At 37.6% G+C, this 64,441-nt stretch overlaps 1 protein-coding gene across 1 annotated transcript; it reads right to left on the bottom strand.

Moving 5' to 3' along the window:
• Window positions 1-18,263: 18,263 nt before the first annotated feature.
• Window positions 18,264-20,750, bottom strand: LOC149248276 (histone-lysine N-methyltransferase ATX3-like). The gene has a single exon (XM_089448687.1). It carries the CDS (start codon window positions 20,748-20,750, stop codon window positions 18,264-18,266), a length of 2,487 nt encoding a protein of 828 aa, XP_089304813.1.
• Window positions 20,751-64,441: the final 43,691 nt, after the last annotated feature.

Below are 64,441 nucleotides of genomic sequence, written 5' to 3'. Positions count from 1 at the left end.
AAGGCTTGCATATCTTCATACATTTATAATACCTTATGCCTCTTCTTCCTTTACTTTTATGGCTTTAGTAATTGTAGGGTTTATATTTTCCACCAACTTCTTCCTTTTTCCATCATTTACCTTGTCATGGAGTCAACATCTTCATAATTCTTTGTTGCCCTTATTTCTATTGTTGTCTTTTACTATAGCTACATCTTCTACGCCAAATTTCATTTTTATATCATTAACCTACTTGAAATATTCACCATGGTATTCTTCATGTATTTAGTATAATTTTTTCTTATACTCAATGATTCTAACAAACATTATCGATTGCTGGAAGGTCCAATTCCAACACAAACTCAAATTTGTGGTAATAGTTGCCCAAATTAAATGTCACTACGATTATTTCAACTAAACTTTCCATGACATAACAATCTCCAAATATTTTACCTGACTTGATAAGAATGACTTTTACTTGACAATTTTAATGAATTTAATCCAATAGCTCTCATAACTTTAAAATTTGGATGCTCGGTCAAAGTAGTCATGAATCCTTTATATACATTAATGATTTATCATGAAGTTGCATCCTTTTTATACATTAATGATGTCTCATAAAGTTGGCTCTAATTTTCTTTATTGGACTCACTAAATCACACAAGCAAGATATTTTAAATTATCTCTAGATTTTTTCTCTCACATTGCTTTTAGGTTCTCAAAATTTGACCCAATTTTACATTTGAAGGATTTCCTTTCTTTTGCCAAAATTTAAATTTTCCTTTCACACTAAATGGACTGAATGATTTAGATTAAAAAGAAGCATCCTGCTTTTTACTCCTACCAACCTTTTACATCCTTAATTTCTTGAATTTTTATGTAACTCTTCAAGCCTAAATATTAACACGATTCATGTACCCATATTCCTACCAACCTTTTACATCCTTAATTTCATGAAATTTTATGAAACTCAAACATTTACAAACCTTTTACATCCTAAATTTCTTGAAGTTTTATGTAACTCTTCAAACCTAAACATTAACACCATTCATGTACCCATATATTTCGTTTACCATAGACTCTCTTTTTACTTTTTTCTATATTTCAAAAATATACCATCCTAGATCCATTTTAACCTTGGGTTTATGAAACGCTTAGAGGAATCAAATCTCTCAAGGTGTAAAACATTTTTTTAGTGCAAAGATTGAGGAAATGTTTACACTTTGAGAAATTTGATCTCTCTTAGTGCTTGATAGATCTGGGATTAAGTTGGATCTAAGCTAGTTTCAATCGTGCATGGTCACACAAAATTTGTTGAACATCTAATTATTTTGATCATTTTAAATATGTTAAATATGTGTAATATTAATCTAGTCATAATTTTAAATTTTCTTGGTTACCTTAGTTTGTTGAGATGATATAGACTGTTAATAACCTAAATGATGAAAAATGATGAAATAAAAGTTTTGAATGAAATGTGATAATATAAGAGTGTTGAATGATAGAAAATGTATATAATAAGAATGTAGTCAACTACAAATAGACTTCATTATGATCAATAATAAACTATTTTCTTCTACTGTTATTATTGTCACACCTATTAGTTTTGCCATATTTTCATATTGATCATATGAAAAAGGTGGTTAAAATCATAGACCATTCAAATTTTTATCTCAAGTTATTGTAGTAAACATCACATCTTATCTCTCTTGCTCTCCAATATTAACAATAACTTTCTCCAAAGTTAGTTAGTGTGGCTTATGAAGTGTTAAAACCCAAGTAAGTTTCAATGCTAGTTTCTTTTTATTACCTCATTTGAATATAAGGTGACTAACAATGTTGAATGATGGAAAATAGTAATACTAAGAGTACTCAATTACAAATAATTTACAATTTCAAGATGCAAACATTTTATTTAAGATCAGATTTCAAGTATTTTATTTATGGTTGGATTAGTGTAACACAAAAATAAATGCATGTCGTTAATAATTTTTTTTTGCTTACAATGAAATTAATGCACACTATTAGCCTAATTTGTCTGAAATTAATGTATAACATACATATAGTTACATCTGATGAGAAATCAACCTCATTGAAAGCAATACATCTAGTGCAAGTAATCAAATAGAATCAAAAATCAACATCTACACTAAAATCAATGCATTTACTACAAGTAACCAAATATGATTAGAACTCGACATCTACAATCAAATAAATGTATCTAGTGTATGAAATAAAAAACAATAAGAAATCAACAGCTACGATAAACCAATGTATCGAGCACAATAAATCAAATAGGATTAAAAATAAACATATACACTTAAATCAATGCATTTTTTTGAGTGAAAAACCAAAAAAATTATGGCTTTTTGAATCCAACTTCTTTTACCTTTTGTAAAAGCATTAACTTTTCTTCCTCTATGGTTAATAATGTTCGATATTATATAATAGAATATAATATCTATATTTGTCTATGTCTATCTCTTTCTTCTTTCCTCCTTCCTTCCACCCGCCCCTCTACGCATCTCACTCTCTCTCTATGTCTCTTTTCTTCCCTCTCTACCCCCTCATCTATATCTCTATCTCCCTTGTAGATGATTCTTTGTCTCTCTATCTCTTTTCCCAAACATACTAACTCTCTCTCCCTCTCTCTCTCTTCCACTTCTCTCTCTTACCTCTAACTCTCATCTCTCCCTCACATTCTCTCCATTGTCTCTCTCTCTCTCTCCCCCCCTCCCCCTCTCTCTCTCTCTCTCTCTCTCTCTCTCTCTCTCTCTCTCTCTCCACCTTTCTCTCGCTATGTCTTTCTTCATCCCTCCCTCTCTTCCCCCCCCCCTCCAACTCCATCTCTCTCTTCTTATCTCTTTCAAGTCCTCTCTGTCTTCCTCCTTATCTCCCCCTTTCTTTCCTACCCCCCTCTGTTTACCCCCTCCATCACTCATACACACACTCTCTCTCTATATTTTTGTCTCCCTCTCTAGCTTCCCTTTCTCCCCCTCTTTCTCCTATCCTCTCTCTCTTCCCTCCTACTCTCCTATATCTGTTACTCTCTATATATCCATCTCTCCCTTGCCACTCCCTATCTCTCTCCCTTCATCTATCTCTCTCTTTCCTTTCTCTCCCTTTCTTTCTCCTCTCCTCTCTCTCTTACCTCCTAATCTCCTCTCTCCATTACTCTCTATCCATCTATCCCTTGTCACTCTATATCTCCCCCCTTCCCCTCCCCCTCTCCCTCCAACTTCCTCATTCCCACCTCCGTCTATCCTCCTCTCTCTCTCTCTTCCATCTCCCTGTTTTTTTATCCCCATCGCACATACACACAAACACTCTCTCCATCTATATGATCGAGAATTATCACTTTTTTTATAATATATGTGAGGTTTATTATAATAATACCTACCATAGAGATGATTATTATTATAATATATTAAAATAACAATAATCAATATTATTGCTTACTATACCAATAATAATATATAAATAAATAACCTGTTAAAAAAAATAGTATAATAACTTTACACTATAAATAGATTATTTTTGCTTTATATTTTATATTTTACATTATATTACGTTTTACATTAATTTACCTTATACATTTATATATATTTTAATTTAAATACTAATCACAACATATGAAACTATATATATAACATTTTAAAATAAAATTCATCCATAATATTAACCTTTCATTTAATAAGAGTTTTAATAAAATCAATTTTTCAAAAGTAAATTTCATAAAATTTCATGTTGGAGTGTTCGATTTCTCAATGATGCATAAATAATTTTCAAACTACCTTCCCGAGAAGCACTAGAATAGAGTTACCTTGCTTGGAAAAATTGACAAACACTTATAGAAAAGAAATTAAAATCATATAGTTATATTTGAATGTTGTCTATAAATACATCATTCATAAATAATAACTCTTGAGTTCAAAGAAATATGGGGAGTCATTTTGAATGGAACCATGAAAATTCCTACATAACTTTACGACATGTTGCTGCTCCACAAAAGCATCATTCTTTAATGCCCTCCTCCTTACTTAATTGGTAATTCCAAGTTATCTCTTCCTCATCTTCAATGTCTTTCTTCGCAAATAGTGCAATTTGAATCTCAACACCATTGACTAGTAATATCCCAGAAAAACAATTGGGTGCGCATGAATGATTGATCAGACGCGCGACATTTCCTTGCTTTGTGGCATCAATCACAATTTCTTTATTGATTGTGAAGAAGTACATTGAATGTTTACCATCTGATTGCTATCTCTTTTCTCTTAAATTGGAAACATTATTTCTTATTATTTCATCTTGATATTATATCACCATGTCCCCTCTTCAAATGTGTTTGATGGTAAAAATACCATATCCATGAACTCCAAATTTCCCAAGGTGAAATCGATTTTTTTCATTTTTTTGGCAGTAATCAAGATGCTCTCTATATGAAGGGAATCGTGGTGGATCTACTTCTCGTTTTTTTTTAATCTCTTGTTTATAGCTTCTCTTGAATGGTGGGAGTATCCCACAGGTCATTGAATTATGGAACTTATGTTGGATTTTTCTTTCAGAGTATTACGCAAAGAGCTTCTAGATGCATATGGTTCTTCTATTTTGCGGAGTCCAACTTCTTCTAGATTATTATCATTGTTTGAAGATGAACTCTCATCTGATGAATCTTATGAATGTGTTACTACAGTTTCTTCCTTTTGGATTCCCATAAGTATAGAATTTATATCAGGGATTCTTACACCCACATTCTAATCTGGAAGCCTATGAGAGGCACAATAGGAAATGTAGCTACATACAGTCTTTCCTTTATTTTTCCAGTAGGATAGCTTCATGTGATACCCTTCAATTAATGCACAAGTGGGATGGTAAAAAGTTTCACATTCCTCACACTTAACACAAGATCCTTGCATTTTGTTAGAGACTACGCATGACTTCCCAAAAGAGTCTGGATTGATTTTCAATATCCCTTCTACAGGTTCCATAGTTTTATCATTCACAAACGTTACTTAATTAGTGACGCAGGAATCAATTGTTCTAATAAATATCAACAATCGACCCCACGTTTATTATTTCCCTTACAGTTCCTTTTTACTGTGCTTACTCTGATTTCCCTCTTTTAATAGCCCAACACTGGTATTTCTCCTTTATAATAGAACCCCTCGCGATTCTATGTAGATCGCAACACATGGATCGAAAAATCCATGTTATATTTCTATCGCAAGTCACAAAGGTTTTGGTTTTGGAGCTTTCCCTTTTGAATTGTTGCGATGCGATTTACTTCAACGGCCGCATCACCGAACACACAATGTAGTTTCCCCGGGTTAGGACCCATTCCTTTACAATTGAAATGTTGTGATGCGATGGATCACAATCACATATTATAGTGTTTCCACACCTGAGGTTCTGATAAGATAAAAGCCTTCCCGCGATGCGATATTTTACGATCAGACTTCGCAACTCCTTAAGGCCATGGTCCAGCCACACTCCATTGTCTATTTGCGATGCAATATTGTGGTGATCATGTATCACAAATTTTCAAGGCTTGAGTTCTGCCCCTTCTAAACAAATCTTTTTCAATGCGATGCAGGGTGATCCAACGGTCGAGATTTAAGCAGACATCGACAATGATAATAACACTAAAGTTGCGATTCCATTGAACTCTGAATTTTTTAACATAAATCACAAAATAGATAAATATTTTTTCGGTCCCGAATGAAAATAAACAGAGCGATTAACAATATAAAGTGAGGAATAGGGAAAATACCCAATTTTGTCTAGAATGCGAATACATAGAGGGAAAAATAAATGTTCACACAAATTTGATATGTATTCACGTACACACATCAATTATTCATTATATGAATGGTTACAAAATCTCACCCTTCAGCTTTATTTTAACAATTTAAAAGACCTCTGTTCAATATGAAATGCTTGCTCTATTACATGACTCATGCTTCCTCAATCCTCTCTCATCCCTACCAATCTTTCTACATTACATTTTTCCTCCTTTTATCAATCTAGTCCTGCCTAACAAATCAATCTCTATTTTTAAACAATCTAATAGTCAATCGATATGTTCTAGCTCTATTACACACCTATGCTAACAAATTATCTTTGAATCTAAAATAAGACAACTTCTACTGATTACAGTAATGAAATACAACTCATTTCTTGAGACGTCCAACCCTCTTAGTAAAAACTGAATTTTGACCACTCAAGTCAGTGAAATCCAACTTGTTTAGCAACAACATGTGAACATACTTTCACATTGTTGGCTAAGTCCATATGCTCCTGCATCAGACTCCCAGGGAAGAAATAAATCATCCCTTAGACTTTCAGGGCTTACTCCATACTTCTACAACTCGATTGTTGTTAACCAGCTAGCATCCTCCACTGGCTGTCCTTTCCATTTGACTAGATATTGAACATAAGTTTTTCCTCTGGTTCTTTTGGATACTCTTTTCTCCAAAACAACTTCAACTTATTTCTTAACGGTCTTTGGCATTTGTTCTTCCCAATTCAAGGTTTGAACCTCATCTTCTATAGTTTCCTCTTGTAGCTCTATCTTTGTCCCTTTGTATGGATACAAATCTGCAATATTGAAAATAGGTGATATTCCAATCCCTTCTAGCAATTCAATTTCATACGCATTAGCTGAAAACTTTCTTACAATTCTACATGGTCCTATATTTTTCATCTTCAGTTTATTGTAAGTCTTAGAAGGAAATCTTTCTTTTTTTAAATATACCATCACTAAATCTCCCACTTGGAAATATTTCTCTTTTCTTTTCATATCCACTCTCTGTTTGTATTTACCACTGCTTTCTTGCAGTTTTCCTTTGACATCTTCTTGTAGTCTTTGCATATGTTCTGCAAAATCTTCAACTTTTGCACTTCTTGTCTCCTGTTTACCCAAATTTATGAGCTCATACATACCTCTTGGATTCTTTCCAAAAACAATCTGAAATGGACTCATTCCAGTACTTTGATTTGGAGTGTCATTATAATCAAACTCAGCCAAATCTAGTGCTAAATCCAACTGTTTAGGATTTTGATACACTAAACTTCTCAATATGTTCCTAAGCTCCAGTTTACTACTTCGATCTGTCCATCTGTTTGAGGATGGTATGCTGAACTGAAACTGAGGTTGGCTCCTAGTTTCTTCCAAAGAGTTCTCCAAAAATTCCCTACAAACTTTGTATCTCGATCAAACACAATACTTACAGGTAATCCATGTAATCTTACAATTTCCTGAAAAAATAGATTAGCTATATGTGTTGCATCACTAGTCTTTTTACAAGAAATGAAATGTTCCATCTTGGAAAATCTATCTACCACAACATAAATGGAATCATTCCCTCTTTGATTTTTAGGTAATCCCAAAACAAAATCAATGCTAATTGCATCCCACGGTCGATCTTGTATTGGAAATGGTTGGTACAATCCTATATTCCAACTTCTCCCTTTAGCATGCTAACATATCCTGCACTTCTCAACAAATCTCTTAACATCAGTTTGCATTTTTGGCCAATAATAAAAATCATTCACCTGAGGAAAGGTTTTATCTTGTCCAAAGTGACTAGATAATCCTCCACTATGTTTTTCCTTTATTATGTTTTCCCTCATAGAATATTTCGGAATACATAACTTGTTTCCTTTAAACAATAAGCCTCCTTGTATGAGACAATATAACCACTAACTTCTGTTATGAACTATTGGATTTTGAATTGTTGTATAGATATCTTTGAAATCTGCACCATCTTTGCACATTTCAATCATTTCTTCAAATCCTATAACACCAACTTTGAATTCTTGTACAATAAAACTTACCCTGCTCAACCCATCAGCGACGTTATTCAACTTACCACTTGTGTGCTTTATTACAAAAGTAAAGCTCTGCAAAAATTCTACCCACTTAGCATGCTTCTGATTCAATTTCGGTTGATTATTTATGAACTGTAACACATGATTGTCCAAATACAAGATGAATTCCTTTGGTAGAAAATAATGTCTCCATTTTTCAAGGCTTGTACAATAGCGTAAAACTCTTTACGGTAAGAATAATATTTCTTCTTCGCTTCATTCAATTTCTCACTGAATTACGCTATCAGTCTTTGTTCTTGACTCAGAATTGTGCCAATTGCAACTCCACTAGCATCTGTTTCAACTTGAAATACCTTTTCAAAATCAAGCAAAGCTAAAATCGGTTTCTCTGTGATATTCCTCTTCAGCAGTTTAAAATTATTGTCTGCTGCTTCTATCCACTTGAACGGTTGATTAGTCTCCTTAATCGTTTCAAGAATTGGTGCACAAATCTGACTAAAACCTTTGATAAACTTTCTATAAAAACTTGCAAGACCATGGAAGCTTCTTACCTCAATTATATTTCTGGGAATAGGCCAGTTCCAAATTGCTTGGACTTTCTCTGGATCCATTTTCAATCCTTCTTTAGAAACTACAAATCCAAAGTAAATCAATTCTTCCTTCATGAAACTACATTTCTTTATATTTATCAGTATTTTCTCTTTCTGCAGAGTTCTCAAAACCAATTTAAGGTGCTCTAGATGTTCTTCCTTACTTTTACTAAAAACTAGAATATCATCAATATAAATAACAAACTTTCCTACATATTCCTTCAAGACTTCGTTCATAAATCTCATGAACATACTAGGTGCATTAGTGAGTCCAAAAGGCATCATAACCACTCATATAACCCACTGTTTGTTTTAAAGGTAGTCTTCCATTCATCTCCTTCTCGAATTCTTATTTGATGATATCAACTCTTCGAATCTATTTTAGTAAAATAGTTCGACCCACTCAAATAGTCCATTAAATCATCCATGCATAGCAAAGGAAATCTATACCTAATTGTGATCTTATTTATGGCTCTAGAATCTATGCACATATGCCATTCACCTCCTTTCTTTGGGCTGAGTACTGTTGGTACAGCACATGGACTAAGACTTTCTCTGATTAGTCCCTTATCCATCAGTTCTTGCACTTGTCTTCCAACTTATGCATTCCCTTGAGGTGTCAATCTGTATGCTTCTTTATTTGGCAAACTCCCTCCCGGTATCAAGTCAATGTGATGACTGATACTCTGAACAGGTGGTAACATGTTCGGCAACTCATCCAAAACAATGTCAGCAAAATCATCTAACAAAATTTTAACTTCTTCAGGAAAATCATCCAAGTTCGTGGAAGTTAAAATTACCTTCGATCTCCCTATGACAGAAAAATGTGTTTCTTCACCTTTTCCAATCTCTTGCAACAACTCCTTGCTACTCATCAGCATAACATTACTTCCAAGTGCTCCTTTGTCAGTGTCATCCTTCAATGGCAACAATGTATGTTTAGTTCTATCCTTCTACAGAGTATAAGTGTTTCTCCTCCCATCATGAATAACTTTCTGATCAAATTGCCATGGTCTTCCCAACAATACATGGCATACATCCATTGGCATTACATCACATAATATTACATCCTTATACGTACCAATTTGTATTTAAACCTTGCATTATTCTGTCACAATGATCTGATGTCCTTTCTACAACCACGACACTTTGTAAGGAGTAGGGTGCATTTTCTTCACTAATCCGAGCTTGTTCACCATCTCTGTATAAACAAGGTTATCAGTGCTTCCACTGTCAATTATTACTTTACAACACTTACCTTTGGATTTACAGGTAGTTCTGAATAAACTCTTCCTCTGCGCTGGTTCTTCAATCTTTTTCTTGGTCTTAAGAAATGTCCTTCTCAACAACAGGGATTTTCCTACTTCAGGAGATTTTTCCTTTTCCATAAGTCGAAGTGTTTCTGTCTTTGCCTCAACCACATTCGCATTCCTCTGACCTACTGGTTTATTATGACGATAGTCCCATGACACATGTCCCCATTATCCACATGTGTAACACCGAAAATCTCTTCCTCAACCGCTTCCTCTGGGCGCAGATCTTCCTCTATTAAAATCCCCTCTCTATGGTGTTCTACTACTTGAACTACCTACTTCATGCTGATGTTTTTGTCCCCTTGGTTTGATAGTTCCTCTACCTCTTACTGAGCTTAATCCTCTATTCCTATGATTTTGTTTTCTCAACATCTTCTCTTCTGCCTTCAAACCTGCTTGATAGGCATCCTCAATAGTCTTCAGACTTAACAAGCTGATCTCGTCTTGTATGTCATATCTTAAGCCATTGATATATCTGGCTACCTTCTCCATGTCATCTTCTGCATGTCCTACTCTAATACTCAATCTATAAAACTCTTCTGTGTATTCTTTAACAGACATTCCCTTTTGCCTTAAATTTTGCAACTGTTTAAAAAGATTCAACAGATAATCTTTAGGCATAATTTGGCTTTCATCTTACTTACCATTTTGTCCCATTGCTTGATCTTGGACTTTCCTTTCCTCATTTTGGATGTCTATAGCTCATCCCACCAAATAGTTGCACGACCCTTCAATTTGGTAACTGCAAATTTCACCTTTTTCTTATCACCAACTTCCTCTTCATAATCAAAATATTTATCTAATGATCTGATCCAATCCATTAGCTCTTCTGCATTGAGACTCCCTTCATATGTAGGAATTTCCACCTTTGGTTTTCCTCCTACTTTCGCCAACATCTTAATAATTCTAGTAGTTTCATTTTCCTCCTCTTCTTCTTCCTTAGAAGATTCTTCTTTAGCACTATCTTCCCCTTCATAAGGTGTTCTTATCTGAGCAGTCTCAATTGTTTCCATTCTCATGTGCAAACTTCAGATCTCCTCCAACAGAACTGTATTTCCTTTCAGTCTTCCTCAACTAATGTCAGCTCCTCTCCTTGGAGGCATGTTTACTGTAATCAATCTTTAATCTCTGTTCTGATACCACAAATGACGCAGGAATCAATTGTTCCAAGAAATATCAACAATCGGCCCCCATGTTTATTATTTCCCTTACAGTTCCTCTTTACTGCGCTTACTCTGATTTCCCTCTTTTAATAGCCCAACACTGGCATTTCTCCTTTATAATAGAACTGCTTGGGATTCTCCATAGATCGCAACACATCGATCCAACAGCCCACGTTTTATCACTATCGCAAGTCACAAAGGTTTTGGTTCTAGATCTTTCCCTTTTGTATTGTTGCGATGCGATTTACTTCAATGACTGCATTGCCAAACACAAAACACAGTTTCCCTAGGTTTAGGGCCCATTCCTTTACAATTGAAATGTTGTGATGTGATGGATTGCAATTGCATATCACATTGTTTCCACATCTAGGGTTTCGATAACACACAAGCCTTCCTGCAATGCAATATTTCATGATAGCACTTCACAACATGTTAAGGCCATGGTCCGACCACACTCCACTGTCTGTTTGTGATGTGATATTGCGGTGATCACATATCACAATTTTTCAAGGCTTAAGGCCTACCCTTGTAAACAAATCTTTTGTGATGCAATGCGGGGTGATCCAACGGTCGAGATTTAAGTGGGCATCGACAATGATAATAAAACTAAAATTGTGATTCCATTGAACTCTAAGTTTTATAACATAAATCATAAAACATAGAAATATTCATTCAGTCCCGAATGCAAATAAACAGAGCGATTAACAATATAAAGTGCAGAATAGGGAAAATACCCGATTTTATCCAGAATGCGAATACACAGAGGCCAAAATAAACGTTCACACAAATTTGATATATATTCACACACACATCAATTATTCATTATATGAATGGTTATAGAGTCTCACCTTTCAGCTTGATTTCAACAATTTAAAAGACCTCTATTCAATATGAAATGCTCGCTCTATTACGTGAATCGTGCTTCCTCAATCCTCTCTCATTCCTGCAAATCTTTCTACATTACATTTTTCCTCTTTTTATCAATCTAGTCCTGCCTAACAACTCAATCTCTATTTCTAAACAATCTAACAGTCTATCTCTATTTTCCAGCTCTATCAAACAACTATGCTAACAAATTATCTTTAAATCTAAAATAAGACAATTTCTACTTATTACAACAATGAAATAAAACTCATTTCTTGAGAGATCCAACCCTCTCAGTAAAAATTGACTTTTAACCACTCAATTCAGTGAAATTCAACTTATTTAGCCACAGCATGTGAACAGACGTTCACATTGCTGGCTAAGTCCAGATGCTCCTACATCAATTAGTAAAAGAAGAACAGGTAACATGCACCCAAAATCCACATGTTTTGGTTGGTTTCAGGGCACCACCCATTACAGGGTAGAGGTAGCAGCGTTGTGGAGTAGTATCTGTCTTTGCACTCTTGCAAGTTGTGTAAAGTCATTCTTCTAGCGATTCAATTGCACCATAACAATTTCCATGAATTCCAATATTGCATCCATTGCAGATGAAGATTTTATTATAATTCCAATGTAGCTCGATGACATATTGCAAACCTTTCTACTATACAAGTTTCTTTGATTGGCTCGAATGGTTCTAGCAGCCAACTTATTAATTCTTTCTCCCTAATGTCGAGTGGTGTCTACCCTTCAAGGTTAAAGAATCCAAGGCCACAAACCCCAGCTTCATAGGCCTTGTTAAGCCAACCAATGAGATACTGATTGGAACCGTTGACACTAATACTTTGCTTCCACTTCTTCCTCTTAGAGACTACGTTCTTTTTCCATTGTGATAGGCTCATGGACTTACCCTTTTCACATTCATTGCGTTCACAGAGGATCAAGTGGCTATTAGTCACATAATTCGCCTCCTTACCATTCAAACAATTGTAATACGTTCTAGAACAGTGTAAGGATTATTGTTTTTGTCCTTAATTAAAGAGATTGCCAGGGCAGGTTGCTTAGGGTTGCATTGAGGACAAGAATACTTAGTAAGGACTTTTGGGTGCTCACTGCTTACCTTATCACAATCATAATGGTCCCAAATCTTGCATTTTTTACATTGAAGCCAACCTCTTTTGGACGTGGGACTCCATACCTTCATGCAAATGCCACAGTACTGACTAAACTTGTATAACTTGTAGCAATGTCGACAAATCAACAAGCCCTTATTAGATGAATTACGCAGTTGCTTCACCTGAACAAATGGTAATAATCCTAAAGTTGGAAACTTCTAATTACAGTTGATGCAGGTTATTTCTTCTTCTTGATCTTGCAAAACCCTACATCCAGAAAAGAAATCTACTATTTTGGCTTCCTCAATCACCTCAAAAAATTCATCCTTTAGGTACTTAGAAGAAATTTTCAAGAATTTCCGACTCTTGTATTCTAATGTCTTGAAGTATTCCCAAAAAGCAAATACCCTTTTTTCTTTAACCCATCTATATGCGTAGTCAGAGTTATTTTTAATGTGGAAAAACTTAACACAAAATCTTCCAGGAACACAGACGCTCTTCATAGATTCTGGGGCATCTTTCATCAGGTTGATAACTCTAGCAAGCCAAACAGGTATGTCCTTTATCCTCTTAGATATCACCCAAAATATATAACCCACACCAAATTGTTCAAGACGCCAACCCTCTGAACATTCAAAATCCACCATATTCTGCAGAGATGATGGCTTGGAAAGCCTAAAATCATCATACTATCCTTCTAATTTGCCTCCATCACCTGCTCCTTTTTGGGTTCGTTAGCATAGATCATTACTACAACCTCCACTGTACCATTTTGACCCTTCAATTTTATGGCTACATTAGTGTTCATACTTTTCACTGGCTTAGTTGGTCTATTCTTGAATTTTCCTGATTCATCTATAATGTCGCAAAACAGTGCCTGAAGCCTCTCATTTTCGGGTGCCTAATCCTCATCGCCGTTATTACGGCACTATAATTCACACCCCAATGATTCCGCATCACCCCTGTCGTGTCTTAGGCCTCTAATTATTTGGAACTACCTTATGACATTGTGGGGGTGGATGGCCATAGTGAGGACCACTATGACTGCCACATCATTTTCCATGAGGAAAATTTTTAGTAGTGTTGACATGAAACCAAGCATGAAAATATTGAAATGAACATATATTGATGATTTAGGATCACATTTTAGTAAAGTTTATATTCTCAGAAAGCTCTTACTATTAGTAAAAAGTGATGGTGATATCAAAATAAAGTTTTGATATGGATAGGAAAGATGAAATTTTTGATACCCACACCATCAATATAGTCTAGAGGGGATTGGATATGTTACAAGGTATCTACCTCTTCATGTGGTTTCTTCTTACTATAAACAATATATGATGAAATGTTGTTTCTTGCTAACCATGAAACTTCAATACAAAGTGGTTCTTAGATTCCCATGAACTTTATGGGGATACACTTTACCTCATTAGGCTTACATATTCATTAACTTAGGTACACATAATTTCAACTTTCATTTTTCTAACCTTTTTTCTAGCCTTGGCCTTTGCATTTACATATAACCAAGACCATTTTCATTCCATCATGAAAACATTATTCAACGACCATTCCTTAACAGATGTTAGTTTCATGGATTTTTTATATCTGCACAATATACTTTTATATTTTTCACTTTGCTTTTCTTGCTTCTTATATTTGTGGCATAAATTCCTTCTTTATCTTTGTCATTTCTCCATTTATCCTTTATTTTTTTCCATTTTCCTTACACCTTTATCTTTCACTTTCTATGCCCTTCATTTGTTCCTTCACCATCCTTGTCTTTTATTTCTATTAATCATGTCTAGGAGTCCATCTACTTCTTGTTTTTTTGTTTTGACCAATTTTACAATTCAAAGATTTCCTTTCTTTTGTCAAACTTTAAATTTCCTTTGACACTAAATTGACTCAATGGTTTAAAGTAAAAAAATTCATCTTGAGTTTTACTCCTACCAACCTTTCACATCCTTAATTTCATGCACTTTTATGTAACTCAGACATTTACAAACCTTGTACATCTTTAATTTCTTGAAGTTTTATGTAACTCTTCAAGCATAGACATTAACACCACTCATGTACCCATATATTTCATTTAAATAAAAATAAATAAAAATTCATCTTGAGTTTTACTCCTACCAACCTTTTACATACTTAATTTCATGAACTTTTATGTAACTCGGACATTTACAAGCCTTTTATATCCTTAATTTCTTGAAGTTTTATGTAACTCTTCAAGCCTAGACATTAACACCATTCATGTACCCATATATTTCGTTTACCATAGACTCCTTTTTTAATTTTTTGAACATTTCAAAAATATACCATCCTAGATCCATTTTAACCTCAGTTTATGAAACACCTAGAGGAATCAAATTTCTCAAGGTGCAAAACATCTTTTTTAGTGCAAAAATTGAGGAAATGTTTACACTTTGAGAAATTTGATCTCTCTTAGCACTTGATAGATTTGGGATTAAGTTGGATCTAAGCTAGTTTCAATCACGCACGGTCACACAAAATTTGTAGAACATCTAATTATTCTGACCATTTTAAATATGTTAAATATGTGTAAGATTAATCTAGTCATAATTTTAAATTTTCTTGGTTACCTTAGTTTTTTGAGATGATATAGACTGTTAATAAATTGAATGATGAAATATGATGAAATAAAAGTTTTGAATGTAATGTGAGAATGTAAGAGTGTTGAATGATAGAAAATGTGTATAATAAGAATGTAGTCAACTACAAATAGACTTCATTGTGATTAGTCACAAACTATCTTCTTCTACTATTCTTATTGTCACACCTATTAGTTTTTCCATATTTTCATATTCATCATATGAAAAAGGTGGTTGAAATCGTATACCATCCAAATCTTTATCTCAAGCTATTGTAGTAAACATCATACCTTCTGTCTCTTGCTCTCCAATATTAACAATACCTTTCTCCAAAGTTAGTCATTGTGGCTTATGAAGTGTTACACCCCAAGTAAGTTTCAATGCTAGTCGTTTTCTATTACCTCATTTGAATACAAAGTGACTAACAATGTTGCATGATGGAAAATAGTAATACTAAGAATGTCCTCAATTACAAATAATTTACAATTTCAAGATGCAAACATTTCAGGTAAGAAATTTTTTTATTTAAGATACAATTCCAATATTCTATTTATGGTTGAATTAGCATAACATAAAAATCAATGCATATCGTTAATAATTTTTTTTTTCTTACAATAAAATGAATGGACACTATTAGTCTAATTTGTCTGAAATTAATGTACAACATATGTCTAGTTACATCAAATCAGAAATCAACATCTACATTGAAATCAATGCATTTGGTGCAAGCAGTCAAATAGAATTAAAAATCAACATCTACACTAAAATCAATGCATCTACTACAAGAAATCAAATATGATTAGAAATCGAGATCTACAGTGGAATCAATGTATCTAGTATATGAAATCAAATAGAATAAGAAATCAACATCTGCACTAAATCAATGTATCGAGTCCAATAAGTCAAATAGGATTAAAAATAAACATATACACTTAAATCAATGCATTTTTTTGAGTGGAAAACCAAAATATTTATGGCTTTTTGAGTCCAACTTCTATTACCTTTCGTAAAAGCATTAATTTCTCTTCCTCTATGGTTAATAATGTTCAATATTATACAATACAATATAATATCTATATTTGTCTTTGTCTATCTCTTTCTTCTTTCCTCCTTCGCCCCCGCCCCTCTACACATCTCCCTCCCTCTCTATGTCTCTCTCTTCTTCCCTCGCCCCCTCATATATATCTCTATCTCCCTCATATTCTCTCTCTCTCTCTCTCTCTCCAACTCTCCATTATCACTCACTCTCCCTCTATCTATCTCTCCACCTTTCTCTCTCTATGTCTTTCTTCATCTCTCCCTGCCTCTCCCCCTCCAATTCCATCTCTGTCTCCTTATCTCTTTGAAGTCCTCTCTCTCTTCCTCCCTATCTCCCCCTTTCTCTCCCACCTCCCTTTGTCTTCCCCCTCCATCGCTCACGCACACTCTCTCTATTTTTTGTCTCCCTCTTTCTCTTCCCTTTCTCCCCCTCTTTCTCATATCCTCTCTCTCTTCCCTCCTATCTCCTCTCTCCATCACTCTCTATATATCCATCTCTCCCTTATCACTCCATATCTCTCTCTCTTTCCTTTCTCTCCCTTTCTTTCTCGTCTCCTCTCTCTCTTACCTACTCATATCCTCTCTCCATTACTCTCTATCCATCTCTCCCTTGTCACTCCCTATCTCCACCCCTTGCCCTCCCCTCCAACTCCAACTTTCTCACCACCCTCTCCCCTCATCGCTCTCTCTGTTTGTCTCTCTTCCATCTCCCTCTCTTTTTATCCCCGTCACACTCACACACACTCTCTCTCTCCATCCATATGATCTAGAATTATCAATTTGTTTAATTAATGATATATGTGAGATTTATTATAATAATACTTACCATGGAAATGATTATTATTATAATATATTAGAATAACAATAATCAATATTATTGATTATTATACCAATAATAATATATAATATATTATTTTTTCTTTATATTTTATATTTTACATTATGTTACATTTTTCATTAATTTACATTATACATTTATAGATATTCAAATATAAATATTAATCACAACATATATATATATAATATTTTAAAATAAAATTCATCTATAATATTAACTTTTCATTTAATGAGATTTTTAATAAAATCAAATTTCCAAAAATAAACTTCATACCATTTCATGCTGGAGTGTTCGATTTCTCAATGATGCATAAATCATTCTCAAATTACCTTCACACACTAGAATAGAGTTACCTTCACTGAAAGATTGACAAACACTCACAGAAATTATATAATCCATAGAAATCAAAATCACAGAGTTATATTTGAATGCGGTCTGTAAATACATTAATCATTAAATATAAATCTTGGATCATTCATGAATAATAACCTTTGAAGTGAAAGAAAGATAAAAGAATAACTGGTTAAAAAACACAATTTACATTATAGATAGACTATTTTTAAATTTAACAATTAATCTATATATATATATATACTTTTAAAATAAAACTCATCCATAATATTAACCTTTCATTTAATGATATTTTTAATCAAATCAATTTTGCAAAAGTAAACTTCTAACCATTTCTTGCTGCTGGAGCGTTCGATTTCTCCACGATGCACAAATCATTCTCAAATTACCTTCACGAGAAGCACTAGAATAAAGTTACCTTGACTGGAAAAACTGACAAACACTTACAGAAAAAAAATTAAAATCAGAGAGTTATATTTGAATGCTGTATGTAAATACAGCATTCGTAAATAATAACTCTTGAATTCAAAGAAAGATGGGGAGTCATTTTGAATGGAATCATGAAAATTCCTACATAACTTTACGACATGTTGCTGCTCCGCAAAAGCATCGTTCTCTAATTCCCTCCTTATTTAATTGGTAATCGAACGTTATCTCTTCCTCAGCCTCAATGTCTTTCTTCGCAAACAATGCAATTCGGCTCTCAACACCGACTGGCAATATCCTCGAAAAGCAATTGGGTGCGCACGAATGATTGATCAGACGCGCTACATTTCCCTGTTTTGTGGCATCAATCACAGTTTCTTTGTTGATTGTGAAGAAGTACGTGGAATGTCTACCCTCTGACTGATATCTCTTTTCTCTTAAATTGACAACACTATTTCTTATTATTTCGCCCCGATATTCTATCACCAGGTCCCCTCTTCGAATGGGTTTGATAGTAAAAAGACCATATCCATGAACTCCAGATTTCCCAAAGCGAAATCGCTTTTTTTCATTTTTCTGGCAGTAATCAAGACGCTCTCTATATGAAGAGAACTGTGGTGGATCTGCTTCTCCTTCTGTTTTTAATCTCTTGTTTATAGCTTCTCTGGAATGGTGGGAATATCCCACAGGTCGTTGAATTATGGAAGTTATGCCGGATTTTGCTTTCAGAGTATTATGCACAGAGCTTCTAGATGCATATTGTTCTTCTATTTTGCGGAGTGCAACTTCTTCTAGATTATTATCATTGTTTGAAGATGAACTCTCATCTGATGAATCTTCTGAATGTGTTACTGCAGCTGCTTCCTTTTGGATTCCCATATGTATAGAATTTAGATCAGGGATTCTTACACCCACGTTCGGATCTGGAACCCTATGAGAGGCGCAATAGGAAATGTAGGTGCATACATCCTTTCCTTCCTTATTCCAGTACGACCGCTCCATGTGATACCCTTCAATTAATGCACAAGTGGGATGGTAAAAAGTTTCACATTCCTCACACTTGATACAAGATCCCTGCATTTTGTTACAGACTACACATGACTTCCCAAAAGAGTCTGGATTGATTTTCAATATCCCTTCTACAGGTTCCATAGTTTTGTCATTCACAAACGTTACTTCATTAGTAAAACAAGCACAGGTAACATGCACCCAAAATCCACAGGTTGTGGTAGGTTTCAGGGCACCGCCCATTACAGGGCAGAGGCAGCAGCGTTGAGGAGTAGTCTCTGTCTTTGCACTCACGCAAGCTGTGCAAAGCCAGTCGTCCAGCGATTCAATTGCACCATAACAATTTTCATGAACTCCAATATTGCATCCATTGCAGATGAAGATTTTATTGTGATACCAATCATCAGCTCCACGGCATATTGCACACCTTTCTGCTATCCAGGTTTCTTTGATTGGCTCGAATGGTTCTAGCAGCCACCCTATTAATTCTTTCTCCCTAATTTTGACTGGTGTCTGTCCTTCAGGGTTGAAGAATCCAAGGCCACGAACCCCAGCTCCATAGGCCTCGTTAAGCCAATCAATGAGATACTGTTTGGAATCGCTGACTCTAATACTTTGCTTCCATTTCTTCCTCTTACAGCCTACGTGCTTTTCCCATTGCGACAGGCTCATGGACTTACCATTTTCACATCCGTTACATTCACAGAGGATCAAATGGCTATTAGTCACATAATTCGCCTCCTTGTCATTACAAACAACTGTAATGAGTTCTGGAGCAGTGAAAGGATTATTGTTTTTCTCTTTAATTAGAGAGGTTGCAAGGGCCCGTTGCTTCGGCGTGCATTGAGGACATGAATACTCGGTAAGGCCTTGTGGGTGCTCACTGCTTACCTTATCACAATCATAATGAACCCAAATCTTGCATTTTTTACATTGAAGCCAACCTCTTTTGGGGGTAGGACTCCATACCTTCATGCAAATGCCACAGTACTGATTGAACTTGTACAACTTGTAGCAACGTCGACAGATCGACGAGCCCTTCTCAGATGAATTACGCAGCTGCTTCAGCTGAGCAGATGGTAATAATCCTGAAGCTGGAAACTTCTCGTTACAGCTACTGCAGGTTGTTTCTTCTTCTTGATCTTGCAAAACCCTGTATCCAGAAAAGAAGTCTGATACAGTGGCTTCATCAGTCGCCTCAAAAAACTTATCCTTTAGGTCCTTAGAAGAGCTTTTCAAGAATCTCCGACTCTTGTATGCTAATGTCCTGAAGTATTCCCAAAAATGGAATACCCTTTTTTCTTTAACCCATCTATATGCGCAGTCAGAGTTATTTTTAATGTGGAAAAACTTAACACAAAATCTTCCAGGAACACAAACGCTCTCCACAGATTCTGGGGCATCTTTCACCGGGTCGATAACTTTAGCGGGCCAAACAGGTATGTCCTTTCTCCTCTTAGACTTCACCCAAACGACATCCTCCACACCAAACTCCTGAAGCCTCGCATTTTCAGGTGTCTGATCCTCATCGCCGCTATTACGGCGCCCAAATTCATACCTCAATGATTCCGCATGGCCGTTGTCGCGTCTCAGATCTCTAATTCTTTTCCTGGAGTTCTCCATGATAAAAATAAAACAAAACCAAGATGAACCCTAACCTGATCTTTGCCTTGGAACGATGGTACGGCTGTATTGCAAACCCTAACTCCAATGGATCGTTACAAGATAGAGGGGACCTTTAAAATCTCTGCCCTAACTCATCGCAGTTTGACCTGTAGCAGGACCAGTTAGAGAAGAAATAATGCAAATCATGCTAAAATAAAACAAAACCAAGATGAAACCCTAACCTGAACTTTGCCTGGAACGATGGTATGGCTGTAATGCAAACCCTAACTCCAATGGGTTGTTACAGGATAGAGGAACCTTTAAAATCTCTGAGCAGTTTGACCTGTAGCGGGACAAGTTGGAGGAGAAATAACGCAAAGCAAAGAAATACAAGCCCGGTAGGCCTTTAAATAAGGGTAATCCGCTCCTAAAAATAAATAAACAAAAAGAAAAATACAAATTAAGCCGCGCCGGGTGTTAGAGAAAATTCCCCCTTGTTTACTCAACTCGATTTTCTATGTCCAAGTGGGAACAGTCGTATAAAGTGAAGAAGTGAATAGGTTCATTGGCAATGATTAATTTAGCCACAACACAAATTCTCCAATTCTAATTTTATCATATATAACATTTTGCTTCTGAGGAAAATATTAACATGCAGAAAATTAATAATTTTAGATTTTGTTAGTGGGATGGGCATGTAATGATATTCAATAGATAATATGTTTTAAACTAATTGCAACTCATTATTCACTTATTGCATAGTATTCTACTTCATCATTATAGTACTTAATATTTATCTTGTTTCTCAAATCCAATGAAAATGTAAAAACATAATAATCAATTAACAAATCTAAATAATTTCCATTTCCTATTTCCTACGGACATAAAATCAAAAAAATTAAACTAATAATGAGGAGCTGGTAGCAGCCACCCGCCAGTTCGAATAAAAGTAGAAGCCTACCTTCGTAAATCGGTAATTGATCAAGGTTATTTGGGCTACGCCCAAGCCTGAAACTTAAATTAGGAATTGTTAAGGTCATCTATCTTTGTAATTTTATCCTATTAATATGTCGTTTTATGGGATTATTTGATTTATTAGTAAGTATATAAAAGATTGGTTATGTAGAAGAGAAATTTATTGTAATAATTTTTTTAATTAAGATGATTATATATGTATATAAAGAATGGAATGGTGTAAGTTAATGACACTTTATCATAATATGTTTTGGTAATGTAAAATTATCTATTAGTATGGAGTGATGATTGGAAGTACTTACATAATATATTTGAATATGGTTTATAGAAATTTCGTAAAATTATGTGAATTTTGAGATTTTTTAAGAGTATGTTATTTGTCATGCAAAATATAATGCATATGTTTTTGTTAATATTAATTTTGAGTACTTAAATGATGGAATTTTACTAAAAATATTTATTGAATTGTAAAGATATATTGTTCTTATGGATAACTATTTTTCCAAAAAAATTATTTGATCTTGAACCTATATCCGAAGCAACCAAATCATCACGCACATATGCTTCCCACCTAGGAAAATTTTGAATTCAAAAAAGCATGTGTGCATGCTTAAAGCTAGGAAGATGTTGCATATTCCTTGCTCTAAGAATGTGCACAAATTTCTATCTTGAGGAAAACATATGCATTTTTAGCTCCAATAATACACACATGTTTCTAGAGATAGGAATTAGGGGAAGGAATGAGGTGTAGGAGGGTGGCATAGAGAGAAAGAGAGAGAGAGAGAGGGAGAGAGCGAACAGGGGGGGTGGAGATTGCAAAAGTGAGAGGGGAAGAGAAAGAGAGAGTGAGTGGTATTAAGAGAGAGAGAGAGAGAGAGAGAGAGAGTTGGAGGGGGTTGTTGTGAGTGGAAAGATAGAAGGAGGAAGGAGGGGGTAGAGATAAAGAGAGTGAGTGAGTGATAGAGGGGAGAGTGAAGGGTGGAAAGAGAGTTGGGGGAAGAGAGAGGATGTAAAGCAATGATACCTACATACACATAAAATAGTTCAATATGAAGAAAAGCAAGGGACAATAAGAAGTTTACTCCAAAGTCCCCCTAAGGGGGAATTATAAAAACTCAATCATTCCCATCTATCTTTTATTGTATGCATAATCACCTCCATAACTATGCCTATAATACCTTCTAAAATCCCTCCCAAAATGTTTCCATTGATCTATCCAGAGATCTTCATCCCTAAGATCTCTCATTTCTATCTAGACATATAGAATTAGTCTACATCATCATATTATTTCATTAAGCATTACAAATGAGAAATATTCATTAAATTGTTCGCTTCCTCTCTCTTCTATGTTCTTTATTCTTTATGTTCATTTGTGGCCTTCTTTCTTATTTGACATTCTTCATTTTCACTTGCAAATCATAAACATTGTTGAATCTCATATAAAAGAATCACTGTCCACTATAATACATGGGTCAACTGCCACTATATCCATTAGTTCTCTATGAAATTCCTTGTCATACATGGTTCATCAAAAAATTTCCACCACACATTTGTGTATTTATACTTGTAATATTACTCCTATCTCATCATCAATCATAATCTCCATCTTATTTTTCTAGCTTACCCATACCCATGCTCTCAATGCTCTTGCATTAGACTCCCACAGAACAAAATTTATTCATGGACTCATTTCCATATGTTCCTTGTCACTTTCAAAACTAGTTTGCATTACTCTATCACATATTCAATACTCATTTCGCTCTTGCACAAGTCCCTCTTTTATGACTTGAAATATGCCTAACTACTTCCTTACTAAGATTAGTATATTTGCCAACTGTGAACTACCTCAAATCAATTATTTTTCCCATGGAAGGTCTTCTCTTTATGAATTATCATAACATTCCTATCTTGACCCCTCATTTAATTTGTAATTAATTTGGAATTGTGTTTCCTGCGTCAGCATGGATGTGCCACTATTGCAACAAAAATGAACTCGATGAATCTAGGAACATTATACATGTAATATAAATGTTGGATTAATAAATATGTTTTCGCCACTAATTGTAAACATAAAAGCACCGAGATGGGCTATTATTTAAAATATGAGAGTATTGCGGTAGTTATCAACCAAATCATTGCCATGAAACTTGAATTTAAGTTTAATCATTTTCCCTCTTACCTAAGAACCATTTCATTGTGAATGAACTAGTAGTTAGTACAATCATCTTCATAAAAATGGAAGTTGGAGTGGTAGCTACAACAATGGTTCATAATTTAATCAAATGAATGAGTTGAGTACATTCCTTGTATTTTGAAGTTGACATATAGATTTCCTAGGATACTGAGGAAAATAAGGGATTGTATAAAAAAAAATGCACTGATTATGAAAGTTTTCGAAGGGGGTAGGGACCCATGAAGGAAAAAGAGTGAGACATTCATTCAAATATGAATTTCATTCATTCATGCATAGAGAGAGATACCCATAGAGAGCAAAAACACATGGGTTCCTGAGCAGTGAAATTCACAAATATAATGTTATCAATCCTAATTAGTTGAATGATTGTTGAATTTGTTTTGGAGATTAAACTACATTTTAGGTGCCCAAACATGGCTAGAAAAATGCCAATCATGGATTAAAATGATTTTGATGTGTTCTAGGCTATATACAAAATACTTTCTATGTATCAAACCCATGTAGAAAAGATTTAGACTCTAGCGAGGAAGAGTGGGTTGTGATCTGATATGAGTTGGTTGAGAAAGCCAGGAAAGAAGTGGGAAAATCATTGATGGACCAATGAATGGATTCCATTATTAAATTCATTAATCTAGAAAAGAGGAATCTGGTGATCATAAAGGCCCAGACTCAATTGAAAGTGAATATCTCTTATTTAATCATGTATGTCAAGGAGAGCTTTCTTCACTTATCATATTTACCAATTAGCTATTAGTTTTCCCCTTATGGTATCATGGTTTGGTTAAGGGGTGGCTAGCTATAGAAATATGATGTGTAGTTGAGCCTATGGTTGGGTGGAAAATGCTCATTCCCAAATTGGTTTCTGGCTTGGGATTTTGAACAAAGTGCTTCCTCCACACATTTGTTATTGTCCATTTACTCTTTAAATACATTTGGAAAAATATTTTTTTGTGATATGATTATGGCATAGATATACATATTCATGCAAATATCTAAAGTAATGTTTCAATTTGATATAGTTCAACATGAATTAATATTAACTTGAGTTTACCAAAGCTTATGGAAATCAGTTTGTCATATTGAGGGGTAGAGGCTGCTAAATTTTGGTGGGTAGTAACCTCTCATAAGTATGCACATTTACATGTTAAGGATACTATTCTTTTTGCTAAGGAATACATAAAGTGTGGTGTTTAGTAACCCCTAGTAAATATGATTGAATTTGAAACTTCGACTATATAAGTTCTTATATGTATGAAGCAATGGTTGCATAAATTTTAGAGTTAGTAAATGCTAGCAAGAACCTGTTTTACTTAAGTAAATGTAATGAATTCTAGTCATAGTCCTTTCCATAAGTGAAACTTCCTTTAATACAATATGTATATAAGAATGTTTATATTTATATAATCATTGACATTCATAAATTTCTCTTATATCAAAAAAGAAATTCTAAGCATGAGTTTTTACCAAATAAATATATTACATGCTATTCATAATTTTGAAGAAAGTTTAATCCCTTCTAATGACTAATAAAATTCCTCTAAAGTTTATTGGAAAACATGCAAATGGAAGAACTAGTGAGATTTTACCTAGTAAAACGTGAAACTTAGCAGAAGATCTTAATAGAGGCCAACATAAGACCTGCCGAGGACCTTATAATCATGTAATTATAATTTATAAGGTTGAGAGAAGGGGGGCATAGATTCCAATTTCTTAGGTAAAGAGATTGCCTTAGGAATGGGTTGTTTTAAATATCATTCCTTGTTGGCCTAATTGGTTTTAAATGGGATGAATAGGAAATAAAATTAACTGAAAAAGAAGTGGACAAGCTTAGGTGTCCTATAGCCCCAATTGTAAGTAAGAAGAGGACAAAAATTTAAAGGAAACATGGGTTGCGTTGTCTAAATGGGTTGATCATGTAAAGATTTGGAAAATGATAGATGGTTGGTCTACCAGGCGAGCACAAAAACATGTGGAGCAGAGGGTCATTATTTTATGCGTTGAAGGAAGAGACCCTATGCACATTGAGAAAGAACAACCATGAGAACATGATACCAAGGAGTCTCCTATGAAAGACGAGCAAGGGAGGCTGAGAGGCTCTTAGTCATGAGGGCTTCACTGGGGAGCAATACCATACCACGTGGGTTCATATTAGGGGATATATATTGAGGAAAAAATGGCATAATATATTAGGGGTTATATACGGGGTAAACTAGTTTTTTTATTTTCAATGAAAAAATGGATGCCTACAATATCTAGTGGAAGTAGAGTTTTTTTAATTTGGGAAGGTGTATTGGGTTCATATTGGCAGGGGGTTGAATAATGTGATTTTTATGGGTATTTTCCAATATGTAATAAAACTAAGGGCATCGTTTAATATGCCACGAATGCACGTGATAGGCCAGAGGTTCAATGAGTGAATCCCCGGTACTCTTGCTGAAAAAAAAGGATGTCAAGAGGCTCTTGCTAAATAGAGGAAGGAGGTTGTCAAGATCTATGAAATCATAAATAATTCATGTTCATAGGCAGTGAAGAGAACATGGAAAATAGGAGTTTGAGAGGCTCCTAATGAGTAAGATGAATTGTTGAGAGGGAAAGAAAAGAGATGAGGACTAAGAGAATTTAGATAGAAGCTTTGATGATAACTAGTTGAGAAACCCATGAGGCGTGCTAACTGATAATCACAGAGTAGTGGTTATGCCTTACAGGGTTGATAATTACACTATAATCTATATTGGTTGATAACCTTTGAAAGGTGGAGGCACCCAAGACTAGTGGGATGATAACACCCAAGGGAAGTTCAAGGGATTTGGGATACGAACATAGGTGGAAGATTCTACTAAGTTTCTAGAAAGTGCACTCTTATTCCTTCAAAGGTAACATAGATGATAAATCATCAATGCCATTATATATATATATATATATATATATATATATATATATATATATATATATATATATATATATATATATATATATATATATATATATCCACATATTAATTGAGACTCTTTGTGTCCAAATACGTAGAGATGTTTGGACGTTGCATTGAAAATACCTCTATCTAAAGGAAAGTGTTCCCTGTCTGAGGTGAAATAGTTGAATAGTTGGTGGGTGAAGGAAGTGTGGCCTTGGGACACCTTGTTTCAGTTGATGATATTGGTTTAATTCCCTGATTAGAAGATGGTTGTATGTCAATGAAGTGGTTCACTATGTTTATTTGATTTTGATAGTTGGTAGGTGGAAGTGAGGAAACATCTAGACACCTTGTTTTCGCTGATATTATCAGTTTTAAACTCCTTTGGAAGCATTCTACCTCAAGATTTGGAATCTCGCTCGGGGGTGACAACTGTAAGAAAGACTTGGTTGTAGCTTGTCTATGGATGTGTGGAGAGTTGAATCCCAACTCTTAATTCCCATATCAATCGACTTAAGATATATGAGTTGCATGTGTCATTAAATGATATATGAATGTTTATGGTGCACTTTAAATGCCTTTTAATATTATGCTCATGTTTGATATGTCATTTCAATAACTATGCTAGTGCTGAGGGATTTTGATCCCTATATGAATGTGTGGATGCTTATAGATTTATTATGTGTTGGTTAAGATTGGCTTGTCCATGTTGTGCAATGGAGTTCCTTGTGTGATTAGGAAATTCTATTTTCTTGCATGGTTTGGGAATGATATGGTTCCTTATGTTATTTTGAGCATAGATTCCAATTTAATGGCATGCATGTATATGAGAATATGTTATTTTCTCAGTATGGGATATTTTCCAAGTTTCTTGAGTGTCAAGAGATGGGTAAGTCTATGTAATATTTATTGTTTTATTAAGTTGTTGAAGGAATGAATCGAGCTAATGTCTTTAATTTGAGCTTGAAATCAATCTAATTATTTGAGCATGAAGGAAGGGAAAATCCTTGCTATAAAAGTGCTCTTCCTGTGTTTAATTATTTGCATAACTAGCCTGTATATGTGGTTGGTGTTTATTTAGTGTAGGAAGGGCAGCATCATTTGTATGAGTATATATATATATATATATATATATATATATATATATATATATATGCGTTAAATGGGCTAGGTTAAGCCTTGCGAAAATATCAGGAGAGATGGTGTAAATAAGTATATACACATTGGTTGGGTTGAAGCCCTTATAAGCTCCATAAATATATGCATAAAATCATACAGAAATGAGTAGGGGTTGAGTTCAAGTTGTTAAGGGGCTTGGTCCATGCCCATGTACATGGGCGCTATGACCAAGCACCAAGCGCAGATGAGCCCAGACCTTAATTAAGTGCCATGGGGTTGAAATTCTAGGGCCTAGAGGGGAAAAGTGACTTGAGCTTAACTGTTCTATTTCTAGGAGCCAAGTCCAAGCTCAAAGGTAGGAGAAATTTGGATTGTCGAAGGGTGGAAATTCATGGATGTTGGATGACCCTGGCACTTTGTCCCCAAAATTCTTAAGGGGAGCACCAAAGGAAACTATCGGGATAAAATCCTTGAGATGATGTTGAAGTGGGGCCATTGTCAATGCTTGACAGAACCCATAGATATGGGGCACATGATGTGGAGGATGTGATAAGGAACAATGTCACCTCGGTGCTTACAACTGGTGATGTCACCCCAAACCCCAAATATTTTGAAAGGAGGCATGGTTAAAGGTCCCAGGGTGACATGGCACATGGAGCTCATTCAGGTGGGTGAGTTCCATGTGATGTGGCAGTTATGGGATTGTTGAAATGAAACCCACTTCTTTTTTTATGTAATGGGTGCATAACGTTAGAGTGGGAGGGACTTGTCACATAGCCCATGTAACCTTATAGCATTCATGTGGGGCACAATATGAAATCCCCAAGGTGTTTCTCCTTAGATGACATGGAATCCGCGAGCCCTTCAGTTGAGATTTGTCTTAAGTTGCATGTTGTTATATACCTAGGGGGGATAATATGGGGTACCAAGGGAGGTACCCAAGGTAATAATGTAATAATGGGATGGGCCATAGTAATAAATAACGTGGTTAACCCATGTCATGTAAGGGACCACAGTAGTTAATAATAAAGTAATGGGCCCATGGTATTAGTTGATGGTATGAGGGAACCATGGTAGTAACCCATGGTATTGTATGTATGAGGCCTATATAGAGGCTAGAGATTCCATGTGGAGATATAGTAGAGGATTATTGTACGAACAGGCATATGGCTTGTGGAGTGTTCTCCTTCCTTAAGGAGTGAATGTATGGTGTTGCCCTACCTTAAGGGTTTTGATAATAAAGAATCATTTCTATCTATTTTGATCTTGTTATTTATTGGGTATCTTCGTATTCTCGTCTATTTTTGGATCAGATCTTCAACAATTGGTATCAGAGCACTTTCTTGGGCACAAAAGTGGAGATTTTTTTTAATTTATTTTTTGCAGGGTTTCGGGGGCGGCGACTTTGCAGGGCAGGTCTGTACATTTTGGTGCAAGATCTATAAAATATAATTACAGATCTGGATTCTTTGTGCAAAAATAGTCGAATTCAAAAAAAAAATCAGTTGAATCGGAGTCCGGATGAAGGAGATATCACTGATCTAAAAATCAGTGGGGTTGCAAACATTTTTCAGGGCAGCGATTTTGCGGTGCATATCTAGATGTCCTGGTACATGATCTGCAAAATCTAATTACAGATCTGAATTTTTTGGGAAAAAATACCCAATTTCAAAAAAAAAATCAGTCGAATCGGAGTCCGGATGAGGGAGATATCGCTGATTTAAAATCAGCTCTTTTTGTAGAAATTTTGGTGACGGCAGGAGAATAGCAACACAGATCTGAAATTTCAAGTGCCTGGATCAAGATTTCTACCACATGGGCAGATGCAGAATGATTGTTCCATTTCTAAAAACAGGTTATAATAGAGATTCTGAGCAATATTGACGAAACTGTGACAATTTCAAATTTTCGCCAAGTAAGTGAAATTTTTTCAAACCCTCTTCATGGAAACTTTTACTGGAAAAGATGATAGCCCTACTATTGAAGAATTAATAAAAAACATAAAGAAAATATTTGGGGAGACATGGAAGTTTATGGTACCACTTTTTTTGCAAGAAGAGGCCGCCATATGGTGGAACTCACTGGGCTATATAGCCTTGACCAAAATCTCGAATGAAGAAATGGAAAAACTCCTTATGGACAAATGGTCTCAGACTAGAAAACAAGATAAAGGGAAACATGTGGAGTTATTTCCTACTGGTATATCCTTATTGCAGGTTCATGAATTGATTCAGAAAGAGAAAATGATTGTTTCTATAAATCCTAGTTGCAAGCATAATTTCATCAATGTTAATTTGGCAAACAAATTGCAAGTTCCAGCTAAACAAATTGAAAGTACACAGGTTGATGATGAGGTTGTTCAAATTTATAAGGAATTGAAGCTTTCTATGGATAAGTATGTGTTGCATGGTGATTTTTATGCTTCAGAGATGGATAATATGGATGTGGTTTTGGGATATCCTTGGATGGAATCTGCAGGTACAATCAATATTAATGTGCAGAAGAAATTCCTGAAGCTATGGTATAAAAAGAAGAAAATTACATTACAGGATATTTCCATTAATAAGCAGGTATAGTCCAAGGAGGTTGACGCAGAAGATGTTCCAGGGACTGACATATCAGATGATGAACAGTTGATGGTCGACAATTAAACACAAACAGAGGCTGAAGCAGAACATGTTACAGGTACTGACACATCTGATGAGGGTTCAGTGGTTGAAGTCATATTGAAAACGAAGAAACCACAACAGGCACCACAGCAGGGTGAAGTAAAGAAAAAGCCATCGTGGGTTAAAACTTCAGCATATCATCACCCACATCACCCCGCAAGACAACCATCAAGATGGAAACCAAGTAGTCACATGACGAATAGCGAGGAGAGAAGATCCACCCACTACACATCAACACAGAAGAGCTGCCACGGTCAACTTCCATCTCAAGCGAGCGAGGCACCAGCGAGATCGAGGGTTCACCTTTTTCTTGGATGGCTAGATGCACGTGCATGGTATCAGTGGAGTACTCTTTTGAGTAGATCTTATTATTTGTGTTCTTCCCATGTTTCGGGGACGAAACATGCTTAGGGGGGTGGAATGTTATATGCCTAGGGGAGATAATATGGGGTACCAAGGGAGGTACCCAAGGTAATAATGTAATAATGGGATGGGTCATAGTAATAAATAAGGTGGTTAACCCATGTCATGCAAGGGACCACAGTCGTTAATAATAATGTAATGGGCCCATGGTATTAGTTGATGGTATGAGGGAACCATGGTAATAACCCATGGTATTGTATGTATGAGGCCTATATAGAGGCTAGAGATTCCATGTGGAGATATAGTAGAGGATTATTGTACGAACAAGCATATGGCTTATGGAGTGTTCTCCTTCCTTAAGGAGTGAATGTATGGTGTTGCCCTACCTTAAGGGTTTTGATAATAAAGAATCATTTCTATCTATTTTGATCTTGTTATTTATTGAGTATATTTGTATTCTAATATATTTTTGGATCAGATCTACAACACATGTATCATACACAAAGTTCTGTGGAGTACCCTTGTCATATATAATTATAAGCTCCATGTAACCCCAAAGATATTCAAAGGAGAATTGCAATGGGAAGCATCAGGACAATTTGACTAGGGTGATGTGGTGTTGAGGGCCCACAAAATGGTTATATGCACTATGTGTGTGTGTGTGTGTGTCTACAAATATATAAACATATGGGGCTCAACTATATTTTGGTGGACACATATGCATTTACACCCAACCCTTGGATGTGGCAACCAATCATGAATGGCTCGGAAGTTGTTACGTGGGTGATGAATTGGATAGCCATGTAGGTGCCACATGGAAATTCAAGATGACATGGTACTATCTAGTATGTCTATCTTTGATTGGTCATATATTTTGATATGGGTGTCATATTGTGATGAATTTTATGTCGTTGGAAAGGTCTCAATGAGATGAATGTAGTGATGCTATCCTTTTGAAGTTTTGAGGTAGTGGAATAAGATAAAAGAATTATAGCCCACTTCGATAATTGGACCTGTTGGCTTGATGGGGCTTAACCAAGGTTCGGAGTTAATTAGCCAAACAAATCCCTGTACTATTGGCCCTTCCGGCAACAGCCCGCAGAGCACGGATTGAGGTCTCACCCAAAGCAGTATGGGGGGATGTTGGAACCAAGTTTCCGCACCCTTGAGATGTTTGAGGTGTCACTTTAGTCCAATTGTGAATCACCTTCGCGCAGGTCCCTTCGTGCTCTCTCCTGACCTGTAGTATCTTTGCGGTTGATTATAATTATCTTCGTGGAACCCTAGCTAGGGACCGCAGTGCTTTCGCGCTGCTAAGGCAACGATTGGTGCTACTTCCCTAAGTTATACCATGGATCTTACTTACCTTCCTTATAAGAGTTAGTTAACTTCGCACAAATAGATACTTATCTTATGTTCACTTATTGAACACATTCATATAGGTTCGTGCAACATATAAACAGTAAACTTGCAATTCATACCCAATATACATTAATGCACAAAATAGGAAAAGATACACAAAATGATAAGAAACTCCTCTTTATTAACTACCCAATTGGTTATTGACTCGACTCACCCTGCGCACTCAGCTACAAGGTTCTGCGCACTCAGCTGCGGACTACTAGTCCTTTGCGCACTCAGCGACGGACTACTAGGCCTTTGCACACTCAACTGCAGAGCCTTCTCCTACCTTACGACTAAAAGGCATGACTTTACACTCTGACCCAAACTCAATGCTTCATCTTTTTCCACTTAGATTAGATATACCTTACAACTTAGAGCTTCACTCTATTTATACAATCCCATGGTCCATGGACCATGGGGAGATCTCTCAAGCCAAAATTATATTACAAAGGTAAGGGCAGGCAACCCTATTACTCAATTACAATCTTCGGGCTCTGTGCCCATAACTGTGGAGTCTTTACATTGGACTTAGTCAAAACTTGGGCTCTAAGCCCCAACACCTTCCTTGGGGGATCCCACACCCAATAGGCCCTCAACACAAACATAGTGACTCACCCTCGATTCACTCAGTCGGTGTGAAGATCTTCACGCGAAGACCTCCCAATTCTCCTCAGACCGCTACAAGGTTGGCAACGCACTGAGAAACTGCCTGTTGCATCTCCTGGATGCGCTGTTTGGAAATTGGAGAACTACTTTCCTGCATTTTCACGTGCGTCCCCTACATCTATGCAAGCTTGCCTTCAATTGTTGTTGTGATGATGAAGGCCTCATAAATCCATGGTTAGACGCGCGCCTTCAAAACAACTTCTTTGTGCCACACCACATCTACCTGCTCCTTAAGTGCCTTCGCCTGTTGCATCCGTGCGAGCCTTTGTGTAAGGGCCACCATCTATGTGGTCCCTTTTATGTCGTCATACTGTTGCTGTAGCTCACGCGCCTCTATCTCCAAGCGCTGTATGTTTGGGTCATCCTGCGGAGCGGTGATAACCTCAAACGACTCTTCCAACATGTTGGTTCAGTCCTTCACTACATTGTTGATCTCTTCGATTCCCACTATGATGGCTCTGGTGCGTTGTTCCCTCACCTCTAGAGGAGTTGAAGGTTGCACCTCCAAACGTAGCTCAGCTATCTGGAGGTTCGGCTCTAGCTGAACTTTCGCTATCTCTTCTCGCACTTCGCACACCCCCACTGCTAACCTTTGGATGCGTGCCTCTGCTGGTGCCTCAGCTGGGATGGCCAACTCAGGGACCATTTGGTAGGCTTCTTCAAGTACTTGCACCATCTTCCTATTCTGTAACATGACCTTGTCACGCTGCAAGCTCAACTGCTCCATGTTCATCCTTTGTTCGCTCAACACCTACAGTGCGTTGCTCTCCCTAGCCCGTAGTTCTGCAATAATCTCATCCTACAGCACATAGAGCGTCTTCTGAGGGAGTGCAGCCATGTTGATACATATTCCCTTCAACGCACTAATCATGGGTCAATCGACATCCTTTGCTATAACCAGTGCCCCCTTCGGCAACACTATTGTGTTGGTCATGTGAGCGCGCCACATCTCCTCTATTGTGGTTGTTCCTACTTCGAGGTTGGTCAAGAGACTGCCAGCCTTAGGAGCGTGCACCTGCAACTCTTGAATCTGCGCTCGGAGGACCCCCAACACAATTTGATTCTCCTCTGTGAACTACTAGAGGGCCTCTGTAGTGACATCATGCACTATTTCCCCTATGTCATGCAGATCTCCCTTAGTGAGGGTGATCAGGTCAAAAGAAGTCTTAGATGCTTTTGACTTCTTTGGTGGCCCTACCTGCTCTCTCAGGAACTAGTGCTTTAACTGTGTTGATGTTGCTTATGGGTCCGCGCCACCCTCCTTTGTCTTTGTTTCCATCTCCTGTTCCTACTCAGGCAAAGGCGACTTCCGGCCCTCGTGCTCCTTTTCTACTGCCATTTTCACTTCTACTACGACCTTCTGCTATTCTTTTGTTGTCTTCATAGTGTCCCATGCTTCATGTGCCTTTGTTGTTGCTACCTCTTTCCTTATTTTCTCCGCAGACTATGCCACCCACAGTTTGGCTTCTTCCTTCTTTTTCTGTGTAGTAGACTTGTCTGTGTCCACCATGGAGATGTCTGGAACGCACCATTCCGGCGGTCATGCTTCAAGTACATCAAAGATAACATCATCCATGGCTATGTACAGTAGTTCATTCCACTTCTTCGCAGGGTCCTTGTGCGCCCTAATGTAGATGTGATGGAAGTTCACCTTGAACTCCACGAAGCTTTGTAAGCTATTTTAGAAAGTGGGCGATAGTCGCGGTTGTGGTTAATCCTCATGATGGCCAAGATGATGGTAGTTACCGACCTAGTGAAATTAATGTTTGATAATCATCATGAGTCGACAAGTAGTGGTTATTAGGGATGATCGAGGAGGTACGTGGTGTCAGGATATGAACGACATGATTATTTCTCATGGGAAGGAGTGAAACCTAGTTTCACTCAGTCATTAGTTGGGAGGTCGCATAAAAGGAAATGATGGTTTAAGGAGTGGAGAAGGATAATTCCCAACACAGACTTGCACTAGATTAGGACAATGGAAATAATGATCCTACAAATACCGTATGCTGAGGTGACTAAGGCGAAAGATGGCACAATCCTTGCACGAATGTACTGTAACACCATCAGTAAGCAGAAATTGTTAGAAATATATGGGGAAGGTGCTCAAAGGATGGGGCAGAATGATCTGTTCTAGATGTTTCCTTTATATGTTGAGGATGGAAGATACATTAGTTGCATAATGATAAGTTTGAAGGATACAAGGAGGAATAGTAGTGAGAGAGAGTTTGTTCATAAGAGAATTGGGACCTCCAAGACAATTATGGCTAAGGGGAGAAATGTTGGCGGTAGGCTACGAGGGAGACTAAGAGTGGATTCCTAGAGATCCACAGCTGGTAAGAGGATTAGAATTGATCCAAGTGGATATTGGTGGCCACGTGCCAAGTCCACTTGGACCCCCACCATTGTTTCTTTAAGCTTTTTAGTTTCCTTAATTGTAGCACAATTTACTATTTTTAGCAGTTTTTTAGGTCCTAAACTTCCGGAGCCATTTTGAGGCCCTAAATGACGTTTTAGGAAAACTGGGAGCAACATGGATCCATGGACTATCTTTTCTCTTCCAAAAGTGGTAGTTCTCGGATAGACCTTTCTAACGAGATATTGTGCATGTCACACGAAGATTGTATGCCAAAGTTACGACTCCGGGAAGTTGATGTACAAATTGACCCAAACAGGGCCCACAATTTGGCGTTTCATCTTCTAGGGTTAGGTTTTTGGATGTTTAGGGTTTTCCATTGTTTCTCAATAACAAATAAGCATTTGAGCCTCATTGTAACACAGTGGAGAGGCATGTAGCCACCACATCTCTTCTCGGAGATAAGCTACCATCACCCTAGCTGGTTCATTTCCATTTCTGTTTGTAAGCATACTTCAATATTTTATAGTAATGAAATGAAGTATTATTTCCATTGCATCTCTATTTTTATGGTTATATTTGTAATTTGTTGTGTTCTTGTTTAAATCCAGATCAGTGGTATCAGGGAGGTCCGCTTTTTTCTCTCTTTTCCTTTGCATGTCCCCAACAAGGTCAACATATAAGGAGTTAGGGCTTGAACTAGTCGAACCTTTGCAAGACCAGCCTCGCAAATCGCGATGGCCTCCCATAGTGGATGAAAATAAAGAGGAGGGGGCACGAGATCCTGTCAAAATATTGCTCAAAGAAGCCCTTGAGCGGCAAAGGAATACGATGTTGGACAACTTTTCCCAGATCGTTCAGCAACTACCCAGAGGTGACGCATCAGTTTCCAACAGCTACTTTGGAAACACGACACCCTTTAAGGTACAAGTTAATTTTTAAATCCCCATATTCGAGGGTCAAATAGATGCAGATGTCGTAGATAAATGGTTAAATCTACTAGAAGGGTATTTTTTTGTTCATTATTTTTTGAGTTGGGAAAATATTATTTTCACTCTTCACAAAGCACCACCCCACGTAAAGGACTAGTGGGAAACCTACTACAAGCATAAGGATGAAAGAACGGGCTCACTATTTTCAGCGGCACCCACTTGGAATTCAATCCAGACTACCATCAAGGACCAGTACTACCCTGTCAAAAGCTATGAGAATCAATACATAAAGTGGACCATGCTGTGGCAGGGAAGGGACCAAGACATGTCGAAGTTTACCCATATTTTCCACACCCTTCACACAAAGTTGAGTATAAAGGATATAGAGTAGCATTTGGTACTCAAATACCACAGCTGCTTGCATAAATACATCTAGGAATAAATAGAATTCCTATACATCACCTCACTCGGCAAGGCATACCGACACGTCGTCAAGGTTCAGCAAAAGTTTAAATAGAAGAAGCGAGAATTTGGATCTACAAATCCAAAGCAAGGGAAAGGTGCCCCGAAACCTCAAAATAAAGGATAGAGATAAGGCTGGGTGGCCCAAGACAACTTGCCAAAGCTGTAAGTAAAGAACAGTGTCGCAAAGCCAAAAAGTGACACTAGAAAGTGGTGTGAGTTCCATAAGAGCTCCACTCACAACACAAGTGAGTGTCAAGCCAAGCAGTCACTACTGATCGAGCTAAGGGTTTCAGAATCAAATGTATGTTTTGACTCTGAATCAGAACTAGACAAGGGGAATCACAAAAGGAAGCAGATTATCGATGCGGAGCCCAACACCATTGTTTCCACCATGAAGATCTAGAAGGAAGAACCTGCATACCTAGAGGAGGAGGAGCATCTCTTCCACTCCTAGATGCGGGTAAAGGGCTCCCCGCTACAATTCAATGTGGACAGTGGGAGCCAAAGAACGTCATTTTAGTAGAGTTCATGAAGCGGCTAGGGTTACTGACCACAACACATCCACAACCGTACACCATCAGGTGGCTTCACCAAGGATGAGATCTTTGCGTAAGCCAATAGTGTCGCCTTCCATACAACATCAAACCCTTCATGGATTGATCCCCTTGATGTTTTTGATGTATTATTAGGACAACCATACTTGTTGAAGTGACATGTTGTGTGTGAATCAAGGCCGCGTGATGTTATTGTTACTTTGGGAAATAATTTGTACAGGATACTGGAGGTAGCACCACCTACCGCCATCTCTTTGGTTACTACAAAACAATGTAGTAAGTTCATCTCCAAAACCAGGAAATTTGTCTTCTTGATGATACACCTTGAAGGAAAGAATAAGACAGTGGCAATGGCCTCCAGACAGGGCCCCTCTGCACGACAACTCTAGATGGAAAAGGTCATGGAGGAGTACAGGGACATCTTTACCTCCCCTGTAGGTGTTCATCTATACTGTCAGGTCAATCACTCCATCAACCTGACCCTAGGTGTGTTGCTGCCCAATGTACCAATCTATCAACACTCCATTCTGGAGAATGATGAAATCAAGAGGCAGATTTAGGAGCTGTTGTAGAAAGGTCACATCTTTCCAAGTTCATAACCTTGTGGGAGACTGACCGTGTTAGTATATGTTGGCATTATGATGCATGTGTTGTACTTGATGGCAACCCTCTCATAGAAGAATATCTCACTTATGTATAACTGGGTGAATCTTCAGAAGAGATATCAGATGTGACCGATGGAGGACAGCTCAAAGGAATCAGATGATGAATCTTCAGAAGAGATATCAGATGTGAATGATGGAGGACAGCTCAAAGGAATCAGATGATAGTTCTAAGTGTGACAAGTTAGCTTTGCCATCAAGTCCAAAGGGGGAGATTGTTGGCATTATGAGATAAGTGTTGTCCTTGATGGCAAACCTCACTGATGACAAATCATAGTACAGAAGGTCAGCAGCAAGGAATTGATGATCAGACTATAAGAAGAAGAGAAAGTTCATACACGCAGGTTCGTTAAGCCCAAGTCGCGTGTACACGCAGGTTGGCTTCAGCAAAAGCGCGTGTATGTGGAAAAGTACCTTTGGTCCATGGCGGTTATTCCTTGGAAGTTGTGCCTATGGTTTTGGACCTTGGCGTCTCGGCGGATGTGTTGATCCCTAGTTTTGAAGTTGATGATATTGGATTTCTATGGTTTTGGCTCTTGGTATTGAACAAGGCCTAAGGCTATATAAAGGGAAGGAAATCATTAGGCAAGTGTATCTGAAATGTCTTGAATATCTGATGAAGCATTAGATCCAGTATGCAGGTTATGGGTTGATGATGCATTGCTTGATCTGAGCTAAGGAGAGATCTCATCGGTTGATGGAGAGCAAGATCTAAGGAGAGATCGGGATCAAATGATTTGAAATGAACTATCTTTATGATGCTTATTCTAGATCTACATACTGACGCATGTACTGTTCTATAAGTATTATGAGTATGATTGATGTCTGGTACAACTGCAAGTTATGAGAAATTATTTTTAGATCTGTATGCGAGTTGTCTTTGGCGAAAGCGCGTATACACGCGGGTTTGATTCATCGAAGTAGCGTATACATTGTAAAGCTCGATACTTGAAGTTGCAGATGGGTCTGATGGTTATTACAGAGTTCTGTGTCTGCTCTGTGTTCTGGTGACGGTGTTGTTAACAGGGTTTCAGTGATTCAGAGTTTGATGATTGTTTTGAGCTTCAATGATAGTTATGGGTCCAGTATGAAAATTGGATGAAATGTGGCCTTTCAGATTATGTGTTGTGCTTCAGTGTATCCAGTCTGAAAATTGATGAAACGTGGTAGCTGGAGGAGAGAATATTGTAGGCAAGCACCTACGTACTAGTATCTAAGCTAGTACAAAAGCTAAGGGAGATCTTTGGAGCATTGTAGCAGGTAGCAGCCTGTGTACTAGTAAATGGATCGGCTAGTACAAAAGCAAAGGGGGTTGTAGCTCCCGTACTGGTATAAGACTGCACCAGTACAAATATTGTAAAAGTATTTTCTTATTAAGAAGAAGATTGAGATGACTTGCAGCAGGTGGTTTTCACCCACATTGGGTTTCCACCTTATATCTTTGTGTTCATGTGTGTGGCTTTTGTGTGATGATCTGTTCTGTTATACTGCACCTGTTTACTGTTAATATGGTTAATAATGTTCTGATGCATTTACTGAAGATAAGCTAACTGAATCATAAGATTTCTGGATATACGCTAGTTGCTTTAGACACAGCAGCGTGTACACGCATGTTCACTTAACTGAAGTAGCGTATATGTTTTTGAGCATTGAAAACGTTTTATTGATCTGATAATACTGATTCACCCCCCCTCTCAGTATTATTTCCAACAATTGGTATCAGAGCAGGTCCTTTGATAGGAGCTTGATCGCTTGAAGGAGATCTGTGGAACAATGGGAAAGAAGCTTAAGAAGAAAGCTCATAAGAAGAAGAAGACATCTCAGAAGGACTATGACAGTGGGAGAATCGATTGGGGATTAGGTATAAGAGGCTCTTCAGATTCAGAATCATTATCAGGTATGAATGTGTTATCCTCTGATGTTCCTGCTATATTTCCTTGTGAAAGTGATGGAAGTGATAGTGAAACTACTGAACATGCTTTTATGGGTGAGCAAGAAAAGTATCAAATAGAGGCAGTATTTAGAAGGCTTACAGACAAAGTTAAAGATCAACAAGATCTATTGAACAAAAGGGAATGTTCTTTCAAAGAAGAAGTTACCAAACTAAAGGCCCAACTAGAAGAAGGAAACAAGGTAAGAAAGCTACTCAAGGACAAGGAAGACCAATGTCAAAAATTGCAGCATGAAGTGACATCATTAAGAAAAGAAGTCAACGAAAGAAGCACAACCATCAAGAAACTCAAAGATAGATCCAGCTACTATGAAAATCTTGAAGCTACGATCCTCTCTCTAAAGGAAGATCTTGAAGAATCCAAGAAGCAGAATGAAGATCTACACCAAGCAATTGAAAAACAAGACAACGAAGTCATCAGCTTAAAATCACAGTTGGAATGTGCCTTCAGAGTTCGTCAAATTCAGCAGGATCTGTATGAAAAGCAAGAAAAGGAGATACTCAATCTAAGGCAACAAATGGAAGAAGGAAGAAAAGATGGAGAAGACATGAAGAAGCAATGTCTAGAAAAGAAGGAACAACTTCAAGTTGAGGTAAATATCTTGAAAGGTAAATTAGAAGAAAAGGATAAACTTTTGAGATTTCAAGATAGTACTAAAGCCTTGGATGATATTCTTAGTAGTCAAAGGTCTCCTGCAATCAAGACTGGTCTTGGTTTTCATGAATCTGTTGAAGGTGAATCTAGCTCACAAGGTGAGGCAAGGAACTCTAAAGAGAAAACTAAAATGATCAAAAGGGAGATGAAAGGTCAACCCCATCAACAATCAAGGAAAGAGACTCCTCAAAGAAAATCCTTTACTCCTCCTATGAATAATGTTGAATGTTATGTATGTCATAATCTTGGACATGTTGCAGCTAGATGTAGAAGAAGAAGAGTTCAAGATCATTATGCGAACAGGTCATCTCAATCAAGGTACTTTAATGGATATTGTTTTTCTTGCAATATGTTTGGTCACAAAGCTGCTGATTGCTACAGGAGGAATATGAAACATGTAAGATGTTATGCATGGAACAAGCTTGGACATATAGCAAAGGAATGCAGGAACAAAGGATGGACATCACACCAAAAGGAGAAAACCTCATCACACTTGAAGATATGGAGGAAGAAGGAAGTACAGTCAGCACAATGTACTGAGACACAGCACAGCACAGACATATCAGACTCAGGGGGAGCTGAAAGTGTAAACCTTCAGTGTCCTGAATCTCATACGCAAGTTCCTTAAAGGGAAGTCGCGTATATACGCGAGTTAGACACTGCAAAGTCGCGTATATGTCAGTCTGAGGAAAAGCAGTGGGGACAGGCTCAGAAAAGGGATCTGATATGATTCAGTCCATTATTTGCTCTTAGTTACAGTCGGCTGAGGATGTGTGAAAAATGTTTTGATACTTGTAAGATGTCTAGAAGTGTTTTGATCCTAACTTGATGATGATGATGATATCTTGATGCTTACTGCTGATATATGCATGATCAGATCTAACAGATGGCACAGGTTGAGGGGGAGCATATGCCTTTACTATTTCATTGTTGGCATTATGGTTAATAGCCTTGGTGATGATGCTTATGATATATCTTGCAATGATGTGGTTATGAGTTGTCTATGATAAACTCTCATATGATTCTTGAAGTTACATAGAAGATGTTCAGATCAGATTTATGGTTGATTCTTTGATGATGCATATATGGTGCTTACATGGTGATCTTCATAAGAAAAAGGAGAAGTACAAAGCTTGAATACACATCTTCCTCACTTGATGATGAGTCACTTATATACTGCTATTGTCATATGCATAAAGATCATACAGTTATGATGTAGGCACTCATGTGGATAAGGATTGTTGCTGATGATGATATCAAGAAGCTTTGTCAAAAGAATTTGAGCTCAAGATACATAGTATTGATACATGGATGACTACTCAAAGTTGCTTTATTGGAGACATGGTGATGAGTTCTTATCTATATGATGATAGGTTGATACTTACATATGATGATTGATGCAGATGTTCCCAAGTAATGATACTTCGATCATGTAGATCTTGACGTTGATGTAATGGCTATGGTGGTTTCACATGTAATGTGAATGATTTCATGATGATGTTTAAAAGGAGGAGTTGACATCTATGTTCAGACATACCTTGCTGCAGGACATTTACAGGTTGCTGATATGAAAATGGTTGTACGCGAGTTTCATAAGGCCTATCCGCGTATATACGCTTGTTTATGTGGATGAATACGCGTATATGGAGTTTTGAAGGAAATCAGCAGGGACAGATGTTGGTTGCAGAAAGTCTGATATGGGTCCGACAGAGATCATCTGGCACAGATTCAGGGGGAGCAGATAATCTTCCAATGATGCATTGTTGGCATTATCTTAGAGCTTTTGGTTCTAGTTCACATTTGTTGTTGGTTTCAAGTGGAACAAAGGTGAAATTGGTTGTTGATCTGAATGATGATTATCAGATGTTGATAGTAACTTTCATAAATCTTGGTCTTTCGTCTCTATGTCATATATCTCTTTTGTGGTATCTCTTTCATGGTGTCAAGGTCATGTAACGGCCTATTTTGGTTTCCCCACTATGCCTGGGATGATTGATGCAATGTGATTGGTTGTCATATGTAAAATTTTGACGTACTCCCACTTGGTTGGGTGGATGAGTCAATTTTTGTATATCCTCACTTAGTTGAGAGATGGATGTATGTATGAGTCCTAAGTGATAGGAAGGTCCTTTATGATGTATAGAGTCATGTTCTTCTTGAAGAACATCTTTTGTAGACCTTTCTTACAGTCAGGGAGAGCATGATCAGCACACTTCAGCAAGAACAGAGATTCAGCATGTACTCAGAGGGAGCATGGACAGATTGGTACACCTTGGCATATACAAAGGGGGAGATTATTCAGAGATTTCAGCAGGTACTCAGGGGGAGTATGGACAGTGGAATGATTCAGCAAAGGAAGAGAATATCTTGGTCCACCCTTTGCCCTTGATGTCAAAGGGGGAGAGTGATTTGGTGTTGTTGCCATCAAGTCCAAAGGGGGAGATTGTTGGCATTATGATGCATGTGTTGTACTTGATGGCAACCCTCTCATAGAAGAATATCTCACTTATGTATAACTGGGTGAATCTTCAGAAGAGATATCAGATGTGACCGATGGAGGACAGCTCAAAGGAATCAGATGATGAATCTTCAGAAGAGATATCAGATGTGAATGATGGAGGACAGCTCAAAGGAATCAGATGATAGTTCTAAGTGTGACAAGTTAGCTTTGCCATCAAGTCCAAAGGGGGAGATTGTTGGCATTATGAGATAAGTGTTGTCCTTGATGGCAAACCTCACTGATGACAAATCATAGTACAGAAGGTCAGCAGCAAGGAATTGATGATCAGACTATAAGAAGAAGAGAAAGTTCATACACGCAGGTTCGTTAAGCCCAAGTCGCGTGTACACGCAGGTTGGCTTCAGCAAAAGCGCGTGTATGTGGAAAAGTACCTTTGGTCCATGGCGGTTATTCCTTGGAAGTTGTGCCTATGGTTTTGGACCTTGGCGTCTCGGCGGACGTGTTGATCCCTAGTTTTGAAGTTGATGGTATTGGATTTCTATGGTTTTGGCTCTTGGTATTGAACAAGGCCTAAGGCTATATAAAGGGAAGGAAATCATTAGGCAAGTGTATCTGAAATGTCTTGAATATCTGATGAAGCATTAGATCCAGTATGCAGGTTATGGGTTGCTGATGCATTGCTTGATCTGAGCTAAGGAGAGATCTCATCGGTTGATGGAGAGCAAGATCTAAGGAGAGATCGGGATCAAATGATTTGAAATGAACTATCTTTATGATGCTTATTCTAGATCTACATACTGACGCATGTACTGTTCTATAAGTATTATGAGTATGATTGATGTCTGGTACAACTGCAAGTTATGAGAAATTATTTTTAGATCTGTACGCGGGTTGTCTTTGGCGAAAGCGCGTATACACGCGGGTTTGATTCATCGAAGTAGCGTATACATTGTAAAGCTCGATACTTGAAGTTGCAGATGGGTCTGATGGTTATTACAGAGTTCTGTGTCTGCTCTTTGTTCTGGTGACGGTGTTGTTAACAGGGTTTCAGTGATTCAGAGTTTGATGATTGTTTTGAGCTTCAATGATAGTTATGGGTCCAGTATGAAAATTGGATGAAATGTGGCCTCTCAGATTATGTGTTGTGCTTCAGTGTATCCAGTCTGAAAATTGATGAAACGTGGTACCTGGAGGAGAGAAGATTGTAGGCAAGCACCTACGTACTAGTATCTAAGCTAGTACAAAAGCTAAGGGAGATCTTTGGAGCATTGTAGCAGGTAGCAGCCTGTGTACTAGTAAATGGATCGGCTAGTACAAAAGCAAAGGGGGTTGTAGCTCCCGTACTGGTATAAGACTGCACCAGTACAAATATTGTAAAAGTATTTTCTTATTAAGAAGAAGATTGAGATGACTTGCAGCAGGTGGTTTTCACCCACATTGGGTTTCCACCTTATATCTTTGTGTTCATGTGTGTGGCTTTTGTGTGATGATCTGTTCTGTTATACTGCACCTGTTTACTGTTAATATGGTTAATAATGTTCTGATGCATTTACTGAAGATAAGCTAACTAAATCATAAGATTTCTGGATATACGCTAGTTGCTTTAGACACAGCAGCGTGTACACGCAGGTTCACTTAACTGAAGTAGCGTATATGTTTTTGAGCATTGAAAACGTTTTATTGATCTGATAATACTGATTCACCCCCCCTCTCAGTATTATTTCCAACAGTATAGAAGAAGGATGGGACTTGGAGACTCTGTATTGACTATCGAGTGCTGAACAAAATCATTGTCCATAATAAGTACATGCTCCCAAGGATTGATGACCTCCTGGACCAAATGAAGGGGGAAAAATATTTCAGCAAGATCAATTTGAAGTCAAGATATCACCAGATACCAATCAAACCCTCTGATGTGTGGAAGACTGCCTTCAAAGCCAAGTAGGGCCTTTTCGAATGGTTGGTTATGCCTTTCGGATTGACGAATGCTCATGCAACCTTCATGAAGCTAATGGATGACATCTTGCAGCCGTTTGCTAACTCATTTGTAGTGGTATAGTTGGATGGCATCCTGATCTTTAGCCAGAGTTGGGAAGAGCACCTCCACCACATCCAACAGTTTCTCCAAACACTGCGGCAACACAAGTTATGTGCTAATTTGGAGAAATTCACTTTTGGCATGACCCAGGTTCAGTATCTGGGATACATTATTGATGGACATGGGTTGCATGTGGATCTAGCCAAGATCCAAGTCATTCGGGATTGGCTATCTCCAACCACTCTCATAGAGCTCCACAACTTTCTAGGTCTTGCCAACTTCTACCACAGGTTCGTGTTGGGATTTTCTCATATCACTTGGCCCTTGAGTCAAGTCACCAAGGGAGGAGCGAAAGCAAAATTTTTCTAGTCCGAGTCTCAAAAAAAAGAATTCATAGATTTGAAATATCACCTCTGCTTGGCACCAGTTCTTGCATTACTACACTTGCAACAACCATTTCAAGTCGAGACAAATGCCTCTGATTATGCTATTGGGGTAGTGCTTACTCAACACAGGAATCCAGTGGGATATCACAGTGAGACACTTTCAAACATAGTTAGAAAGTATCCCACTTATGAAAAAGTGATGTATTCCATTGTGTAGGCCTACTGACAATGGAAGCATTACATTTTTGGAAAGGAAATGGTCATCCACATAGACCACTGACCTCTATAATTCATACAGACCCTAGGGAAATTGTAGAATGATCGCCATCATAAGTGGTCCACATACCTGTAACAGTTCCATTTAAATATCAAGTATAAGAAGGGAAACACCAATAATGTTGTAGAGTGCCTAAATCTACCACCGATCATCACGTTAACCACAATGCTCAACTCTTGTTGGCACGAGACTTCTGATTGGCCACTACTCTACAAAAGTGACCCAGAATTTAGCCACACATACTAGACACTCTTGGAGGGTCAGCATGTTCCAGATTATCACCTCCAGGATGCCCTGTTATGCCACCTAGGTCAAATTTATGTTCCTTCAAGTGAGCATGTCAAGATGATTTGGGAAGCACACTACAGTTGGCCTGTTGGGCACTTCAAGGTGGAGAAAATAGTGGCAGTGCTGCAAAAGTATTTTTATTGGCCGAATATTTGACAATATGTCGGGAAGTACATTAGATCATGCACTTCCTGCATCATTTCCAAACTGACCATCAAGAAGCAAGGCCTGTATACCCCAATGCCTACCCCTACTCGACCTTGGGAATCCATCCCCATGGATTACATGTCGGGCCTTCCTACTATTAAGAATGGAAATGACTATGCTTCCATGGTCATTGACATGTTTTCAAAGATGGCCATTAGGACAGTCTGGAAGAAGAATATCATAGTAGAAGCCATTGCTAAGCTCTTCTTTGAACGAGTGCGAGCAGACTTTGGGATCCCATAGTCTATCATCTCAGATCGGGAAGCAGGTTCCTAAGTACATTTTTGTCTAGCCTCTAGTTGACGCTAGACACAAAAATAAGACCACTCCAATATGGTCCTTACATCATTACCAAGGTTGTGGGAGACAATGCATTTGAGCTCAGCATTCCCCCATCCCTTGGCCTATAGCTAGAGTTTAATGTCGACCAACTTTGGCCATACTTTCCACCATTACTAGACACATCCGACATTGCAGAACAACTCACACCCACATAGTTAAATCTAGATTGCATGGAATAAGATGCAACTGATCGGATCGTGGACACATAGATCAAGCACACTCATCAGGAAAATATCCAACTGTATCTAATTTTCAAAGCAGACCAACTCCTTCATCAGGGCAAGTGACTCATCAGGGACCAAGTTCAGCAAAAGTTTCCACATCTCATGAAGGAACTCAACGCAGTGGGGACCATTCTTTCCTAAGGGGGAAAGAATGATCCAAGTGGATATTGGTGGCCACCTACCAAGTCCACTTGGACTGCCACCATTATTTCTTTCAGCTTTTCAGTTTCCTTAATTGTAGCACAGTTTACTATTTTTAGCACTTTTTTGGGTCCTGAACTTCTAGAGCCATTTTGAGGCCCTAAACGATGTTTTTTGGGAAACCTGAGAGCAACATGGGTCCCATGGTTCTCTTCCAAAAATTATAGTTCTTGAATAGAACTTTCTAACAAGACATTGTGCATGTTAAACAGAGATCGTATGCCAAAATTACGATCGTGGGAAGTTGATGTACCAATTTACCCAAATGGGGCCCACAATTTGGTGTTTCATCTTCTAGGGTTAGGTTTTTGGATGTTTATGGTTTTCCATTATTTCTAAAAAATAAATAGGCCTTTGAGCCTCATTGTAACATAGTGGAGAGGCATGTAGCCGCCACATCTCTTCATAGAGATAAGCTACCATTGCCCTAGTTGGTTTATTTCCCTTTCTGTTTGTAAGCATATATCAATATTTTACATTAATGAAACGAAGTATTATTTCCACTGCATTTTTGTATTTATGGTTATCTTTGTAATTTTTTGTGTTCTTGTTTATATATTGAGGATGGAAAATACAATGGTTGCATAATTATAAGTTTGAAGGATACAAGGAGGAATAGTAGTGAGAGAGAGTTTGTTCATAAGAGAATTGTGAGCTCCAAGACAATTATGTCTAAGGGGAGAAATGTTGGTGGTAGGCTGCATGAGAGACTAAGAATGGATGATTAAAGATCCACTGTTGGTAAGAGGACTAGAATGGAGGATGCGACAAGGGAGGAAACACTAAACTACCATGAGACTATCCCAGAGAAAGGCAAAGAAATTGTCGAAATATAGGAAAATGAAGTAAGGCGCATGCAAAGGAGCATCCAAGAAAGAAAAATTGATGAAGAGGTAGATTGGATCATAAACACGGGGAAATCCGAAATGAGGCAGATGGTCTATCAGAGAAATTTGGAGATGGCATGGCACGTTAAAACCTTAGTGAGAAATATGAAGGCATAGGTGGTGAAAGAGAGAAGCATGTGTTAAATGGAACACCAGCTGCAGCAAAAGGAAATTAAGTAGCAACTGCGACTTGTAGAAAAGTTTGGGCGAAAGGGTGGCAAACATAGAGTTCCTAAAAGATGATAGAATTGGAGATATGAACTAAATGATCTCAATTTACCTTAAATATATCTAGAACGTAAATATCACACTAGGACAAGGATAGGGAGAACCGGCCAAACTAATGAAATATAGGGTCATACAGGTAATTGGAGCTAGCGAAAAGCAACCAATGAAGCAGACAGCAAGAGTGACATCAACAACAACTCTAGAGAAGATTACACCTACATATCGGTCATGTGTGGCGGAAGCTCCATCAATATCCCTCGATAAATGATCATCATTTTGTGTCTAATTTTGTTTTATTTTGTCAAGTGTCTATGTAGGTCGATTCATAGTAATATGATGATAGGTAGGTTTGTAGGTGTAGAATTTACATACGAACTGCCCTCAATGTTAAATGGCTAAGTAGTAATGCAAGAAAATAAAATTTTGCAAATATATCTAGGAGATACATAGACAAAAAAAACCTTATGGCATGTATCGCTAAGTTTTTGTGCAAGAATATATTTTATTGCGACTCATCTCATTTCTAGTTTGGCAGACTAGTAGGTTATGATGTAGTATATTGTTCTATAGTAAAATAAGGTGGTTGGTTATGATGTATTATAATGTTCTATAGTAATAAGAGGTTTTCTACTGACTTAACAAAAAAAAGCTATAAAGTCAAAAGTACATCAAATGAGATGAAAATAACTAAATCAAGATAAAAATTTAATAATACATATCTAGATTAAGAAATTAGGTTTTTCCATTAAAATTAAATAAATTATTCACCAATATATTCAACTGAAGATAAATAATTGGGGATAAAGTGGAATAATAATTCGTCAATGAAAGTCCAAAAAACAGAGGTTATAAACAAGGGAGAAACCAAAAAAAATAGTTGTACATAAGAAAGAAAGAAAAGTTAGAATAAATTATTAGAGTTAAATTATGAAAGAAAAAATAAAAATTAAATTAAATTTTAATATAATAAAAAAATTATCCAAGCTCATAGAATAGTTTAATTATGTATTATATCATTTCATTAAGCTATATACCAACCTAGATCCATGTTAACTCTGAATCTACCAAGAGCAAACATTTAATTGTAAACTAGAACAATCATCCTTTCAATGTGCAATCAAGATGATTTTGATTTTAGTGGTCACTCCTTGAGACCTATAGTGTGGCTTGGGGACTGACCATTGTGTGTCTTAGGGAATGACCATTGTGTGGCTTGGAGAATGAATCACTGGGCATAAATTTAAAATTAAATTTTAAGATAATAAAAAAAATAGCCAAGCTCATAGAATAGTTTAATTATGTATTATACCATTTCATTAAGCTATATACCAACCTAGATCCATGTTAACTCTAAATCTACCAAGAGCAGACACCTAATTGTAAACTAGAACAATCATGCTTTCAATGTGCAATGAAGATGATTTTGATTTTAGTGGTCACTACTTGACACCCATTGTGTAGCTTAGGGAATGAGTTGCTGGGCCTTATGTACATGCGTTCAAAAATGGGTTCTATATCGGACGAGATGATCTTCCAAATCTTCTATTCTTTCGGTGTACCTTTGCACCTTTAGGGGCAAGTGCTAAGAAATATATTGAAATTGTTGATTAGGAACAAATAAGCACTAATGTGAGATATGATTTCATGAGTGCCAAAAAGATGAAGCTATTGCGAGGTTTATCTACCAAATCCTTTTCATGAAATTTGAATTTAAATTGAAGCCCCAAGTACATTTTGAATTTTTAAGTTGACATACTAATCTCCTGGAAGAGTAAGGAAAACATGTGAATCTATAAAAACTAATGTAGGTTTTAACCCTGTAGAGAAATTCCCTACATACAAATTCTAAAACACAGAAAATAAACAATGTGAGAGCATAACACATAAAACACTTATATACAAAGATTTTCCCCTAGATCTTAGAACCGGGACTACGAGCTTGATTTTTCATTATATTCCTTTCAATGTTACAATACATATATCTACATGCAGAAGCATCCAATACCATGGACTGAAAGCCATCATGTCCTATACCATGGACTGAAAAACCATCGCGTCCAAAAACATGTGCGAAAATCATGCACAAAACCATAGGTGGGTCTGCCCATACTAACATAGATTCCAAAACCAAAATTTTCTGGGGTGTTGCCCCAAACCCCATAAAGTGGGGTTATAGGTATGCCTCAAACTTCCTGTTACCCCCCCCCCCCCCCGCCCACTACACAATCGGCGCAACGAAGGGGGGGCTCTGCCCCCCCTCTAACCCCCAGTTAACTACGTGGGCTAGTTGTGGAAAGAATATAACACAATCCAACATTCTCCCACTTGTTGTTTTCTTTGAACAAGTGGCCACAAGAGAGCTTAGTCATTTATCTAAACCTGTAATTCCCATTGTTTCTCTACACCAAGATAAATTCTCAGAGCTCACAGATTTTGTCAATACATCTACAGTATTCTTCAAAGTGTCCACCTTTACTAGCAACGCCTTTTTGTCTTCTATCATATCCCTTAAAAAGTGATACTGAACATCAATGTGCTTTGTCTTTGAATGATATGTGGGGTTCTTTGCTAAGAAAATTTCACTTTGGCTATCACAGTCTATCCTTATAGCTCCGTGTACTAACCCCATACTTGAACACAATCTCTACAACTAAACTGCTTCCTTACTTGCATGAGTGGCTCTCTTGTATTCTGCCTCTATAGTTGATAGTGCCACTACAAATTGTTTCTTACTCATCCAATTGATTGAACATCCAAATAGGTAAAACACATACCCACTTGTAGATTTTCTCTGATCTAGATCTCCAGCCCAGTCTGCATCAACAAAGCTACAAATATCCAACACTCTGTCCAATCTTGGTCTTCCTTGGTAGCACAAACCATAATCACTAGTGCCACACAAATACTTGAAAACCTACTTCATTGCTCTCCAGTGCTCCTTCCTTAGTTTCGACATAAACTTGCTCAATACTCCCACTGCATGTGCAGTGTCTGGTCTAGTATAGACCATTGCATACATCAAGCTACCGACTGCACTCGCGTATGGAAAACGAGACATGTCCTCTTCCTCTTCTTGTGTCTTGGGACACTGTTCATAGATAACCTCACACCTACAAGAATATGAACCTTCACCGGCTTACTATCCTACATATTAAACCTCTATATTATTGTCCGACATACTTCCTATGGTCTAACCAGAGCTTCCTCTTTGCCCATTCTCTTTTAATTTCCATGCCCAAAATATAGTTTGCAACACCAAGATTTTTCTTATCAAATTTGGAGGACAATTGTGTCTTCAAATCCTAGATAATTTCTTTGTCATTTCCAACCAGCAACATATCATCCACATACAAGACCAGATAAATAGTATGGTCACCAATTAATTTAAAATACACATAGTAATCTGCTTTGCTTCTGGTGAAGCCAAGTCCCTGTATAAATGTATCAAATTTCTGATACCACATCCTTGGTGACTGTTTTAACCCATACAGATAGTTATTTAACTTGCATACCAGCTCTTTCTTACCCTTCACCACAAAGCCTTTAGGTTGCTTCATTCAGATTTCCTCTTCCAAATCCCCATGACGAAATGTTGTCTTCACATCCATCTATTCTACCTCAAAATCAAAAGCAACGGCAATAGATAAAAGTAATCTAATAGAAACCTTGGCAACAAGAGAAAAAATATCACCAAAATCAATTCCTGACACCTGCGAATAACCTTTCGCTACCAACCGAGCTTTGTATTTCTCCACTTTTCCTTCTACATTTGTATTCTTTTTGAACACCAATTTGTTGCCAATGGGTTTCCTTCCAGCCGGAAACTCCACCAGATCCCAAGCCTCGTTTTTGTGCAAACATGCCATTTCATCAACCATGGCCTCTTTCCAGAGGTTTCCATCCTCTGAATCCATTGCTTCATTCATAGTTTTGGGATCATCATCAGTAACAGAGAAAGAAAAATTTGAATAGAAAGTAGATGGAATATACCTTTCTGGCTGCCTTCTTTCTCGAACTGATCTTCTCACAGCCGGAGTTTCTGGCTCTTCATCTTTTGATTTCTCCTCTGTTGTAGAGTCTGATTCTTCCTCCTTTAGCTCAAACTCTATCTTCTCAGGTTCCTTTCGTTGGAATTCATGTTTAATAACATCTTTCACCTCTCTGAACACCACATCTCGACTGTACACAACCTTTCTTGTTACTAGGTTTCAAAGCCTATAACACTTTAAACCATTCTTATACCTAATAAAGATGCACTTATCAAATTTACTATCAAACTTGGTTTGTTTCTCCTTTGGAACATGTACATATGCATCACATCCAAATACCCTTAGATGTGAAAGAGAGGGTTTCTTACCAGTCCAGACTTCTTGTGGAGTCTTATCCTCCAACGCTAATGAAGGTGACCTATTGACTAGGTAACATGCAATATCCACCACCTCTACACAGAATTCTTGTCCTAACCTGGCACCACTGAGCATGCTTCTTGCCCTTTCCATCAACATCTTGTTCATACCTTTTGCAACTCCATTTTGCTGAGGTGTATATGGAGTAGTATTCTGCCGTGCTATACCACACTTCTTACAGAATTCTTCAAATTCCTTGTTACAAAATTCTCCACCATTATCTATCCCCAACACCTTTATCTTCTTCTCTTTCTGGTTTTCCACTAGAGCCTTAAATTCTTTAAACCTGTCAAAGACTTCAGATTTCTTCTTAAGGAAATATATCCATGTAGTCCTTGAGAAGTCATCTATAAATGATACATAGTACACAGACTTACCTAGTGAAGGAACCTTCACAAGTCCAAACACATCACTATGCACAACCTCTAATATCTATTTCGCCCTCTTACTACCAGAGGGGAAACTCACCCGATTTTGCTTCCCATATACACAATTTTCATAGAAATCAAAATCCAGTGAGCTATTACTCATACCTTCTACCATACCTTTACCATGAAGTATTCGAAGGCCCTTCTCTCCAATGTGTCCAAGCCTTTGATGCCACAACATGGTCTTCTATCCAGAGACCACTAAATTTTCTGCTCCACTTTCAGGAACAATGGAATTTTTGCACCCATCAACAATAGTGCTACCTTGCAGCTTGTACAGAGTTCCAATCTGAACTCCCCACATCAATGCTAGTGCTCCCTAAACCATCTTGCTGGTATCCTTCTCGAACACTGTTTTTACACCTGCATCATCCAGCTTGCTAATAGAAATCAGATTTCTGGCTAACACAGGAATATGTAGAACACCCGGAAGTGTTCTAACCCTTCCATCTTGCAGCTTCAACTTTACGTTTCCACGAGCAATGATTCTAGCCTTCCTATCATCTCCCAAGAAGACATCAGCACCATCGTATCTCTCATAATCGTAGAATCACTCTCTATAGGGAGTGAAGGGAAAGGATGCACTTAAGCCAATCAACCATGCCTCATGATCTACATGTGTACATGAAGAAGCCAAGTACACATCCCCACCTTCATATGAGGTGGTTTACGCCTCTGCAGAAGGAGCATCATCAAATCCCTTTCCTTTATCAGGAGCTTTAGATTTACAGTCCCTTTTTTAGTGCCCTTCCTTTCCACATTTCTAGCACACCACCTTTACAGGTTTTCCCAGAGATCTAGATCTCCCTCTAGATTTAGATCTCCCACTCGACTTATTTTTGCTTCTGTTCTGGGACCGTCCTTGTACTAACAAGGCATCACCATTCTGGCTCCCCATATTTTTCTGTCTCATCTCGTCCATCAGCAAGGATGAGACTATTTCATCAAACTGAAGGGAAGTTGCATTGCTACCTATTACAATAACTATACTATCACATGAATCTCATAGAGAACACAACAAATTGATGCACTTATCTTCCTTTGAAATTTTAGTATCAATAGATGCTAACTGACTTACCACAATATTAAATGCGTTCAAATTATCTGTCACTAAGTCTCCATATTTCATCCTCACGTTATGCAGCTTTTTCCGCAGGAACAATTTATTCATCAAAGACTTAGATTGGTACAAAGTCCCTAACTTGTCCCACAAAGCCTTCGCTGTAGCTTCCCTTGATACATTCAACAATACTGAATCTGAGACACACAATCTTATTATGCTCTTTGCCTTCCGATCCAACTTCTTCCCTTCTTCATCAGACACTCCCATTGGTTTAGTATCAAGATCTACTCTGATCCAATGATCTTTATCCACCAATAGATCCTCCATCTTGAGTTTCCACAACTCAAAACTTTGACCATTAAATTTCTCGATCTGTATCTTTCCACTACTCACCATCTTCGTTCACCAGCAGAATCGATCTCGCAGATCTCCCACTGAACAGGGTCAACCACAGGCCCGAGTGAAACCCCTTAGCAACAAAGGTGTCTCCTTGAAGACAAAACAACTTGGATACGAAATGTAGGTTTTAACCCCGTACAAAAATTACCTGCATACAAATTATAAAACACAAAATAAACAATATGAGATCATAACACATAAAACACATATACATAGAGATTTTCCCCTGAATCCCAAAGCCGAGACTACCAGCTTGGTTTTTCATTTTATTCCTTTCAATGTTATAGTACATATATATACATGCTGAAGCATACAATACCATGGATCGAAAACCATGACGTCCAATACCATGGACCAAAAACCATCGCATCCAAAAAAATGTGCAAAAATCATGCACAAAACCCTAGGTGGGTCCACCCATCCTAACATAGGGTCCAAAACCAAAATTTCCCGACGCGCTACCCCAGACCCCATAAAGTGGGGTTACGAGTACGCCTCAAATGCCGTGTGAACCGCCCCCCCCCCCCCCCTACAATCACCGCAACAAGGGGGGGGGCTCTGCCCCCCCTCTAACCACCTGTTAACTACGTGAGCTAGTCATGGAAAGAATATAACACAACCCAACAAATAAATGCATTGATTATTGGAAGTTTTGGAATGGGCAAGAGACCCATCAAGGAAAACGATTATGGGACATTAATTGAAAAAGATTGTGAGACATCAATTCAAATAAGAATTCCATTCGGTCATGCATAGAGATACCCATAGAGAGTAGAACACATGGGTTAGTGAAATGAAATTCATGAGTAAATGTTTCCAATTTTTGAAGAGTTTTTATGATTAAACTATAATTTGAGTGCACAAAAAAGTTCCAAATTTAGATTAAAATGATGATAGTGTGTTTTGGGATTTCTACAAAAATAAATTATACCTATATGACACTTGCAAAAGAGCTCTTGAGTTCTATTTGATTTCTTGAGAAAGCCAAGAAAGAGGTGTATTAATTATAGATGGATTATGGAGAGATGAAGGGTAGATTAGAATGATGTTAGTGTGTTTTGGGGTTTCTACAAAAATAAATTATACCTATGTGACACTTGCAAAATAGCTCTTGAGTTCTATTTGACTGGTTCAGAAAGCCAAGAAAGAGGTGTGTTAATTATAGATGGAATGTGGAGCGATGAAGGGCTTCTTTTATTAAGTTCGAGAAAAGAGGCATCTTCATAGTGGAGATCTTTGACTTTATCTTGTTTGTGAAGGAGAGTTTTTTTCAATTAGCCTATTTACTAGTGTTTGTGCTTCGTGGAAAATGCTCCTTTTGAGATTAGTTTCCAGCTGTGTTTCTTATGTTAATTTGTTGTTGTCCATTTACTATTTAAATAATTTTGGAAAACATTTGTAATGTTTAGTTTTATAATATTGAAAATTTGGCTATATGATTATTTCATAGATACACATACTCACACAAAGATCTAGAGTTATGTTTGAATGGATGAATTCTTAGAATAGTTATATCCATATTGTCACTCACCTTCATGAATTCCCAAAGACATAATTTTTGTACATGAGTCTCGAGAATATACTTTTAAAATTTAATACACTTTTACTTACCACCATTGTTATTTAATTAAAATAATTTTAATTTATTTAAAAACTATTTGAATTAAAAAAATGATTTTAATTTATAAAGAATTAAATGAATATAGATATTTCAACCAAAATAAATATTAATGTATAAAATATAAAGGTATATTTAATTTCCAAATAATTAAAATATTTCCCATATGTAAAAATAAACTTAAATTTCAATATTATTTTTACTTTATCACTATAATTAAATAGAAACGAATAAAAATATTATATATTAAATATTAAAATTAGATTATTAAAAAAACACACTTTATTCCTCACCCTTAAAACCAAAATAAATAAATTTAAAATATAACAACAAAATACTAATATATAAAATTTGAATATAAAAAAGTAGAACAAAATAATTTGATTTACCTACTAAATGCACAACCCTAGATGGTACTGTAATCAATCGATATATGCAAAGATAGCCTTCGATAGCCTGAAAAGTACCATAATCGATTGCAATCCATACATGAATTGGATGAGCTGGGTGTATCCCAACTATCTGTTAGCGGCTTATAATTAATTGCAGTGGCCCGACTCTGAGCAACAGGAAAAATGGAAAAAACACTTACAGAAATTATATAATCCATAAAATTTAAAATCACATAGAGTTGTATTTGAATGCTGTCTGTAAATACATTAATCATCAATAATAACGGTTGATTCATTCATAAATAATAACCTTTGAATACAAATAAAGATAGGGAATCGTTATAAAAGGATATCATGAAAAATCTCGTTCATAAATAATAACCCTTGAATTCAAAGAAAGATGGGGAGTCATTTTGAATGGAATCATGCAAATTCCTACATAACTTATGACATGTTGCTTCTCTGCAAAAGCATCGTTCTATAATTCCCTCCTCATTTAATTGGTAATCGAACGTTATCCGAAAAACAATTGGGTGCACACAATGTCTTTCATTGTCAATTGCAAAGAACTGTGTTCATTGTTTAACCTCTGATTGATATCTCTCTTCTCTTAAATTGGCAACATTGTTTCTTATTATTTCGCCCCGATATTCTATCACCGTCTCCCCTCTTCAAATGGATTCAATAGTAAAAAGACCATATCCATGAACTCCAGATTTCCCAAAGCAAAATTGGCTTTTTTCATTTTTTTGGTAGTAAGAAGGTCTCTGTATGAAGATAATTGTGGTGGATCTGCTTCTCGTTTTGTTTTTAATCTCTTGTTTATAGCTTCTCTGGAATGGTGGGAGTTGTTGGAACTACTACACACCTACATGCGGACTCTTAGTTAGAGCATGGGACTACATGCAAAATCCTTCTGCATGATTTACTCCTTGATTTGCTCCTTTAATTCAACAACTCGTTAGTTCTTCTGCATGATTTACTCACTCATTTGCTCATTCTTTAACTTCGCAACTGGTTAGTTCTTCTACATGATTTACTCCTTGATTTGCTCCTTCTTTCACTCTGCAACTGTCTAGTTCTCTCCGGAGCTTCTTGTAGGTGTGGAGTCTTCTCATTGATCACCACTATGGTGCATTAACTTGGGATCTTCACCCAATAATGCTATATCATGAGCATTGTAACATATTTTCTAATGAATTATTCTTTTCTTCTTTTGATTTTCTTTTAGTGTTTTTGCTCTGCAAAGCTGTGTGTTCAACCTTTATTAGCTAGATCCATTTATGTAGGTTTTCTAACACATTTACATGGTATTAGAGCCCATAGGTTGCTAGATAAAAGGCACACCAGTACTTTATTTTGCAAGTATTACAACTTGGAGATCGAAGATCGACAGAAAAATGGAGTTTCCCAAAGCATCGATCCTAACACTGTACAACTATCATGAATGGAAGGACCAAATAGCTACAAAAGTGGAACCCACTTTAGAGATAGAAAAATCCAAGTACCTCAACCGTATGGATGAGGCCCACGGATCCATATGCATGTGCATCTCTCCAAAGTTGTAGTTTCATCTATCTCCCTGCAATACTCCTACTCAGATTTGGAAAAAGGTTGAAGAACTCTACGAGAAATAGGATGAGATGAAAGTGCATCTGCTTGAAGTGGAGTTGCTATCATTAGATCCACAGAACTATGACAAAATTCAAGACTTCTTCACCAAATATAACGATCTATTGTTGCAACTCAAAGGTTGTGGAATTGACAAATCCAAGGAGGAGAGTCACCAAGTTCTCTCTATTATGTCAAAGCTCGGACCAGAATACTCCGTCTTTGTGTCTACATTTCATTTAGTAAGGCTCGCAACAGGTAAATCCTACACTATGCCTTCTCTCAAAGAATTTATGGAGTCCCTTATTTTTTAGCAAGATAAACTCATTGGCGTGGGGAAAATCAAACCTCCAAAAGGGCATGCACTTGTTGTGCATGATGGCAGCCATAATAAAAATCACAGATCTGATTCAAATCAGAAAAATCAGCAGCAAAAAGACAAGGGAAAAGCGCATTCCCATCCAAAGAAGGAAGGGTACACCAAGCCCTTCAATGACTCCTCCGGCTCGAGAAACGAGAAAGGGAAGAAAGGAAACATATGCAACTACTATCAAAGAGGATTCCATCCAAAATCTTTTTGCATGAAGAAACAAATTGACCAAATGGCAGAAATCCTTCAGAAGCACAACCTTGGGGACCACATCCCTCAGGGCACTAAGAAGAACACTAAGGATCCGCCACATGGGAAAGGTAACAATTTTCATGCTTTAGTTGCAATTAATTCTTCTCCTGATGCATGGATTATAGCTTCTGGTGCATCACATCATATGGTTGCTATCAAGGAAGTCTATTCCTCTTTGGATGCATGCAAAGGACCTCCCATCCTCATGGGATATGACTCACCTATTGAGGTCACTGGAAAGGATAGAGTGGAACTTTTACATGGAAGATTTAAAGATGTGCTTCATGTTCCAAAGCTTTCGGTAAAACTGCTTTCAGTTTATAAGATTACTCATTCTGGCACCGGAAAGAGAGTGGAATTCACTCTAGATGCAGTGAACATATATGACCTACATAGCAACTCCAAAATTGCAACCGATGAGGTAAACAATGGAGGCAGACTATATACATTTTCTGAATTTATTGAATCGAAATCCTCTTTATTGCTTACACATGCTGATGATAGTAGTAAGCTTTGGCACGAGAGGTTTGGTCACTTAAATTACAGGTGTATGCAGCAGCTAAGAAAGAATGAGATGGTGGAAGGCTTGCCAAATATCAGTTTCTCCAAAGGAGTTTGTGAAGGTTGTGTCCTTGGTAAACATCCTACAGAAAAGTTTGACACCGACAAGACTCATAGAGCATCCTCTCCTCTAGATCTGATCCGTAGTAATCTCATGGGGCCTTTTCCTCATCCTTCCATCAACAAAGCAAGGTATGTTCTTACATTTATTGATGATTTCTCACGGTATACTTGGGTGTATCTTCTCAAGAACAAACATGAAGTTTTTGCACACTTTGAAGATTTCAATGAACTAGTTGAGACACAGTCAAAGAGAAATATCAAAGCCCTCCATACAGAAAATGGGGGGGAATATGTTAACAAAACACTTAAGAGCCTTTGCCTTCAGTCTGGCATACAATTGCAGTACACAGTTCCATACACTCCACAATAGAACGAAGTTGCTGAGAGAAAGAACTGATCTCTTAAAGAGATGGCTTCTTGCATGTTGCATGCTAAGTAACTGCCTCATAAGCTATGGGCTGAAGCACTTAATTGTTCTAAATACATCCAAAATAGATCTCGTCATAGCTCTATTAAGGATCAAACCCCCTTTGAGGCTTGGAGAAACACTAAACCAAAGGTCACCCACTTCCGTGCTTTCGGCTCTCGAGCATGGGCCAAGATCCCCTCTAAAAAGAGGAAACCTCTTGATCTACAGAGCATTGAGTGCATCTTTGTTGGATACCCTGATGGTTTGAAGGGATACCAACTCCTGATTTCCTCTATGGACAACTCATCATTGAGAAAAGTGTTAAATCTAAGGAAAGTCTCTTGCATGCACCTCAATACACCTTTTATCTACCTCATGTTCGAGATGATGACTCAGTACACTCAGATGCAGATATAGAGCATGCAGATGCCGCGGTAGAGCATGCAAATGCAGAGACAGAGTCTTTAGATACACATCGAGTGCATGCATATGATGATCCACATCCAAGCCTAGATCGGGCTTCCAACAGTGAATCAAATTCCCCTGTCATAAATCAGAGAACAAGGAGTTTATGTGAGATATATGCACAAGACCACCCAGCTGCTAGAAATGTTCTTGTGGGGGATAATTCTGATCTACGGAGGACTATCTTAGAGTTTATTGAGCCTCCTCTTGTCCTCACTGCCACTGAACCATTGCCATCCTGGCATTGTCAGTTAGTTCAGTCTTCTGATCCCCAGTCTTATGCTGAGGCTGCTGGGCATCCATCTTGGGAGCCCGCCATGGAGGAGGAGTATAACTCCCTCCTCGAGAAGCAGAACTGGGATCTGGTCCCCCTTTCTTCAGGAAGGAAACTTGTCCGATGCAAATGGGTCTACAGAACCAAGAGTGTTGTAGATAGACAAATCACGAGACGGAAAGCAAGGCTAGTAGCCAAAGGCTTCCAACAAGTGCATGGCATTGATTATGACGAGACCTTTGCTCTAGTAGCAATGATGAATTCCATACGCCTTACACTTTTGATTGTCACTGCCCAAGGGTGGGAAGTACATGAGATGGATGTGAAGAATGCCTTTCTTCATGGAGACCTATCTGAGGAGATCTACATGGAGCAGCCACATGGTTTCATTCAAGATTCATCTTTGGTCTGTAGACTGAAGAAATCTCTCTACGGCCTTAGGCAGGCCCCGAGAGCTTGGTATGCGAAGATGGATTCTTTTCTCTTATCACAAATCTTTGAAAGATGTAAGTCTGACCCAAATGTTTACATGCTCAGGACACATGATTCTCTTCTTACCTTAATTTTGTATGTGGATGATCTCCTAATCACCGGTAGCTCGGCTTCAGCCATTGCTACAGTCAAGAGGGCCTTGCATGATAGGTTCTTCATGACGGAAATGGGTCCATTACACTTCTTTCTTGGTCTTGAGATCAGCTAGGATGCCACAGGCATCAAACTCTCTCAGGCTAAGTATGCACGGGATCTCCTCGAGAGATTTCGCATGACTGAATGCAAGCCAACACTGACTCATATTGTGTCTGGGGTCCACCTTGAGGATGGAGGTGAAACTCCATTAGTTGACAACACTCTCTACCGACAGCTAGTGGGGAGCTTATTGTACTTCACACACTCCAGATCAGATCTCTCATATGCAATAGGGGTAGTTTCCAGATACATGCAGGAGCCGCATGAGCTACACTAGAATGCTGCCAAGTGCATCCTCCGATATGTGCAAGGCACCATCACCATCGAGATTCACTATGCAACATGCATTGCATTGAATCTCCTTAGCTTCACAGATTATGATTAGGTGAGAGACAACATTGATCGCAAGTCCACCTCTGGATATTCACTCCGTCTAGGATTTGGCCCTATCTGTTGGTTGAGCAAGAAGCAAGCTACTATTGCTCTCTCTTCAGTTGAGGCCGAGTACAGAGGAGTAGTCAACATCACCATTCAGGCTCTGTGGCTACAATACTTCCTCACTAAGTTGGGCTTCCAGTTCCACCAGCCCATTGTCATATGGTGTGACAACCACAACACTCCCAAATTTTTCAGGGATCCAGTATAGCGGCAGCAGACGAAGCACATAGAGATCCATATTCACTACATTGGAGACTTAGTACATGATCGGGTCATTGATTTGTAAATTTGTCCTTCAGCAGAATAGACTGCAGACATCTTCACCAAGACATTCATTGAGCAAATGTTTCGCTCTTTGTGCCATTGTCTTGGAGTGAAGGACACAGTTGCTTAGCAACTATCTTTCCTTCCTCTTTTCTTTTGATTTCATTGTATTTTGAGTGGGAGTTTTTCCCATGAGGTTTTCCCTCTTTCCTCAATTTTAGTACAAGTTGCACTGTATTTTGGGTGACCTTTGGCCTTAGTTTCTAGGGCCCATTTTCTATTTTTCCCTATAGTGGTGTTCAGGGGGGGTGTTGGAACTACTGCACACCTACATGCAGACTCTTAGTTACAGCATGTGACTACATGCAAGATTCCTTCTGCATGATTTATTCCTTGATTTGCTCCTTCTTTAACTCAACAACTTGATAGTTCTCTTGCCAGATTTACTCCCTAATTTGCTCCTTCTTTAACTCTGCAACTGGTTAGTTCTTCTGCATGATTTACTCTTTGATTTTGTCCTTCTTTCACTCCGCAACTGGATAGTTCTCTCTGGAAGTTGTTGTAGGTGTGGAATCTTCTCATTGGTCACCATTATGGTGCATTACCTTGGGATCTTCACACAGTAATGCTATATCATGAGCATTGTACCCTATTTTCTAATGAATTATTATTTTCTTCTTTCAATTTTCTTTTAATGTTTTGCCTCTGAAAAGCTACGTGTTCAACCTTTACTAGCTAGATCCATCTGTGCAGGTTTTCTAACACATTTACAGGAGTATCACACAAGTCGGTGAATTATGGAAGTTATGTCAAATTTTTCTTTCAGATGATTATGCACAGAGGTTCTAGATGCATATGGTTCTTCTATTTTGCAGAGTCTAACTTCTTCTAGATCATTATCATTATTTGAAGATGAATTCTCATCTGATGAATCTTTTGAATTTGTTACCACAGTAGCTTCCTTTTGGATTCCCATATGTATAGAATCTAGATCAGGGATTCTTACACCCATGTTTGGATCTGGAACCCTATGAGAGGCACAATACGAAATGTAGGTGCATATATCCTTTCCTTTTTTCTTCCAGTATGACTGCTCCATGTGATACCCTTCAATTAATGCACACGTGGGATGGTAAAAAGTTTCACATTCCTCACACTTAATCCAAGATCCTTGCATTTTGTTACAAACTACGTATGAATTCCCAAAAGAGTCTGGATTTCTTTTCAATATGCCATGTACAGGTTCCATAGTTTTATCATTTAAAAACATTACTTCATTAGTAAAACAAGCACAGATAACATGCACCCAAAAGCCACATGTTGTGGTAGGTTTTAGGTCAACGCCCATTACATGGCAGAGGCAGTAGCATTGAGGAGTAATCTCTGTCTTTGCACTCTCGCAAGTTGTGCAAAGCGAGTCATGCAATGATTCAATTGCACCATAACAATTTTCATGAACTCCAATATTACATCCATTGGAAATGAAGATATTATTATGATGCCAATATTCATCTCCATGGCATATTGCACACCTTTTTGCTATCCAGCTTTCTTTGATTGGCTCGAATGGTTCTAGTAGCCACTGTATTAATTCTTTTTCCCTAATGTTGACTGGTATCTGTGTTGGAGTCACGATTGCCATTACACCAATTAGCTCGAATGGTTCTAGCTGCCACCATATTAATTCTTTCTCCCTAATGTTGATTGGTGTATGTGTTGGAGTCACTTACACCAAAACTTGCAGGTGTTAGTAAATAGACACATCGTTGGATTTAAGCACATGCCATGAAACACACGGGGAGGTTGACCTTTTACACCGCCATTAACCGGGAGCCAACAATTTCCCCCCAACGCGAGCCCAGTGTGTTTCGAACTCGAGACCTCTCACTCTGATACCACTTGTTGGAGTCACAATTTCCATTACACCAAAGCCCACAAACCTCTGGCTCTGATACCACTTGTTGGAGTCACGATTATCGTTACACCAAAACACGCAAGTGTTAGTTAAGAGACACATCTCTAGATTTAAGCACATGCCACGAAATACATGGGGAGCATTGACGTTCTACACCGCCATTAACTGGGAGCCAAGAGTCTATCCTTCAGGGTTGAAGAATCCAAGGCCACTAACTCTAACTCCATAGGCCTCATTAAGCCAATCATCGAGATACTGTTTGGAATCACTTTCTCTAATACTTTTCTTCCATTTCTTCCTCTTAGACCCTACTTGCTTTTCCCATTGCGACAGGCTCATGGACTTATCCTTTTCACATTCGTTGCATTCACAGAGGATCAAATGGCTATTAGTCACATAATTTGCCTCCTTGTCATTACAAACAACTATAATGAGTTCTCGAAGAGTGATAGGATTAATGTTTTTCTCTACAGAGGTTGCAAGGGCGAGTTGCTTTGGAGTGCATTGAGGATAAGAATACTCAGTAAGGCCTTGTGGGTGCTCACTACTTACCTTATCACAATCATAATAAATCCAAATCTTGCATTTTTTACATTGAAGCCAACCTCTTTTGGGCGTAGGACTCCATACCTTCATGCAAATGCCACAGTACTGATTGAACTTGTGCAACTTGTAG

This window comes from Pinus tabuliformis, chromosome 7, assembly GCF_031772625.1.
Source record: "Pinus tabuliformis cultivar Carrire ecotype Pingquan chromosome 7, CPIR1, whole genome shotgun sequence".
Lineage (NCBI taxonomy): Eukaryota > Viridiplantae > Streptophyta > Pinopsida > Pinales > Pinaceae > Pinus > Pinus tabuliformis.
The sequence above is the reverse complement of the archived record's forward strand: the minus strand, read 5'-3'. Positions and strand labels throughout refer to the sequence as shown.

What these genes read in the sequence shown, in the direction of transcription:
- LOC149248276 (XM_089448687.1), bottom strand. Translation starts at nt 20,750, where the DNA reads ATGGAGAACTCCAGGAAAAGAATTAGAGATCTGAGACGCGACAACGGC.